Source organism: Perognathus longimembris, chromosome 17, assembly GCF_023159225.1.
Source record: "Perognathus longimembris pacificus isolate PPM17 chromosome 17, ASM2315922v1, whole genome shotgun sequence".
In the NCBI taxonomy this organism is placed as follows: domain Eukaryota; kingdom Metazoa; phylum Chordata; class Mammalia; order Rodentia; family Heteromyidae; genus Perognathus; species Perognathus longimembris.
In genome coordinates this window covers 54,007,037-54,077,965 of record NC_063177.1, presented here as the reverse complement: position 1 = coordinate 54,077,965, position 70,929 = coordinate 54,007,037, and the positions used below count along the sequence as shown (strand labels likewise).

At 48.4% G+C, this 70,929-nt stretch overlaps 1 protein-coding gene across 1 annotated transcript; it reads left to right on the top strand.

The window, feature by feature from the left end:
* Nucleotides 1-26,141: 26,141 nt before the first annotated feature.
* On the top strand, nucleotides 26,142-67,056 carry Cyth1 (cytohesin 1). The gene is given in 14 exon segments (XM_048365439.1): nucleotides 26,142-26,375; nucleotides 44,558-44,640; nucleotides 45,875-45,939; nucleotides 49,823-49,889; nucleotides 50,137-50,255; nucleotides 50,467-50,547; nucleotides 51,176-51,288; nucleotides 53,027-53,175; nucleotides 53,601-53,634; nucleotides 53,637-53,711; nucleotides 58,815-58,891; nucleotides 62,726-62,797; nucleotides 62,926-63,080; nucleotides 65,400-67,056. Coding segments are annotated over 14 exon segments (1,194 nt in total). The 5' UTR covers nucleotides 26,142-26,350; the 3' UTR covers nucleotides 65,479-67,056.
* The last annotated feature ends 3,873 nt before the right edge of the window (nucleotides 67,057-70,929 follow it).

Genomic DNA, 70,929 nt, shown 5'->3' with positions numbered 1-70,929 from the left:
GAAAACAGGCACACATAGGAACGTCCACAACAGTGATGAGAGGTACAGAATGGAGAGCCTTTTGTTTTGGGGAACATGTGAGAGTGATCAGCAACTGTTTCCTGATATGCGATGGAGTCAGTGTTCCTATGTGGTGGTAGTGAACCTCCAGGGGGTGTGAGCTCATATTTCACTTTGTCCACTTCCTTCTAGACACAGCAGCTGCAGAATCTCAATCACTGCCTGTGATTGAGAGCCTATTCAGCTAAAGTTACTTTCTTTTGTATTCTCTGATTCCCTGAAATGCAGTTTCCAGAAGCTGTAATGATTGAAATGAAGAGACTGCTTTGATTCTCAGCTGTGCTCTGGACACTCCATTGTTGCCCGTAGTGAGCACCACCCTCCCTCCAGACAGTTCTCTCCAAGCCATACTGTGACCACCCCACTGATTCTCTTCCTTGTCATTGAAGCTGTTTTCTGTCTGTCCATCCACCTACTTTCTTTTTTGGTTTGTCATGGGGCTTGAACTCATGGGGCCTGGGCATTGTCCCTGAGCTCTTTTGCTCAAGGCTACCACTTTACCGCGTTGAGCTACAGCTCCACTTCCATTCATGTGGTTCACTGGAGATGAGAGTCTCATGGACTTTCCTGTCTGGGCTGCCTTTGAACCGCGATCCTCAGATCTCAGCCTCCTGAGTGGCTAGGATTACGGGAGTGAGCCACCACACCTGGCCAGTCAACTTTTCTTTTACTGTTGTCTTTTGTGTTAGGGTGATTGCTTTGGGGTGTTTTGAAATATAGGCCCTGCTTTCAAAACCTCCTAGCATAGGGCAGTGGGTAAGTTAAAAAAATTGAGGAATATATGACCGATGCCATGATGGCGATATGAGCAGATGCTGCTACACTCCGGGCCATCTTATCTCACTGTGTTCTGGTGAAAGGCATTTGGGAGGGTGACCATGAATGCCCCTCTTGCCAGAGCCCTAAATGGCTGGCTTCTCTGCTTCAAGTTCAGTGCTGAACCTCGTCATCCAGTCTCTTACAGACAAGCTATCCTTTTTTTACAACTGAGAAAATGGTGGCTCTTAGGGATTATTGTTCTTTTTGTTTCTTTTCTTTTTCTTTTTTCTTTTCTTTTTTTTTTTGCCAGTCCTGGGGCTTGAACTCAGGGCCTGAGCACTGTCCCTGGCATCTTTTTTGCTCAAGGCTAGCACTCTGCCAACTTGAGCCACAGCGCCACTTCTGGCCTTTTCTATATATGTGGTGCTGAGGAATCGAACCCAGGGCTTCATGCATACAAGGCAAGCACTCTAGGCCATATTCCCAGCCCTGGGATTGTTCTTATGGAGTGTCAGGTCGGGTAAGTGGTGGGCCTGGCCTTGGAACTGGATAGGCTTTGGTGTGTTTGGGGATACCAGATGTTTTATATTGAGGGTCATGAGTCTTAGGACTGTATATAGTTTGAGGGGTTTGTAGGATTGCAGAGTAAAGATGATTTGTCTCTTCTAAACCCTCTGGGTAGTACTGGCTTAGAGAGCCTCTGAGTACTGGTGGGGCAATGACACCAGGGTCATGCAGCCTGGGTTTTGGGTCTCTGGAGCAAGAATACCTTTTGTGATTAGGCAGCCCAAATTTAGGAGCCATCCAGGTAACAGGTTAAGGCCAGTATTAGTGATCCAGCCTCTTTCTAGGCTTTGCTGAGTGCCTCTCTACTGTCAGGGCTTTGTCAGGCTCCTTAGCCTTTCTTCCCCTCGTGACTGAAGAAAGGGCTACTGGAAACACTCATTCAGGGGAGAACAACCCCTGAATGAGCTCCCAGAGTCTGCATGGCTGAACAGCTTTCAGAGCAGAGGCAAGGATGTGAACAGGACTTTGCCAGGACAAGAGTCCCAGGTGGGTCACCAATGGTGGGGTCAGACTTTGGGCCCCAGATGTATAACCATGATATGGAATGGTCACTTGAGACTGTCTGGGAAGGACGCTCATAAAATCAGGCCTGGGTCATCCAGTGGCTGTCGGCTTAGTTGTGTGGGTCTCAGGGAGTACATACAGGGGCCCCAGAAATGCCAGTGTCTTATCCCAACACCTTGTGGGGATGATAGCCTGACAATAATACTGCACTGGACAGAGTTTTGTACAACCCTTCACTTTCTTGCTTGGAGCTGCTGCCCTCCTGGTGGTCGTCATAGTCCACCCCCAGCAGGTCTCCTCAAGCCTCACTGCTCCTCTGTTTTCTTGAAGAGTATAACTTCTTTCTGACCTATTCTGTAACTTTGACAACCCCCCTGTTCAGACCGTGGTGGCAAGCGTGGAGGAGACTCAATTCTGACTGAATTGCTAGGTAGGAAGAAAGATTTTTTTGGTGGAGTTACAGTATTCCAGTGGGATCCCACCAGACTCTGGTCTAACTTCAGAAGGAGCTACATACTGTGGTGGTGTCCCATTGTGCGCCAGGAAGGCTCCTCTGCCTGGGATGTTTCAAGGAGGCCTAGGTGACCCTGTTACCTCTGACCCAGCTGAGACACCTTGTTTTGCTTGAACATACCAGGCATCTGTGGGTGTTTTCTACTTGCTCGCTGGGCTTAGGTGCTTTCACCACATTGCCCCATGCATAGGCCCCATGGACCAGCCTCTGCTCAGATCCTTACTCAACAAAGACTTACTTGGATGGACCAATTGATTACACACCCTGTGTTGCCACCCCACTGCCTGCCCTCCCCCCTTTCCTCATCTTGTTGGTGGAAGGTCCACAGGCGGGGATCTTCCTCTCTTATTACCAACCCAACCCATAGGCTTAGTAAGGCCTGGCTGTCAGAGTTTGTTGACTGATCATTACATTTATGCCTGCATCTGTTTTGACTGACGCTAAGGTCCCTGAGATTGCTCATGGCAGCTGTGAGTCACTTGGAACCCAGTGCCTCTTACCCTGTGTGCACTCTTATGTCAGCCTGTAGTTAATGTGGTGGCTTGGTTCCTGCTGCAACTAGTGGTGGTGTCATCTAAGCTCCTCACTGTGGACTTGTTGGGACGGCTATGAAGACAAAATGATTTTACACTTGAAAGACGAGTGTACCAAAAAAATTATTTAAGAGGGGCGAATGTAGCATACAATACGGTTACCAGTCTCTCCCAAAGACTTCCTGTCTCTTCCTCCTCCTCCTCCTCCTCCTCCTCTCCTCCTCCTCCTCCTCCTCCTCCTCCTCCTCCTCCTCCTCCTCCTCCTCCTCTTTCTCCTCTTTCTCCTCTTCCTCCTCTTCCTCCTCCTCTTCCTCCTGTTTCTGCTTATTTCCCCCCTTCTCCTCTCCTCTGTTCTTTGGAGATTGTGTGGTCCAGTCTGGCCTGGCCTTGAACTAACTACCTCCCTTCAGCCTCTGGAGTGTTGAGATTTTAATTGTGTGTCACTATGCCTGTCTCAGAAGCATCTGTAAGGGGATTAAAAAATTGGAATTTGGGCTGGGGATATGGCCTAGTGGCAAGAGTGCTTGCCTCCTATACATGAGGCCCTGGGTTCAATTCCCCCGCACCACATATACAGAAAATGGCCAGAAGGGGCGCTGTGGCTCAAGTGGCAGAATGCTAGCCTTGAGCAAAAAGAAGCCAGGGACACTGCTCAGGCCCTGAGTTCAAGCCCCAGGACTGGCAAAAAGAAAAAAAAAATTGGAATTTGGTAGTTGGGTGCCAGTAGCTCACACATGGAACCCTAGCTACTCAGGAGAGCAAGATCTGAGGGTGGCATTTTGAAGTCAATCTAGGCAGGAGGTTTGTAAGATTTTGATCTCCAGTTAATCACCAAGACAGAAGTTAAAAGTAGAGCTGTGACTTTAGCATTAGAATACTAGCTTTGAGCACAAAAGCTCAAGGACAGTGTTTAGGCCCTGAGTCCTAGGACTGGTACCAATGAAAAAATAAAAAAATTAGTAGTTCACTACAAGCTCAAGAAAGCAGGGAGTAAGACAGCTTGGTATATGTTGCTTTGCCTTGAGACTCCTTTTGAACATGACCTTACCATACTCCAGAGAGAGACAAAAGAAGCAACTCAAGTATTAGTTTCTTATTGCTTCTAAACAAGTTGTCACAAATTTAGTGGTCTAAAACAACATAAACTTATTGTCTTTATAGGTCTGGACTGAGTCGTACTGAGCTAAAATCAAGGATCAGCAGGGTTGTTTCCTTGTGGACACTCTAGGGAATGAGCACTTCCTGGCTTTTTCACCATGTGGAGGCCACCAGCACTCCTTGGTCTCAGTCCCTTCCTGCTCATCAGAATCAGAAGTAGCTAGTCAATCTCACGCTTCACCTCTCCAACCTTGTTGACTCTTCTGACTCCTTGTGCTTTTTATTTTTATTTTTTTGTGATACTAGGATTTTGAACTCGGAGCCTTGAACTTGCTAGGCAGATGCTCTTCCACTTAGCCATATCTCCAGCCCTCTTTTGCTTTACTTAGTTTGCCCAGGGCTTGCCTCAGTCTTCAATCCTCCTACCTATTCCGCCTGCATAGTTGGGCTGGCAGACACGCCATATGCCTGGCTTATTGGTAGAGATGGAATCTTACTAAATTTTTGCCCAACCTGGCCTCAAGCTGCCCTCCTCCAGCTTTCTGCCTTCTGCGTAGCTGAGATTACTGGAGTAGACCATCAGTCTCAGTCTCCTTCCACTTACTTTATTGTGGTTGTTTTTTATTTTTTGGCAGTTGTGGGACTTGAACTCAGGGCATGGGCTCTTTGGCTTGGGGCTAGCACTCTGCCACTTTGAGCCACAGCTCCACTTCTGATTTTTGAGTGGTTAATTGGAGATAAGAATCTCACAGAGACTTTCTGCTTGCACTGGCTTCAAACCCCAATTCTCAGATCTCAGCCCCCCTGAGTAGCTAGGATTAAAGGCATGAGCCACCAGCACTGCCTCCTTCCACTTTTAAGGGCTCTTGTGGTCATCTGGATAATTAATTGATGGTTATCTACCTTTTTAAAGACTAGCTGATTAGGGCTGGGAATGTGGCTCAGTGGTCGAGTGCTTGCCTAGCATGCATGAAGCCCTCGGTTTGATTCTTCAGTAGCATGTCAACAGAAAAAGCTGAAAGTGGCGCTGTGGCCCAAGTGGTAGAGTGCTAGCCTTGAACAAAAGAAGCTCAAGGACAGTGCCCAGGCCCTGAGTTCAAGCCCCAGGACTGGCAAAACAAACAAGAAAAGATGAGCTGATTAGCCATTTTAATTCCATTTGCTGACTTTACACCCTCCCAAGTTCTGGGGATTAGGATGTCAACATCTTTAGGGATCATTATTGTGCCAACTGCACGCGCACCAGTGTTCTCGTTCCTAGGTGTTCCTTGCGGACAGGCAGTTTCATCCTTTCGGTAGGTCTTTCTTGGGGAATGTGCTGCTTGGGTATCTGAGTGTGCTACGGCTTTGTTTAGCTTTCTTAAGCATTTCTAATTGTAGGAAAGCATTTCTAATTCAGGGGAAGGGGAAGCCATGTGCAGAAGTAGCAGCAAGCCTGACCCTTCCACCCCCAATTTCTGCTGATTTGCAGTCCTCTGTGTCATCAAAGCACTGGGGCAGAGAATCTCTTGAGTCAGAAAGCTATGTTATTGCTGCTCAGTCTTTTGCATTTTTCTCTTTGAGAGCAGAGATAACCTTTCCTGGTTTCAGATGCAGGAAACATCAGAACAGCAAGTCTTGATAAGAAAGAGGAGCTTGCTGTTCTAGAAGAAGGTACTGGCAGGCCGTTATTTGGCGATTATCACCCTCTCCCCTGTGAAGGAAGCAGGCTAGGGTTGTTACTCTTTCACAGAAACTGCTGAAGGTTCCCTTGTTTAGTTTCTACCCTGAGTAGATTTCAAGGGTACAAAGTAAGTTTCTGGCTCAGTACTATTGTTCTTTCCCTTTTCTGCTATTGCTTTAATCTCCCTTTTCTAAGACATGTAAACAGTGTGTACAGAGAATTTTGATAAGAGAATTTGAAACTTCTACTTTGAAAAGATTACATAAATTACATATTCTTATATTAAAAACTCAGTTTGCAGAGAAAAGCATAGTTTATATCCACACATGGTGGGGGGGGGGGGTGCCCGCGTGCATGCGTGCGCGCATACTGGTCCTGGGGCTTGAACTCAGGGCCTGAGCGCTGTCCCTGAGCTTTTTTGCTCATGGCTCTAGTGCTCTACCACTTGAGCCACAGCACCACTTCTGGCTTTTTCTTAGTAGTTTATTGGACATAAGAGTCTTATGAACTTTCCTGCCCGAGCTGGCTTTGTACCACTGGCCTCAAATCTTAGCCTCCTGATAGCTAGGATTACAGGCATGAGCCACCAGTATCTGGCTTACACATAAATTTTAAAGAGATTTTAATACGCTTTCAGAAGTTAGACTTTAATTCTCTGTATCATATTCCCAAGGTCATTTAAATTCCACAAATATAGGTCACTCATTGCCCAGTCCCAGCCAAAGCAGAAAGAATGAAAGGAGCAGGTCCTAGGCAAGTTTATCACCATGGTGTTTGGTCTCAGAGAAAACAAGAATTCCAAAGTCGGGCACTGTTCCTGTTGTGCCTGACTGTGTGAGAAGATGGTCGGTCACTCCAGTGGCAAGATGGGAAGGGGCTCTTGGAGACAGCTGGAGTGCTCATTGGCAAGGAAATGGGCCACAGTCTTACTGTAAATCTACATTACAGTGAGCTTGATAATCAGCCCAGGAGCTGTGGTTCAGACGTGGACTCCAGCCTGTGATGCTAAGTAGAAAGATGACCTACTCAGTGTGTCCCACTTAATGAGAAAGACAGTCTGTCAGCATTGTACATTGGTATGTATACAGAAGGAATTCTGAACCTCTGTAAGAAGTCAGATATTGACATCAAAACTAAGCTATGGACCGAGGGAGACAATGGCAGGCCAAGGGAGGGCAGGTGTGGGTATCTTTTGGCACTTTATAAATAAGCATGGATAGTACAGAGACAAATATTGTATCCACTTGGAAAATGAAGGTGGCTAAATAATGGGATAAATTTATCCTTGGGCCAGTCTGGGCTGTGATCCTCCTAGCCATGCTTCCGTGATGACAGAAGAATACCCACTGCACTCAGCTACTGGTTGAGATGAGTCTTATGAACCTTTTGCTTAGGGTGGCAGGAACCATAGTCCTCCTGCTCTTTGCCTCTGAAATAGCTAGGATTATAGGCATGAGCCACTATGCCCTTTAAAATTCTTTTTCTTGTTTTGGAGACAGAGTCTTGCTGTAGAGCTCTTGCCTCTGCCTCCCAAGTGCTGGGATTATAGGCCATTGCCATTATGCTGACTGTAGTAAGATTTTGTTTTCCTTGCTTTAAGGAAAAAAATCCAGGTGCCAGTGGCTCACACCTGTAATCCTCATTACTCAGGAGGCTGAGATCTGAGGATCATGGTTTGAATCTAGCCCTGACAGGAAAGTCTGTGAGACTCTTATCTCCAATAAACTACCAAAAAAGCTACAAGTGGAGCTGTGACTCATGTGCCAGAGCACTATCTGTGAGCAGAAGAAGCTCAGGGGACGGTACCCAGTTCTGGAGTTTAAGACCCCCCAAGACAGCAAATAAAGAAGAAGAAAGAAAGAGGAGGGAGGGAGGGAGGGAGGGGAGGAAGAGGAGGAAGAGGAAGAAGAAGAAAGAAAGAAAGAAAGAAGAAAGAAAGAAAGAAAGAAAGAAAGAGAGAGAGAAAGAAAGAGAAAGAGAGAGGGAGGGGAGGGAGGAAGGAAGGAAGGAAGGAAGGAAGGAAGGAAGGAAGGAAGGAAGGAAGGAAGGAAGGAAGGAAGGACGAACCAACCACCACCACGTTAATAAAGTGCTGTTGCAGTCTGTTAGGCTGGAGGGGAAGAAGCCTAATCCTTTGAATGAGAGGACACTATCAAAACTGCAGTGGTTAAAAGAAGGGGGCTGAAGGCTGAGAATGTGGTTTAGTGGAAGAGCGCTTGCCTAGCATGCATGAAGCCTTGGGTTCAATTCCCCAGCACCACATAAACAACAACAACAACAACAAAAAGCCAGAAGTGGCGCTGTGGCTCAAGTGATAGTGTGCAAGCCTTGAGCAGAAGAAGCCAGGACAGTGCTCAGGCTCTGAGTTTCAAGCCCCAGGACTGGCAACAACAAAAGAAGGGAGCTGAGTGTTTCCCAAGTGTGGCTGTAGAAAAGCTGTGCATTATTGGTTTTAGAAGTTGCCTCTGCAATTGGAGTGGTCTTGTGTCCTTCATACATAGGCAAAGCAGTCTCACCTCTGTGTGGTGTGTGGGTGTGCGTGTGTGGCGTGCACATGCCTGCACTGGGGCTTGAACTCAGGGCCTGGGCACTGTCCCTGAGCTCTTTTGCTCAACGCTAGCACTCTACCACTTGAACCACAGCTCCACTTCCAGTTGTCTGGTAGTTAATTGGAGATAACAGTCTCACAGACTTTCTTGCCCAGGCTGGCTTTGAACTGCAATCCTCAGATCTCAGCCTCCTGAGTAGCAAGGATTATTATAGGCATGAGCCACTGGTGCCCCACTAAATTATTTCTTTCTTCGAGCGAATTATTTTTTAAAAAGCAATTTATTCTGGTTTTCCACTAGCCATATGAAATGATACAGGATCCTTCTGGGGGGGGGGGGGACTCAGGAACAAGTGTTTACACATATACACACACCAATGGTACTTGGGGTTTGAACTAAGGGCTTTTGCTCTTGCTAATCATGTACCCTGTTGTCACTTGAGCTCCTCCACCAGACCTGATACATGTTTTTAAGGCTTTAAAATTTTGGACCCACAGACATAGACCTTTGCCCTGGGGTCCCTCAGACTGCTCTTCTCAAGGTTATGTGGCAGCACAGGTAGACTCTGGCTTAGTCTGGCCACTCTTGGTTCTGTTCACTTCCGGTGCTGAGGTAGAGTGGTGCAGGGGGATTTACACACCTGTGACTATCAAATGCGCTTGCTGGCCACGCCTCTCTGGCTGTAACCATCTCATTTATGTAATTTTGCTTTGGGCCATTCAGAATTCCCCCTTTGAGGGCTTTAAGCTTTGGAGGGTTCTTAAGAAGAAGATCAGCAGATCAAAGAAGCAAAAAATAACCAAGCTTGGATTTTTTAAGACTCCTTTATTATAGCTACCAAGGTTAACTATCCACCTACTTTAGCTTCCTGAGTGTCTTTGTGTGGTTTTCTGTTTTGGTTCTTTGAAGAGGTGCCCTCCCTTTATGTCACTACTGTTGCTAGGCAACCCCTGGATGTGTGCCAGCCTGAGAGCCCTGGTCTGTACCAGAAAAGGGAAGTATCCTAGAAGACCTTTCTGCCTCTCCCACTTGGGCCAAGGAGAGGCTTTTCCCTGAGACCACTGCCAGGCATCTAGGAAGCTGAGCCATTTGCTCCAAGGGTCATCTGAGTGCTGGTTCATCTCCTCTAGGCTGTGGGATGTGGTCTGAAAATAAAAACCATTGCAGTCTAGGTGCTTGGATTGGTAGTAATGGTGCCTTCTTTAGCACTTGGACAAACTTTGAGAAAATTACCTGTGGAAATTTTTCAAAACCGAAGGAGAAAGTAGAGGGAAGAGTGTGTGAACCTCCATACATACTCTTCCTCCATTAATATGTCATGTGATTACAGCCATGTGCATATTCCTACTTGTTCATTTGTCTTAAGTCCTTTCTGGGAAATCGGGGGGTGTAGAATGTTTTTAGCTTGTTCTTATCTACTAATAACAAAACGCTGTGTGTCTTTCCCTGCCACTGAAATTCTTATATACGAAATTGGCAGTGGCCTCTGAGGAAAGGACTCCACCCTCTCCGAGGACAACGAGGAATGAATGAGGCGGCAGAGGAGTCGGCTCTGCCAGCCAGGCCAGGGGCCTTTCCCCTGAGCTCCAGATTTGCCCAGTACACAGGCACAAGTTGCTGGCACATCGGGCTGGGGCCAGCTCCTCTCACCATAAGTATCCTGGTAACATGGTGGCCCAGGTGATGGCAAGCATAAAGAGCCGAGGGAGGACCAGGACTATGGCATCCTAGCAAGGAGCAGGCAAACCGGACTTCTGCCTCGGGAGCCGGCATGTCATGCCGCGATCTCCTCCAACACTCGGGATGGTTGGGCTCACGGTGGGGCTCAGCCAGCAGTGGCATGCAGGGAGGCCCCAGCCATGCTGCTCTGTCAGCCTGTGCTCAGTGCAGACGCGCTGTCATTTCAAAAGCCGTCCCTTTTCTTGCCTGTCTCTGCAGTTTCTACTTTGTTTCTATAGCAAATCCTTGATGATAAACTTTGCTTCCCTTCCCAGTATTTTCGTAGGTTAGATTCTTTTAGGCAAACTCACTGGGCCAGGTTGTTTAACTGCTTAGTCACCATACCAAATGCATTCCAGAAAGTCTGTCCGTTTACCTATCACATCAGTAAATGATGATACTTGTTAATTTACACTTCCCAGTATTAAATTGGTTTTTAATCATTTAACTTGAAGATTAAATTTTTTCTGCTAATTAAAAAATTTTAATAATAGTATTGTTATCAAGGCGTTGTACAGAGGAGTTACCATTTCATGGATAAATTTTGAAGCTATGTTTTCCATCTCCTCTCTCAGTAGTGGTGGAAAGAACTTGGACTATTCTAAGAACATGCCTCCTGTCTGAATCAGTCAAAACCATGGTGACTCTTTAAAAAGTCATTTATACGGGCTGGGAATATGGCCTAGTGGTAGATTGCTTGCCTCGCATACATGAAGCCCTGGGTTTGGTTCCTCAGGACCACATCTATAGAAAAAGCCAGAAGTGGTCCTGTGGCTCAAATGGTAGAGTGCTAGCCTTGAACAAAAAGAAGCCAGGGACAGTGCTCAGGGCCCTGAGTTCAAGCCCCAGGACTGGCAAAAAAAAAAAAAAAGTCATTTATTCAGCAGATAGCTACTGAACATTAGTGACCCAGCCCTCCACCAGCCTTGAGACCTGGGCCTGGACAGTCCAACCATATATTCTAAATGGAAACAGAGTGTTGACCTCTTTCTATCTCAGGAAGAAAGCTTTCTCTGGATGGGAGTGTTTCTTTTGACTTTATGTATCTTGATTTCAGCCAAGATTTTTTGGGGAGACAATTATAGTGACATCTCACACCCTTTCCTTGTGAATAATCTTTATGTAATTTTTGCTAAGTTTGTTAAGCACAGACCTGTAATTATAGTTTCCTAACTTCAGCATTCCTGGAGCCTATGTAACTGACAAGGCATTTTTTTGTGTAGACAACTCTGTTCCCCAAAAATGTATTGAGGACTTTTTTTGGCCTGAGTCTTTGAGCTCAAGAGTCTTTGAGGTTTGAATCTTTGAACTCAGAGCCTTTTGCTTACCAGGAAGATACTCTACTGCTGAGCTATATCTGTAGCCTTTTATTGCACTGTTTATTTTGAGATAAGTCTCCTATTATTTACTTCCCACCATAGCTAGGATGTGCCGTCCTGCATAGCTTCTTCTGTTGAGAGGGACTCTCCCAGGCTTTTCTTTCCAGCCTGGCCAGGAACTGTGATCCTCTTGATCTTAGTCTCCTACAAAGCTGAATGACAAAAAACACACCATTGAATCCAGTAATTAGTTGAAAAGGGATCTCACCAGCTTTTTCTTTTTTTGTCTGACTGTCCATGATCCTTCTGATCTCAGCCTCCTGATAGAATTACAAGTTTGAGCCTATAAACTTTAAAAAATGGTCTATACCAAAATCACGAATGATTTTTTGATAGGCTTAAAATTGTGTTTGTATAGGGAAGATTTTATCTGTTTAAGGATACCAGGAAGAAGCTCAGCCTTGATTTGTTAACCTGCCTTTTCAGCTCATTGGGCTGTTCTTTCATCAGCCAGTTTTAACTTTGACTCTTCCTCAATTACTGTCCTGTGCCTCAGGCAAATTGCCTTCTCTAAGGACATCTTCCTCTGGGATTGGGACAGAGATATCCACAGACCTGCCTCGGGGTTGCGGTGAAGGGCCCAGGGCTGTTGAGAAGGTCCAGGCACATCCTGAGGGGGCTGCTCCCAGGAGACAGGAGTCACTGTCATCTGTGAGAAGACGCCATGAAAACTAAGGATACCAAGTCATGCTTTGAGCACCTTTAATGAATGATCATGAGTTTATCAATTGCCACTTATCTGTTTGCTACAGACTCTTCAGGTTCTTCCTTTAAAAAAATAATTAACCTTGGGAGGGAGTTGAAGATGTAGCTCTGTGGTAGAGTATGAAGCCTTAGGTTCAATTCCCAGCAGTGCACATATGTACATGTGTGTGAGCACACACTTTCTTGAAGCATAACTAGCATACATCCATAAGTTATATCCACTTTAAAATGTTCTCTTTGATGAAATGCATTTGATAGATTTATATGCCAAAGAAATCATTTTCACAGTCAAGCACAGAATTGTCAGTTGCCTCCGAAAGATCCAATGTGTCCATTTCCTCCTAACCCTTGCCCCAGAGAGCTGCTAACCTGTTCTTATCACTGCAGACAGCTCATGTTTCCTTGAAGTCTAAGAATCTGCATCCCTTAGACTAGACCTGGTGTTTGTGTAGAGAGACTGAGGCATTGTGTCCTCCCTGGTGCCTGTCTGTCTGTCAGTCAGAGCGATACAGGTAAGATTTGCTGCTGGGATGGCCTTGTCATTCCTTTTTGTTGCTGGTAGTGACCACCATATGGTCATTACACGTTTTTTGTTTGGGGCTTCAACTTAGGACCTGAATGCTGTCCTTGAGCTCTTTTTGCTCAAGACTAACACTTTACCACTTTGAGCCACAGTACTCCTGCACTTTTTCTTCTGTTTGCATACTAAAAACTACCATTTTGTATTTCCATAAAGTTGAAGGGAAAAGTCATGTAGAAATTTAAAAAGCATAATTCTGAGTGTACAGATCCACGGAAGCTCCTGATGGAGAAGACGTGTACCTGGGAAAGTTCCATCTGGTGTCTGTGTGCCCTCTCTAGCTCCTCTCCCAGACTTTCTGGCTAGCTGAATCCATTTCTCTTAGGAGCTGTGGCTCCACTCATGATATTTATGATACACTACATAGCATGACATCTGAGAATCATGTGGATCCTGTACTACACACACCAGAGGATTGGATTCCCTTGTCCCAGCCTTGGGACCCAGAGGTTGCGGGCTCGGTATACCGTTACCTCTCAAGGATACATCAGGGAGAGGGCTGTGGGTGTAGGTGTGCACGCACACACACACATATATGGCACATGTGTGCATATAGATAGTGCTAGGGATTAAACTCAGGACCTTGCACATTTTAGGCAAGTGTCTTTCAAGGGATTATTTTTACACATCACTTGAGAACAACTCTTGGTGAGGGACTTTTGGTGTTTGAACTACTAGGTAGATAGCCACTAGGTAGACAGACATCTACTTTGGAGCTAAAGTTTTAATTACACGTTGTTCTAAAGAATCAGTGATGAGTGTCCCCAGATGAGTTAATGGCAATAATTATGCATAAGTAATTATACTTAATTCAGAATTTGGAGAAATTGGTCCTTTCATAATTGCAGTGTGGTAAATCATATACATAGTCCTCTTAGTGTTTTATTATATACCGTTTTTGTCCTAATTATCCTTGCTGCTCAGTTAATGTTTGTGATCCCTAGCTATCCCAAGCTCAGTGCCTAGTGCTGTATGATGAGCCAGGGGTGGCAGCAGCCCTGGACCCTTCATTTCTAGTCTCTCAGCTTTGTCCTCGTGTTCTTAGTAGCTCCAGGGTCTCTCACCCCAACTCAAGTACAAGCTTTAAGACTATGAAAAGCTGGGCATGGTAGCACACATCTGTAATCCCAACCCTTGGGAGGTTGAAGGAGAAGGTCAAGAGTGTCAGGCCAGCTTGGGCTACATAGTGAATCTCTGTCTTAAAAGAACAAAAACCAAAAAAGATGCTGAGGAAAGGAATCACAAGTATTTGGGAGGTTGGTTGGTGACCCTGAGTGACCCCGCCTGTGTTTTCTTGATTGTGGTCTTATGTGTCCTGTTTTCCAACCGAAGGTATGCCTAACTTTTGGACAAGAACTGTCTGGAACTTAGCAAACAGCTGCATGTTGTGCAGTCTGACCTATTTAATTGGGCACTCTACACATCAGTAAACTATGTGGTCTGTGTAAGGAGTTTGTGATGAGACGATGACATCACTCGCATTCCCTTGGTCAAGGTAACAGACGTAGCTTGCAGAGTCCTAACTACTCCCCTGAGCCACCAGCCGCAGGTTAATCCGCACAGCCCTGGAAGCAGGTAAGGGAGGACATTAGGTACTTTTTTTTCCCTGGTACTAGGGTTTGAACTTAGGACCCCACTCACTAAGCTGTCACTCTACCACTCCACTTCCCCAGTTCTTTGGCTTTTATTATGGGGTCTCCTTTCATGAATGGGGTTTGCCTTTTTGCCCTGGTCAGCCTAGAAGACCATCTATCTGCCTATTTTGCTTCCTAACTGGCTGGGGTAACAGGCAGGATCCACTTTTTTTAAAGTAATTTATAAAGAAGATTTAGATAAAATACATATAAAAATCAACAATTGGGAGAGAAAACAAAGAGTAATTTCCTTTTCTCCCAAGTTCTACATCTATAAAGGCAGGAAAGGGAATCAGAGTGAAGATCAAGCTAGGCATGGTGGCTCAAGCCTGTAATCGTAGCTCCTTAGGCGGTGGAGATCAGGAATTGTAGTTCCAGGTCAGCCCTGGCATGAAGAGGTTTGTGAGACCATCCCGGCAGTGGCTGGAAGCAGCGGTTCACTTCTCTTCTCGTCGCCGCATGCGCAGTGGCACATGCCTGTCATCTCCAGCGACAAGGAGGATCGCAGCTCAGCTAGCTTGGGCATAAAGCAAGACTCTATCTACCCTGAAAACAACCTATGCACAGAGGAGCTGGAGGCATGACTCAGGTGTTAGGAAGGACCTCCCCAGCACCATCAAGGAGGAGGGGGAGGAGAAGGAGGAAGAGGAAGGAAAGGAAGGAAGGGAAAGAGAAGGGCAGGAAGAAAGGAAAGGAGAAGGGACCAAACCATCAGCCCTATACCTGGTGAACAATGTGACTCCCTAACTTCAGATATCTGGGGAATATGTTGAAAATTTATACAGTAAGTTAAAATGTCTTTCGGTTTGTTTCTGAATAACAGGGTCTTTGAACTAGACTGTTTGGGGTTATGTAGCCAATAGCTGTTAAGTACTGTTTCTCCTCCCATCTCTCCCAGTGTATACAGTTGGTCTTCAGCACTACCGATGTAGATTATCTCCCCACAGGCTTTCAGCTGCCATACCATAAGCAAATACCATGTATGCAGTTTTTTTCTTTGTTTTTGTTTTTTGTATTTAAAGTGGCTCACCTGTATGAGGCTAAATTGCTGTCCACTGTTCTTGAGTACAGGGGCAGTGCTGTGCATTCAGAGAAAATTCATGTAAGAGATACTTGGCTCAGATCAGCTACAGTGCTGTTGGCCATGCATTCAGTGCTGATAAGTCAACACCGTATATTGGACAAGGCATCTTTAAACAGAAACTCATTTCAAACAAGGTTATGTACTGGCTGGTTGATGAACATGTGACCAGAGGCTTGTAGGAGTCTAACCTGTTTTCCCTAGGCACAATGGTTCAGTGTTAGCAGCTCAGCACTAGCGAGGGCAGGTCATTACATTATAGAATGTGACAGCTGTGAACACCAAGACACACTGCAGACGGTTCCACATTTACAGTGGCTTCCCAAGGCAGCTTTAGTGCAAAAGGTTACGTGTATCCCTACACTGGGTTCATCCTCTAGTAGTTTCACTTAGCAAGTGTTTTACTTCACCATGGTGAAGAAGCATACTCCTGCAACCGTTTTGTTTTCCACTTTAAGTGCGGGGTTCAGTAAATTCCATGAAATGGCCAGCACTTGGTTATACAACATGATTTGATTTTGCCTGGCTATTGGCCAGTAAGTATTGTGAGTTTGTTTAAGGTCGGCTGTGATGTTTGTAGGTCAGGTGTATTTAGTGCGCTTTTAATTTGTAGTGTTTTCAGTTTATAATGAATATGTTGGGATAGACCCCACTCTAGTCTGTACAGCTTAGCCCTCTTCCTATTCCTAAGCTCCGGGGTCTTAATTCCCATAGCCTCGTTTGACATCACCTGTGGGGGGTGGAAGGCTCCCTCTCACCCAGCACGGCCACAGGCCACATCTCTGGTGCACTCTCTCTATTTCCTCATCTAAGAAGTAGGTTTCCAACCAAGTACTTGAGACTCCCCCAGCACCCCCTCTCTCGTGTTCTAAACACACGTCATCGGCAGTTCTCTTTCCTGTGTCCCACACATTCTGAAGCGGTCTGCTTTCCTCCGTGTCTGGGGTTTCTGAGCGAGTGGCAGCCACTGACGTAGCTGGCCTGGATGTGACGCTGGATTGCTGCGGGAAATGACACGTGCGTCCCCGTGCCTCACGCTTCCTCCTCCTGGAAACCTGGAACGTCAAGATTCCAGGTCTGATTAGCTGTGGCTAGCTGTGCATTCGGAGCAGCACGCAGCCATTCCCCGGGAGCACGCCACAGTTCTCTGTCTCCTCAGGTAATGGTTGTTTCTGCACTTTGAAGACAGTTTCTGAACTTGGGGATATTTTTGGAACTAGGAGGGAATTTTCTTTTTCTTTCTTTTTTTTTTAAAGAGAAAATAAGTATCTGACCAATGACTTAAGTGAAAGTTTGGGGAAATTCATGAAGAGTTATTTAAAATACATTTATTTAGAGGTTTCTTACTGTCTCTATTTTAAAATTATCAATCCCCCTCTCCCTGCCTTCTGAAACAGTGTCAGAGCAAACAAGTGTGTTGTCTTAATTTTACTTTTATTTTAAAAATAAAATGATTTACAATGGACTACAATTTATCATGTCCATCTCTGTATTCAGTGCTTCTTGATCAGAATTACTCCTTCCATCTTTCTTTCCTTAATTTGTTTTAAGGTCAGTGGCTGACATCAGATTGTTGTCAGCTGACCTTGGTGTGACTGGCATGGGCTTTGCTCAGTGTGTTGGACTTGAGGCTCCTCTGCCATGTGATGTGGGCTTCCAGCTCCTGGGCGGCTGAGTAAGAGGATGGGTGGAGTGTACCGATTTTGTAACCTTGCTCTTGTGGTTTTTCAAAGAACAGGCACTGTGCAATTAGTAAGGCAGAAGGAGAGTAAGGAAGCAGGAAGGGGATAGGTTATCTTCCCTCCGGCATCAGAGTGAAAAGAAGAGAACGAGAAAGTGACTATGACTGCAGCATGCCCCCTGCCCCATTTTTCCTTACTCTTCTTACAAGACTGAGTTGTCAGCAAGCTTTGCTGTTAGGAGCAGGCTTTAGTTTCACAAGACAGTCAACTTCTTTCAATGTTTTGGGTGAAGGCTAGAGATTTTTCCCTAAAACTTCCAGGTTGAACTTGGTTTAGAAGCACAGAGAAAATCCAGTGATGCATCTAGTCATTACCTCCCCCTTTCTCCAGCAATTACTCATGTTTGCCAGCTCATGAAATCCTCAGGAGATCATTTGGAACTATCACCTGTATTGACTACATGGCTGCATTGCACTGCATCACAGTGTATCACGTTAGTCCAGTTTAAGAGCGTGCTTCCCAGTGGCCTCGCTCTAAATGTCCCTACCACAACCAGGAGCCACTTCTGTCTTGAGGCATCTTTCCCAGAGCCATAATTCATTGTGCATCATGGTGGACTGTCTGCAGTGACACCAAGCTGAGGAGTCACCTGATATCACCCCTGACGGTCACTAGGCCCCACGGAAGCTGGGTCTGTGGGCTTCCTCACCTTGGAGATGGACTATAAGTGCAAAAAAGTCATTGAGAGCTTAGCAGTGGAACTTGGAGATCTGGGCTGCGCCTCAGTCTGTTTTAATCAAAGTGATACACATATACAGTTTTAAAGACTGTGTACTACATGCTACATAAAGATTTACACACGTGTTCATAATAGTATGATGCCTAATAGCCAAAGAGTGGAGACCAATGAATAAACAATATGAAGTATGTTCCCATAACAGAATAGTCTCTCTCTTTTTTTTTTTTTTCTGGTGACAAGTACTGGGGCTTGAACTGAGGACCTCACACTTTTGCTTGTCTTCTTCAATCACAGCTGTAGCTGTACTACTTGAGCCACGGCTCTACTTCTGGCTTTTTTAGTGGTTAGAGAGAAAGAGTTTCGCAGACTTTCCTGCTTGGGCTAGCTTTGAATCTAGATCCTCAGATCTCGCTCTCCTGAGTAACTGAGATTACAGGAGTGAACCACAAATACCTGGTTATAATGGAAGATTGTTAGCCATATGAAGGGATGTAGTTTTGGTAAGTGCTACAAAGTGTCTGGCCCTTGAGGGAAGTGATGGAAGCCAGACACAAAGGCCACAGGTTGTACATGGCCAGTCTATCAAGAAAAAACTGTTAGTGGTCACTAGGCCTGAAGGGAGGGAGTGATGGAATGGGGATGGGGCTTTCTTTTAGGGGTGATGAAATGTTCTAGAATTGGATAGTGGTACTGGTTATATACAACTCGTGAATATACTGAAAAACAGTGAATTGTGTGCTTTAAAAGGTGAATTTTATGGTGTGTGAATTATGTTTCAATATAAAAATTTGACATTAAAGAAATGCAATACATTCATGTCTTTTTTAGGTTGAAGTCCTCTTCACATAAATATTGGGAATATCTGTGTAACCAGGACTAATTCTGGTTGATTGTTCACATGTGACAGCTCTGTATTTCAGCTTCTGAAGAGGATGAAAGTGCTGCCTTTCTCCCACTTTATTTTTCCTGGTGCTAATCATCACCTTCATTTGCCAGCTTTTCTTCTTCTTCTTCTTCTTCTTCTTCTTCTTCTTCTTCTTCTTCTTCTTCTTCTTCTTCTTCTTCTTCTTCTTCTTTTTTTTTTTTTGGCCAGTCCTGGGCCTTGGACTCAGGGCCTGAGCACTGTCCCTGGCTTCTTTTTGCTCAAGGCTAGCACTCTGCCACTTGAGCCACAGCGCCACCTCTGGCCATTTTCTGTATATGTGGTGCTGGGGAGTTGAACCCAGGGCCTCATGTATACGAGGCAAGCACTCTTGCCACTAGGCCATATCCCCAGCCCTGCCAGCTTTTCTTAGAGGCTACCAGTTGCTTATGACATACTCATCTTTGCCTCGTGCCCACCTGCCGTGTCTACTGCCTCCCTCTGTTCCCTCCCTGGACCACTCGTTGTCATCATCTGCTCAGATCTGGCTCTGCTGAAGCCTTTTTGTTTCAAGTTCCCACTAGAGGCACCTGCAGCGAACTGTGCCACACCTTTCTGTGGGATCACAAGGCCCCTAAGTTCGCAGAAGCACATTCCTTAGACGTTTCCCAGGAAGGGGCATGTGGGACATCTAGGTTCCAAACATGCATGCCAGAAACTCCTATTCTGGTCTTTTTAGCTATTGTGAACTGGTGTAACATTCTTCCAATAAGCTGTTTTTCCAGTATTGAAGGGTTTGGGTTTTTTTTAGTGGACATTTAGATAGTTTCCAGTTTTGTGATTTTTCTGAGTGCTTTCATGAACATTCATACTTGTATTTCCTGGTATTCATGTGAAGGCTGTTTCTGGCTACAGTTGTAGAAAATTTGGTCCCTTTTGTCTCTGATCTGTGTTGCCAGCACCATGATGTGTCAAGTTTCTACCTGTGGAGAGCTGCTTGGGGCTCTGAATCCTGTTCTATTGGCCAGTCCATTGCCAGTGCTATGATATCTCACTGTCTCTAAACAAGCACAGAACACCTGCTGGGCTTGAAGGGTGTGGCATTGACCCTGGATATCATCTGGAGGACAGCTGACATGATCAGTGTGCTGAGGCTTCTGACTATAAATGAACTTTTATGTGACAAAAGCTCTCATAAAGCTGGATGCTGATGGCTCATGCCTGTAATCCTAGCTACTCAAGAGGCTGAGATCTGAGGATCACAGTTCGAAGCCAGCCCAAATGTCTGTGAGACTCTTACCTCTCCAATTAACCACCAAAAGCCAGAAGTGGAGCTGTGACTCATGTGGTAGAGCACTAACTAGCCTTGAACACAAAATCTCAGGGACAGCACCCAGTCTCTGAGTTCAAGCCCCAGGACTAGCAAAAAGAAAAACAAAACAGCTCTTATGAAGAAATATGAGGGCTGGGAATATGGCCTAGTGGTACAGTGCTTGCCTCGTATACATGAAGCCCTGGGTTCAATTCCTCAGCACCACATATATAGAAAACGGCCAGAAGTGGCACTGTCCCTCAAGTGGCAGAGTGCTAGCCTTGAGCAAAAAAGAAGCCAGGGACAGTGCTCAGGCCCTGAGTTCAAGGCCCAGGACTGGCAAAAAAGAAAAAAAGAAAGAAAAATATTTTATCTCATATAAGTGGAAAATTACTACCAAATATATGAGGAATACCTACAAACGAATAAAAATCCAACAAACAGAACAAGATGCTAAAGGTAGGAATTCATAAAAGAAACAGCCAATAAATGTTCCTAGTGAGCAGAGAAAATGTAAACAACCCTCAGGTTGCCAAAGTAAATGCACTGGTGAGGTGGTGAGTAAGTGGGTGTTCTCATGGTCAGCTGCGTAACTGGCGCACCCTTCAGAAGGTGGCGGAGGTGATGCCTGTTGGAGGCACAATTGCTCATGTGATGTACTCAGGACTCATCTTGATTTTTCAACAGTAGTCTCCGAAAATTCTTGGGAAGATGGTTAATCCCACCATTGGGCAGGAAAAACACAAAATGAGCCTGGCTGGAAAATCCTGTGACCTCAGACAGTGAGGGACAGGTTGGAAAACAACTCAACTATTGACAGACCCTGGAATTATGGGACAGTAAAGCATGAGGAGGAGTTGATGTATGGGGGCTCCGAGCATCTCCCCACATCGCTTCACTGGAGACTGACACAGGATGTAGCACAGAAGCAGGCCTTCCTTTAGAGCTTTGTGGATATTTGTTGCTTACAGAGGAAAGAGTCTGGAGGACTAGTATAAGATGTTGACAGTGGGTTGGGGTAGGGGTGGGAGGTGTCTGAAAAGATGACTCTCCCCTCATCCAAAAGTACAGCCATCATGGATTCCTTACACAATTTAAACTCAGGAAGGAATGTGCACTATATAAAACTTTTTATCTCATTGTGTTAAGACCTTCAGGCTGATCACTTAACTGTGCCAAGGCACAGGGGAGGGCCTGTGCTTGAGAGACTGATGGGCCTCATGCTGGCAGCTCTGGCTCCGTAGGCTTATGATCATGCTCAGAAGAGATTCTGTGTTTTCATAAAGGTATTTTCAGATTTCCTTGCAAACTGGTACATGGCTTAAAAACTTCCCTAGTTATTCTCAGGCAACAGCCTTTGTCTCTTTAGCTAGTGTTAGAGACCTTACTAGGCCACCTGACCGCCCATGTGCCCAATTTTTGATAAGCCCTCCCCTTCCTTTCCTCTTAATCCATGTCTCTTTCATCTTCTTTCTTTCTTCTTTTGCACAGCATATTTTCCGGGTAGGTTTCTTGGCTGGGAAAAGTTTGTGGTTCCATTAAGACAAACAGCAGTTCTGTGACTCTGGGCATAAAATCATTCCTGAGTAGCATGGCTAGATGGAGGGTCTGTGCAGCAGGGGAAAACTAGTTGGGGCTGGCTGGGTTCTGAGAAAGGTGAAGAGTCCTTAGTACGGAGATAGAGGTGACTTATATGAATTACTGTGGGCTAATTGTCAGTCTTTAAACAATCTCTTCATATCTCTTCATTCAGTCAACAGAGGGCAGCATAGATTGATTCTCCACATACAGTACTCTTTTTACTTTTTTTTTTTTTTTTGGTGCCAGTAGTGGGGCTTGAACTCAGGGCTTTGCAATCCTGCCTAGGTTTTTCACTCAAGGTGGGTGTTCTACCACTTAAACTACACTTTGCTTCTAGCTTTTTTTCTAGTTAATTGGAAATAAGAATCTCATGGATTTCCCTGCCTGGGCTGGCTTTGACCCAGAATCCTCAATCCCAACCTCCTTAGTAGCTAGGATTACAAGTGTGAACCACTGGCTCACACCTGTAATAGCCACTTGGCTATTTTTTTTTGTTGTTGTTGTTGTTGTGTATATGCCAGTCCTGGAGCTTGAACTTGAGGACTAGGTGCTGTGCTTGAACTTTTGTACTCAAGGTTAGTGTTCTACTTTTTAATGTTTAAAGCAAAAATGAAGTTTTACAGTCTATATGTTGCTGTTTTTAATTTTTTTTCTTCTTTATTTTTTTAACCAACTTTTTTTTTTTTTTTTTTTTGCCAGTCCTGGGGCTTGCAATCAGGGCCTGGGCGCTGTCCCTGGCTTCATTTTGCCCAAGGCTAGCACTCTACCTCCTGAGCCACAGCGCCACTTCTGGCTTTTTCTGTTTATATGATGCTGAGGAATCGAACCCAGGGCTTCATGCATGCAAGGCGAGCGCTCTACCACTAGGCCATATTCCTAGCCCAGTCTATATGTTTTTAACACGATTATTTCATTTAACAGAATAACATGGACATCATTGCATTTCTACAGAGATACATCTGTACATTTCTCAACTCCTCTTAAGTGGTAGGTAAAATGCGGGAATGTACAGGATAAAACACTCATACTCAAAAAAGCACAACTAACACTTGGCATCACTAGGACAAAGGCACAAACATTAAAATACTGCTTTCTGTCTGTCTTGTTGGCAGATGTTAAATGTTAATCCTCACTGGTCTCATAGGAAGCTATGGCAGAGGTTGTACTTTGACATTAGCTGTAAATGGAAATAATTACTTTAGAAATTAATTTTAGGTCAAGTATAATGAGCCTTAAAGTAGTTTGGGTCTTAGTTTGTGTTTTGGAAATACCGGTCCCTCAAATTCCAATCCAGACTTAGTGTTCTTCAGCCTCCACGTCTCAGTGTTTTCAGAGCACTTTCCATGGTGGGAACTTGGCTCCCGAGATGGGCTGGCTTGGGGTTGGGCCAAGTTGCACCTTTTGCCCCTCCAGCTCCGCTGCCTACCTGCACTAAATGGGTTGCAGCGCAGACCCCTGTAGCCCCTGGTTCCTGCGTTGAGGCTGGGGTGGGAGGAGAATGAGGTCAAGGTGATTGTCACCACCAAGTTGCTGAGAGATATCCAAGTCCCCTTCCAGAGCTCTCATCAGGTAGCCTGTCCTCCCGGCCCCTCTTCAGCCATGCCGCAGTGGCGTGCTGAGGCAGGCAGCGCATGCTGAGGGCGGATGAGGGCTACCTACCCCTGCTGCAGGCTCTGGGAAGCCCTCTGGCCTAGTGGACCTCTCTGAACTCCACTTTATAGGTAGTTCCCCCCAGACTCCACTTTGTTTCTGTCTCTCTGTGATTATGATTGATTGGGTGTTGGCTTGAAAAAATACTCAAGATAGTTTTCATCTAGCTTCAAACCATTCTATGTGTCTATATTCTCACCATCCAGAGGAAGACAGGCTGGATAAAGGAGTAAGGAAGGCACTTACCCATCAGGAATGTACAGTGTCTTGAATCAATATGTGTGTCAAGTCTCGTGAGATGTATCACACAAAGAGACTGTGGGCACATTGTGAAGTATTTGGGGTTTGTGGGAAGTGAGTTCCCTCACCCCAGGCACAAAATAAGTAATGGAGAGGAGGGTGTATGTGTTCACCTCACTGTAGTGGCCTTGTTGTGTGTGCTGTGCATCCTGTTGTATACCTTAGCTGTGCACAGTGCAGTCTGTTAGAAGCCGACACTGACAATGTCCTCTGCCACTGTGTTGGGCTCTGCTCACTGCAGGAACAGAGCTGGTGCCAGCTTCTGTCTCCCATGTCAATTGCTCAGACACTGCTCCAAGGTCATGGTTTGGATTCTAGTATGTCATTTCTAGTCATTTCAAACTATACTCTGACTCTCTGCTATACTTTCCACTTAAATCGCTTCATGGTGATCTTTCAGTATTGCTCTGTTGGGCACAGATGCCTGGTCTGCTTATGAGGAAAGTGGCTATAGGTCCCCAATCTGCTGGTGACTCACAGCTTGTGCTCATTGGTTGGTGTAATTGTTAGTCCTTCTCGTTTTCACAAATGTCCCAGTGTTGGTGATAAACTATGTAGTTTCTTTCTTTTTGAGTGAGTCAAATATAATGTGGTGCTTGGGTAGTTAAATGTCTATTTTAACTTATTTGCTAGCTTTATTTGTTATTTTCTAGTTTCAGAGAAACAAAACTCAAAACAGAAGACAAGTGATATGGGTAGGTATGCCCTGCCAATTTCACTTGTAAGGGAGGCTGCCTGGCTCAGACAGCCCAAAGGGCAACTTGTCTGCCTGGCCTTAGGGGAGCTGGTACTCAGGCCTGTCCCTAGGGCAGCCAGGAGCCCACATTGTGTGGGACACTTAGATTCTGTCTTTGAGAATATGAGCTGGGAAGTATGCCAAGAAGGAAACACTAGATAATGGAGCAGAAATGGAAAGCCGTGAGGATCCAAGAAGTAGGGGACATAAGAACTACAGGGGCAGAGGGAGAGGGCTCCAAGGTACTAAGAAGCATGCACATGAGGAGCCACGGGGGTGCAAGACTGAGGGAGAGGGCTCCGAGGCCTGAGGAGCAGAGAGGAGCAAGTGAGAGGCCGTGGGGGGGCATGGGACACGGGGCTTTGAAGCACAGACTCCGTGGGGTAGACAGGGAGGATCTAGCCGGTGGCCTCTGGCTCTGATGGCAGCTGCATAACTCTACCTGGCCCAGGCCAAAAGCCTGGTGTGTCCTTGACTGATCTTTTTCATGCCTCATACAGAATACACCATCGACTCTGCTGTACAAGTAAATATAGCAAGGGTCTGACCCTTTTACTGCTTGAGCCACCATCATCTCTCACTGGGCACTGACCAGAGTCTGGCCTGGCTGTCTGCAGACTGTTCTTACCAGCAGCCAGGGTGTCTTTCTTACACAGGAAGTCAGATCAGTCTGCATCACCCAGAACCCTGGCAAGACTACTGTTGCTCCTAGAATAGAAATCTAGAGTCCCTAACGTAGTTTCATCCCCCCTGCAGCCCTCCCTCCACCTCACCCCATCCCCAACTTTCTTCCTGCTGCAGCTGCACTGGCCTTGGCCCTCAGGAAGGCCTCCCCTCCAACCCTAGCACCTGTGTGCAGCAGCGTGCTGCCCGCCCCTGCCCTCTCCATCTCCCCAGACACTAACACCAAAGCGAAACATATGCGAGATGAAAGATACAACTAACATTAAAAACAAGTCATAGGTGGTGAAGAGACATTTGTAACATATAGTATGAAGAGTTAGTGGCAGGATGCCAGTAGGAGAAGGAGCAAAAGACACAGACAGGCAATTTGCAGAAGAAGATCCACTTTAAACCTAGGTAAAGATAGTCAGGTCGGTACATGCTCCCTCTGCAACAGAAGATCATTTTCCACCTGTAGGTTCGGGAGTTCAGTGTGGCCTGTCTGGCTCCAGGGAACAGGCATCTGCAATGTCTGCCAGAGCTGGAGCACTGACTCACAGTTTGGCCTTTGATGTCTGCTCCAGAGAAGTGCTGTCCCTCACCTTGACGGTAGACAGAAAATGGGTGCGGCCGATCCCTTTACAGTTCCGGGAATAAGAACTGACACCTACACAGAAATGTGGTTTGGTCCTCAGGTCTGTCTTTGTGCCAATACCAAAATGTTTTTGTTACTATAGCTCCATAGTAAAGTTTGAAGTCTCGAATTGATACTTCCAGTTTTGCTTTTTTGAGGGGGGTGGGGTGGGGAGCAAATTGCTTTGCCTGTTCAGGGCCTTTCGTAGCACCCCCCCATTAGATGGCTACACATTGTGTTCATGTATGAAATTATCCTATCATAATCCATTTGAAGGAGAATAAAAAGACATTTGAAGGGGCAAAACTGACCTTACACATTGAATAGGGGTTTGGCCCTAAGGATTTCTGGCCTCTAACACCTGCTTTCTGCTTTTAGCTTGTGACCTCATACCATCCTCTAGTAGATGGCAAGCCTAAACATTCTCTTGCGAAGTGTTCTGTTTCCCCAGTGTGAGTGGACCAGGTATCTTAAGTGCTTCTGTTCTAAGCAAGTACTTGAAGGCAAAAAGGGAAGTCCCAGCAGCCTTGGGGGTTTCTTGGGTGAGTGTGAGGTGGGTGGGAGCCACCCTTGAGTGCCTTTGACTCACTGTGGGCGGCTCCCTTGGTGGAGGCTGTTGACTTGCTGGACGGACGGTGCTTGAGCTTGACTTCAGGAACTGGGAGGTGGCGAGGACTGCTGGTGATGCTTCTCAGGGCGCAGGCTGATTGGCCAGGGTGTGATTGGCCATTCCTCTGTCAGTTCAGGAAGTAGTGCTGGTTATTTGAGTTGTCCTCGTTAGCTACAGCTCTCCTTCCACAGGCACAGCACAACAGGCCCTTCCTGTCCCCTCTGTAAGGCAGCAAGATGGTCCTTAACGAAGAGGAGGACGGTGAGTCCCACCCCAGGCTAGATCAGGATAAACTGGGATGTTAAGAGTAGAGGCTGATGGTGTTTTGACCCATTTGTGAACTCTTGAGAGGACAGCGCATTTGGGAAGAGTAAGGAGCAACCTAGACTGCAGAGCCTGAGTGGGGAGACAGCTTTCAGTGTGTGTGTGTGTGTGTGTGTGTGTGTGTGTGTGTGTCTGTGTGTGTGTGTCTGTGTGTGTGTGTGTCTGTGTGTGTGTCTGTGTCTGTGTCTGTGTTTCTATGTATGGGGGGAGCAAGGAAAGAATGAGGTGACTCCATGTGTATTTAACCCCAAGGCCCCCTCCCTCCTTTGCCTTCGCAGATGTTTCTTGGTAGTGGAAAGCCTCCTGCTTGGTAATTACTTCTCTTCCTATATCTGAGGGCATCTAGTCCGAGCTCTGGGACCTCCTCACATCCACAGTGACCCTGAGCTAAAAAGTAAGAACACTGGATCGAAAGCACCCGTGAGATTTGGGATGAGCAGTGCTCACTTTCTGAAGGAGGCATAGCTGAGGGAGAGGACAACTGGGTCATCCCCTTTCGGTGTTAGATGAAGATGTAGTGTGGGGTTCCCTTAGTGCCCCACGCCCACACTGCGGAGGTGGCGCTCTGAGTCAGGACAGGACAGGACAGCCTGGCCTCTAAGTCCCAGCAGACTACTGAAGCCATCTCAAGGCCCCTGCCCAGCGCGCCTGCCTCTGCGGGACTGCCGCACACAGCAGCGCGTCAGCGCTGTGGACAAGACAACCATGCGTTAGAAATAAAGATCAAGCTCCTGGAGCCAGAGCGAACTTCTCTCCTTTTATGCTGTTTATGTCAGACCTTCTGTCAGAGTAACAAAGACCTGACTAACCCAGTGGGAAAGTGTGCAAAATACAGTGCTCTCATGTCATGGAGACACTTCAAAGTGGTCTCAAAGCAGGTCTTGTGATACTTGCAGTCCAACGTGAGGCTCCTTTTCATGCTTTTCCTCCTCTTTCTTGCTGTAAACACATTTTACTCTCACTCTGGGTACACTTTCACTGGACAAAGCTGTACGAAGGTCTCAGGAGCCAAGTGCAAGCAGGTGTGTGGTAGTGCTTTTGCATTTGAAGAGGGTGCAAGGTGAGGATGGACGCAGCCCAGGCCGTGCTGAGGGCACTGTAGTGCATGTGCCAGGGTAGTAGACGCAGGCCCAGCAGGCCAGGCCAGCAGTGACTGCTGCTCATCGTGCCACTTGCTCACAGGTACTTGCTGCTGGGCCTCCAGGTGAGCCTGGCTTCAGACCCACGCAGAGGTACTAAGCTCTAACGTCGCGTCGCATTGGCCTTTGGCTACCTTGGAGGCTGCCCTTTGTGGGGCATAATCTTAGGGCTAAGATTGTTGATGAATGAGCAACTTTGCTGAAGGGGAAATCCTAATAGGCCTAATAGTTCTCTCTCCTCGATGATCCTTTTCAAGGTTTTCCTCCTGTTGTCTGTTTGGGACAAGAAGAGAAAACACTGACCTTTCTTTTTCTTTTTTCTTTTTGCCAGTCCTGGGGCTTGAATTCAGGGCACAGTCCCTGAACTTCTCTGTGCTCAAGGCTAGTGCTCTACTACTTGAGCCACAGCACCACTTCTGGCCTTTTCTGTTTATGTGGTACTGAAGAATCAAACCCAGGGCTTCAAGCATGTGAGGCAAGCTCTCTACCACTAAGCCACATTCCCAGCCCAGCATTGGCCTTTTATCCACTACTAAAATAGATGCACCAAACTAGGCTCTGGTGGCTCACGTGTGTAATCCTAGCTACTCATGAGGCAGAGATCTGAGGATTGCAGTTCAAAGCCAGCCCACCTAAGAACGTTTGTAAGATTCAGATTTCCAATGTAGCTACCAAAAAGCCCAAAGTAAGTAGCTCAAGTTCATAGAGCACTAGCCTTGAGTGAAACAAAGGATGAGTGACAGCACTTAGGCTCTGAGTTCAAACCCTAGGACTGGCACCAAAAAAAAAAACGTGCCCCAAGAAGGGAACAAGTGGAGTTTTCTCCAGCAGAACCCCAAGAGCCAGGGGATGGGGAGAAACCGAGCATCAGCACTATACTGGTCACAGTGACTTCCACCAGACTCCCCGCCCCAGAGTGCAAGCCCACAGAGGGTGAGAGTTGTTGAAAACATTCTAGAGAAGTCAGACCTCCCCCCAAGCTGCCTGCTGCCTCCTCGTTTACCTGGCACTGGCACTGTTAGTTCACTTCAGCCCTGTCTGCGTAGGTGTTTGCATAAGTGGGAATGAACCAGTGTGATTAATTGGGCCATAAGTTAACTGCCATTAGTTGTTTTGTTATTTAATCTTCTTTTTAATGTTGAGTCCCTCTTGGTTTGTCAGTGAATCCTCCCTTCATGAGTGAATCCAACTCCTTGATGTGGGCCCCAAGGCATTTTACTTTCAGACAGAGCTAATCTTTCAAGTCCAGCTGGTCCACTGTTCCCTGTACCCTGACCCACTTGTACCCACTGTCCCCAGTTTCCACACTTTGCTTGGGATTTGCCATCCCACTGCTTCTCCATTTGGGAATCCAGTAGTGCTGGCCCCTCTGCAGCCTCTCCGTGTGTCCTAGTGTTTTCTGCTTCCTTGATGTGCGTGGCCACTGCCCCCAGGCTTATGCACCTCTCTTTGCTTGCTGGGCAGTGACGGTAGCTATTTAAGTCTCAGCTCCGGGCACAGGCTGAATCTGTGGCAGATGCTGAGGAAATGCTGGCTGAGTATAGATTGCAGTAGGAATAAAGAACTGAGGCCCAGCCAGGGACCAGCAGTGGGAACCACTTCAGTGATTACCGACACTCAAGCAGGTATGGGCCTTATCTATAAGCATTGTCAGGAACTGTACAGTTTATAGCTGGGCCTTATTGTCGGGGTTGAAAAAAATGGACAAACACTTGAAGCCATGTGATAATACCATGTGTGTGTGCGGGGGGGGGGGGGGGGACTGGAGGTGGGGGGAAGGGAGGGAATGTTGGGCCCTCAGGCCATATTACCATGACCCTCAGCTCATCTGCCTATATTGATAATTTTGTACGGCCTACAAATGGTACAAATATCCAAATAAATGTTCCTTGGCAGGAGAAAGGTTCCCCGGCTCTGAGAAGTAACACTATTTTAGGAAAATATGTCCCTCCAATATGACATTGGGCTTTCAGTTGCACTTAAGATGTTCAACTGCATGTTAACTTAGCCTATTGCACAATTCTCTCTCTGAGTTCCTGGTGGCCCTGAGCCTGGTCTAACAGGAAGACCTGAGGTGCTGCAGGTATATTGAACAACCTAAAGATAATTTCTCCATCCTTCCCTTAGGGATTGAGTTTGCATTTTCAGAATAAAAAGTGGTTACATTTTTATTTTTAAGCAGGAACATGGCTGGCATTGTACAAAGCACATATCAGAGCAAGAAACCTGTATCACCATCTGCTGTGACAGTTTTGAGGGGCCTCGCTCTGGTTTGAATTTTATAGGCTTCCTCATTGAGCACATCAGCAGCCAATGTGCACGATGTGAAACCGAGGACGAGATGCCTTTCTTCCCCGTGAAGAAGAACCAAATGGAAACGGCTTAGATTTGTGCCTATGAAGACAGTTGTCCATTGTCCTTTGTCCATTGCCTCTCAAGTTTTCTCTTCTGTTATAGAATATAAAAGCACTTCAGGTGGTCACGTCCCCCAGTCCCCTTAGACCCAGAGGTTTATGGGAGGCAGCACATGGGATTTCCTAAGAGGTTGATACTGGTGGAAAGAAAAGCAGGTGGTGTCGTGTTTTGGAGGCTGAGGTCTAAGTTGCTGAGAGCCCTCCTTTGGCCTGCAGAGTAGTCAGCTGAGGTGAGGACAAACCCAGAAACTGCAGGTTCAGGTGGGGTCGGGGAGTGGTGGCCTGGGAGCAGGAGCCCAGAAATTGCAAGTTCAGGTAGGGTTAGGGAGTGGTGGCCTGGGAGCAGGCCACGCCAGTTTTCAGGCCACCCTGCTTGTGGCTCAGAAAGGTTTGTTGGAATGTGTATGTTGCAGAGGCTGGCAGAACTTGCATGCAGTTTTGTGGCTGACTGTGTCAGAATGATAGGCCTAGGCCTTCTGAAAAACTCTGGGAGGATCCATTTCATTTTCCCTGTGGACTGTGACACTTCTCCCAAAGTAACATCAGTGAATATACCCTGTTCCAGTGTCTGTCTTCCACGCAGCTGAGATTTCCTCGTAGAAAGTGTGGCCACATCACTGAGGTACAGGAGGTCTCCTGTGTCCACACCACTTGAGTGTGGGGAAGGGAGCTGTGTCTGTCCTACTGGGGCATGGGCCTCCTCTGTCCACACCACTGGGGAATGGGGGCTCACCCATGTCTATATCGTGAGTGCGAAGTGGTGCCGGTGCCCACACCTCCATGAATAGGGGGGAGCCTATTCATGTCTGTACTGCTGGAGTGCAGGGATTGCCAGTGCACCCACCCTTGGCACTTGACAATGCTTGCGTGACCAGGCATTTGATTTCTGCTAGACTCCCAGGAAATGATATACTGTTCATGCTTCACTTTGCATATTTCAGTATTCAGTAAATCTGAGCATGTTTTCATGTTTGTACACTTGGGTTTCTTCGTGTAATTTGCTTGTGTGTGTATGTATATCACACACACATGCTTGCGTATGCTTGTAGTGAGACTTGAACTCAGGGCCTCACACTTTTCCTTATAGCTAGTACACTACCACTTCAGCTGTGCTTCCAGTCTGGCATTTTTACTGGTTAATTGGAGATATGACTCTCAGATTTGTCTGCCTGGGCTAACTTTGAACCACAATAATCAACTCTTAGCCTCCTTAATAGCTAGGTTTATAGGATGTTGGGAGCTAGAAACAGCTGACTATAACCTGTCTTTTATGATCATACCTTGGATATCAATGGCACAAGTCTTAGCTTGCTCTCTACCTCTTCCTCACTGGCTCTTCTGGGTTTCTCCCTAACATAACAGGGCTCTTGCTCAGTGGTTCCACCTGCATAGGACAGGTCAAGAGCAGTACCACACTGGTACTGGGGTAGCACTCTGAGTGCCGTCTGCAGGAGGCTCAGCCTTCCACACTTGCTCCAGCATTGGCTTGCTGCTGAATGTCTATGGGTAGTGGGCCAGCAGCCTAGGCCCACCCAGGTCTTGGGCTGGATCCCACTCAGTGCCTCCAGAACCTCCTCCACTCTCTCAAACTTGAACATCATACCTGGGCCCGTGGCAGCTGTGTTAATGGTTGGTGCCCAGCTCTGGGTGCTAGTTTTTTCTGCTTTAAGGTAAGGATGGGGACAACTTCCCTCTTGAGACCTTCAGGCCCTTCTTGAGCTAATTGATTGTTTTTATTTTTTTTAACCCTGTTATACTTCTACATTTACCATGAAATAATTTTAAGTAGAAGGAACAGAGTAGAATGCAAATACCTCAGGTGAAGGGAGATGGAAAATCTGAGCCGGCCCCAAACTTTGTGATCACTATCCCCCTCAGTACTGGGGCCTTGGCCCAGTTACATGAAGTACAGCATCTCATGCATAAAGAGGCCCTGTTGGCTTTGTGCATTTGTTGACAAGGAGAAAAGTTATCCCTTGTTGTCCTCCTTCCTCCTCAGAAGGTACTGAAGAAATTAGTTAACTAGTACACAGTGCTTACACAATTGTCACAGGCCAGTACACAGTGCTTGCACAATTGTCACAGGCCACGGTCTGTTCTAGCCGACCTTGTCAGAGAATGTTGAGAAGGTGGGAGTGAGCAAGTGCTTGTGAGCGTGAGTGTGAGGGTAAGATGGTGGTTGAAGCCGAAGCCCTAGAAGGGGACAAAATACTTTTTCCTTGTTAGCAGCTCAGAAGCTTTGATTACACTTGACCAATCCTTGCGGTCCTGTACATTCTCTTCCCGGCCCTTTTCTTTCTAAGTGCTTCCTGCTGCTGTGTGCTCTTCTAGAGTTCTTTCTGTCTCACCCCAGCTCAGCAGTAACAGAACCAACTGTCGGTGTCAAATTCAAAGTCACCACCCCAACTCCAGCTTGTCTGCCAGACTGCCCACATGACCCGCTCTTCACCTCTGCTGTCTCCCAGCTTGGACACCCTCTCCTTCCTGGTGTACCCTGAGGCTGAGCACCATTCTCCATAGACTAATGTGGGCCATGCTCTTCTCTGTCCCCTGATGCGTGCACCTTATGGCACTTAAGAACTGGCTGATCCTTCTTTTTACAAATGGAGCAGTGACATTTACTCAAGGTGAAAAGTAGGAATGGTCAGTCTTGTGACTTTAAGGGCACCTCCTTTATTTGTATGGCTAGCTTCTTTTTCTAAAAACATTGTTGAACTTTAAGTTTGAGAAAGTCATTTTTAGCTTTGATGCTTGTTCTGGGGAGAGTTTTTCCTCTTATTTTTCTGTAAACATGGTGATGTCATACACTTAGTTGTGCAGTCATTTATTTTGGCATCTCTCTTCTTTAGATATGAGGAGGGCCACACTGAAAACATCTACTAGCAGCCATTTCCTCTACCTTGTTTTCTGCTCCCTTGTATCATGCTGTTTGTGCCAATAATTAAGTCCAGACAGGCTTTTGCTATCAGCTGCCCTGGCCTCAGTTCAGGCAGAAGCCACTGCCCAGGTTCATGTACTATGAGTAAACCTTGGCTGTGGATCTATTCTGTGTAGATCTATGCTAAAGGCAGAGCCAGGGCAAGCTTCACACATTATGGCTGAGTTGTGAGTAGGAAGAGATAGGTTGGTGTTTACTGCTGGGGTCTTCCATCCTCTGGAGTATATGTTTGTGTTTTGGTATAAAAGTGATGTCACCTCAAAAGAAGAGACATATGACCAAGCACTTGTGCTCATACCCGCAATCCTAACTCTCCGGAAGATGAGTCCTGGAGGATTGCAGTTTGAAGTCTGGGCAGGAAAGTAGAAAACTGTATCTCCATTTAACCAGCAAAAAAAGCTAAATTGGAGGTGTGGTTCACGTGGTAGAGTGAAAGGCATAGGCAGGCATGCCAAGCACAAGTACAAGCACTGATTTCAAAACCCATTATTGGCCAGAAAAAGACAGGACCCTTGGGACTATGTAAAGTGCTACGAGAATATTCACAGTATAAGGTATCACTGAAATGCAAGAACTTAATTTTGTGTACATATATGATCCCTGGGGAAGAGACTGGTACATAACCAGATGGTAATGCATGGTAGAAACAAATCCAGACAAGGTGGTGTGAATAGAGCTAGCCTTCAGGTGATGGTTAATCCACGTGAGCTCAGCCACCAGAGGAGCCAAGGGGTACTCCCTTGCTTTGTGAGAGCTGGCCTCCAAACAGGAAAGGCGAGACCGTAGTCTCTCTGCCTTGGTGGGAGGAGATGAGGTTGCTCTCCAGAGAGAGGGAAGAAGGCAGGGCCCCTGACGTGTCCAGGTAGGATTCTGAGCCCACATTTTTATTGAAAACTTGTAGTCTTTTGCAGCTTTATGGCAAAAAAAAAATTCCATGAATGATGTTAGGGAATTTTTTTATAGATTTAGAATTATTTTTTAAGCAAGTGCTACTGTTTAGACACTTAAAGTAAATTATTCATGTTAGGGCTGCCTCCTAAAAAGCATAGTTTGGGTTGGGTGCCAGTGGCTCATTGCAGTTCAAAGTCAGCTGGGGTAGAAAAATCCAGGAGATTCTTATTTCCTGTTAACCACCAAAAAGCCAGAAGTAGAGTTGTAGATCAAGTGGTAGAGTGTTATCCTTGAAGACAAAAGCTCAGGGACAGTGCCCAGTCCCTGAGTTCAATCCCTGGGACAAGCACCAAAAAAAAAATAAGAGATTGGAATGCAGATCAGAGTATTTAGGTCAAGTCTGTTGACACTACCATGGTGATAGGGCATCTGTCCACATTCCCCAGCTGAGCTGAACCCAGACAGATCATGGAGGGGCAGGAGGTCCTGGAGGATTAGGTTGCCCCTTACTGAGTAGCATCTTGTAACCAAAGCAGGATTGGCCTCAGAGGACATTCTAGACATTTCTAGAAGCCTTTGGGACTGTCACACCTGGAGAGGTGCTACTGGTTTTAGTGGTCCAGCCACATGTACAACTGTGCATCCTATAGCACAGGAAGGAAACCTCCTCCTGTCCCCGAGTGGCCTTCCTGATGCCATAGGGCCCAGATGGAAGAACCTTGGTGTAGCTCAGTGTTTGTTTTCCGTATTCTGTCCTTGCTGTGTGGCATCTTCTTTCTTAGTCTCAGGCAGCCTCTCTGTGTCTGCAGTCACCAGCAGTAGCCCCTTCATCTTGGGCAGGGCCTGTGGGATGTGTGTCTTGGAGCTGGGGGCTCCCTCCTGTCCGTGTGTTTGCTAGGTACCCTTGCTGACTCTCAAACCCTCTGAAATCCAAGAGCTACTGCTTGGGGGCTATAACCATGTTTCTTGTCACTGATCATCTTAAATTATCATACCAAGATCCACTTGCCAGGTCTTCTAACCTGGGGCACCTAGCATTGAGCGCTGGCCCTCTGGTGAAGGAAAGGCATAATTGCCAGCCTGCACTGCTGCCCTCACAGATAAAGGACTGAAGCACCCACATGGGGCAGAAGGCTTGGACCCCTGGAGAACGGTGAGGGAATCGTCTGGTTGGTGCTGTTCCACCTGGTTGCCTGTAGCCATCCTTAGCTCTGTTCCTTGTTAGAGAAGGCGTCTTAAGTAAGGGTTAACATCCTCCCTGAGAGCAGCGTCAGGCTTTGCTTGGGCAGGGGAGAAGAAAGCTAGCGCAGCCTATGAGCAAATGCTGGCGGTGCCTCCCCTCCCCCAGGAGGCCGGGAAGCGGGTAGTAGGAGGGGCCGGGCTGTGGGATTGCATTCATGGAAATGAGCCTGGAGGAGCACCGCGGCGCACACTGAGTGTCAGCAAGGCTGCAGCTTCAGCTCCCATCCCAGGCCTGCGCCAGCCTTCCCCACCAGACTCTGCTCACACCCGCGCACGCCTGCCTGTGTGGCTTGGCCACTCGGCTTTTGTCTCCTCTGGACGCCTCCTCCCTGCCCTTGTGTGCTGGCACACACGTGCTGCCCCTGCTCCAGCTTGCCCTGCACCCAGAGCTGGGAGAGATCCGGGGAGCCTAGGCCTGTGGGATCACTGTACAGAGCCACCATGGCCTCTGAGGCGGAGAGCTGCGAGCGGCAGAGGCTTTGATGTTGCTGCCCAGGGCTGGCCAGGACACTGGGGCTGCAGGACAGGGGACTCACCGCTGGTAAGCGTGGATGGCACATGGAATGGGTCTTCTGCTTCCCTGTTAGGTGTTGCTGTGGCCTCTCCCACCCTCCTGCTGCAGCCAGAGCTGATGTGTGCAGCTGACTGCATGTCTGTCCTTGGGCTCCATCCTTCGCTCTCTCCTCCTAGAGATTTTCCACAGTGCCTTTGACAGATGCCTAAGCATTCCATGTAGTTTCTCCTTGGCCTGAGAGTTAAGAACAAGCCAGTAACGGATTCTTGGGACCCAGATTTGATGAGGTTAGAAATAGGGTGGACAGGAAGCAGAAGAACAGACTCTCCTCCAGGCCTGCCCATCACCTGGGGGTTTCTGTTCACCCACTGAGTGCTGTAGAGCCTGTTCTGGGTGCGGGCAGCCCAGGGCCCGCCGTGCCCACAGATGGGAGTGGAGTTGTCCACCTGATGTGGTCCTAGAAATCCATCTAGTTGTGAGACAGAATATTGTTTAAATGTACAGAAAAATCCAGGGTTGTATAAAGGGCCAACACACAAACAGATTTTAGGATGAGAGAGAGAAATGACCTCTGTTTTGGATGCAGAAGGGCTGTGGTGGCTCAGCTGCGCCTTGTGACTGAGTGGAGCTGGCAGACACCAGGGCAGTGCTTCACTCAGGACACAGAGCCTCTCCCCAGAGGGGAGGGAGCAGGGTGTTTAGGTTTCTGGAGGAATCGGGAGATCCCAGGTGCCCAGAGAGCTAAGGACCAAGTGCTCTCTCCCCAGGGCAGGCCGGTACAGGAAGTCCCTCCACCCCAGCTTGTCCCAGCACTTGGCCCAGTCCTGACCCTCCCACCCTGGGAAGCAGCAGGGGAGGCGGGCTCAAAGTCTAGTATTAGAGAAGAGCTGGGAACCCCACGTCCTCCCTGCAAGCTGTTAGGAAAGGGGGAGATCTAGACTATTTTCCTGGCTTTTAGTAGTTATTAAAAACAGATGATGAATTTTGTTTTCATAAGCCACACTTTTAGGATAAAATGCAATGACTCAGTTTGTTACTGCCTTGAAATTTGACCTCATTTCTCCTCGATTAGATGGTTAAATAATAACATGTAAATTTAGTCTTGAGTTATGGGATTTATTCGATAAATTATGTTGATTCTCTTCTCTATAAAAATTACCTTCCTTTTATAAGACCATTTATGGAACTTTTAAAATATTCACTCTTTCCTTAAGAAAGGCTGGGATGGTAGCATCCTGTTCTATGGGAAGAAACTGGGGAGGGCAGAGATCATGTTTTGCCCAAGGTCACAGAGGAGGTCACTGAGATCCTGAATTGGTACCTGGTCTCTCCCTCCCTCCTAACTAGGCAGTGTCAGAGGATGGGTCTTGGAACAGCCTTCCTTAAAAGTGCAGAATGTCGTGATAAATTCTCTAATAGATTTACTTCTATGCTGGAGACAAGGTGGGAATTGCCCGGAAATAATTTAAGTGAGAATTGTCTAATATCTGTGCTGACAGTGGGATGGAAGGTACCTCTTAGTGTTGAATATCATTTATGTTAGCTGCATAATTTAACTCTTTTTGATTCTTGTTGTATATGTAAAGCCTTTTAAAAAAAATCTCTTAGGCTACAAGTTGGTGGTGAGACAGTGTTCTTCACAAAAGTCAAGTCATAGTTTCTTAGAAAAGTGTATAAGTAAGCAGAATTTGGAAATTAGAATATTGCTATTAAATTGTTGCCTATTTTTCACTGTGATAAAATCCATATAACATAAAGGGGTGTGTGTGTGCGCGTGCACGTGCGTGCATACCAGGCCTGGTGCTTAAACTCAGGGCCCGGGTGCTGTCCCTGAGCTCCTTTTGCTCAAGGCTAGCGTTGTGATGTGAGACACATCTCCACTTATGACTTTTTAACATTATTTTATTAGTGTATTGGAGATTAGAATCTCATGGACTTTCCTGTCTGTGCTAGCTTCAAACCGTGATCCTGAAATTTCAGCTGCTGAGTAGCTGAGATTACAGGCACGAGCCCCTGGCACCTGGCTTCATCCTATTTTAAGAGTTCAGTTCCCTGCTAGATACATTTATATTGTTGTTCATCCACCCCCAGAAGTGTTTAACCCTACAACTCTGCCCCCATTAAATAGCTGTCTTCCCACTTCCGCTCCTTGTGATTCTTAATTCTGTCTCAATGAATATGACTACTCTTTGAGCACAACTGTGCCAAAGTGGACTCTACATGTAGCATTTGTCATTTTGTAGCAGGCTTTTCCACTGAAGTTCAACCAGGCTGTAGCACATGTCAGAATTCCTACGGATTCCTCCCTCCTCTTTTCCCCCTGTTTTTTTGTTTGTTTCTTTTTTGAGACAAGGTCTCACTATGTTACCAGGTCCTTCTGTCTCAATCTCTGGAGTACTAGGATTACTGATGTGCAACTTCACATCCTACGCCTTCCTTTTTCAAAGACTGGATGATGTGGTGTTGGACTTTGAAAGGGTGGCTAAGATTTTAACTCAGTAGGAAGGAAACACAAGCAGCTAGCTCTCCAGAGCTGCCAGAGCTGTATAAAGAATGTGATGTGAGCTCAGCACATTCTGGCGGTAAGCCTCTGACTTTAACCACACTTTCCTGGATCTACCTTCCCTCATTCTCTGATCTTGAGGGCTCTAAACGTAAGGCTTTCCACGAAATCCTGAACCATCACAGCTTTTTGTTTCACATCTCTCGTGTTGCTTTTTCACTTACAGATGCTGGGAGTTTGGGTTGCATTCTTCCCCAGCTTAAAGCTGTAACCCAATGCATTTGTAATACCAGCATGGAAAGTTGGAAACCACTGTTCTCAGTGAGGGAAAAGATTCTCCCAGGCCAACCCACTCCCTGTTTGTAACAGTGGCCCCTGAGAACTTGGTCATCTCTTTAGTGTGACTCTCACCTACTGTTCCCAAGGGGCCTTTCAGCATTGTCCCCTTATTCTTTAGTTTCTGGGTCACCAGATGTCTGTCACACTGCTCAGAGTTGGTATGTGTAAAAGCCACGTAAAGGCCCTGCTTTCAAGGAATCAGCCTGTTACCCTCCTGAGAAGGGTACCCTCACTGAGAAGCCCGTAGAGTGTTGCTCAGCTGGTCAGCTCAGTTGTGCACAGGTAGCTTGGAAGTGCTGGAGGCAGTCTCATAGGTGGGTGTGGACCTTACTACCACACACTGCTGGTATTGCCCACGTGCCTGTAGACATTGCCTGGCACCGCCACTCCTGTGGGAGGGGACAAGGCTGCCTCCAGCTGTGAAGCAGCAGTAAAGGTAGGTTGTGTGAGCAGCAGGGGCCTAGAGGGGACAGGTAAAAGGAGGGTGAAACTCATTGCAGATAAAAGAGGCTTCCTCCCACTGAGTCTCTTCTTGTGCCAGCTCTGTGTCTCCTTGGCTTGCACTTGGCCATCACATCTGTGCCAGCAGTGAACAGCCTTGGTTTCACTTACAGATGGGCCGGACTGAGGCCCAGAGGGAGGAGGAACGGTGGTCTGGCTTCAAAGCCTGAGGTTCTTTCTAGCACTTCGAAGTTTTCCAAAATGGCAAATCAAGGAATTTTCAGGGAGATGAGGTGGCTTGGGCCCTGGCTTCTGCTGTTGGGTTCACGCTGGCAGGATACATAGGAGTGGGTACAATGAGGCCTCTGGCGGGGACTGCTGGCCTTGGGGTTCCTTACTCAGGCCCTAGGGCGATGTATCCTGGGAGGCAGAAGACCCACCACCTTTCTTCTTTGATACTTACCTGTGTCTGCCTCCGGGACAGAGCCCAATTTGTGAATAGCCACTTGTCCCCGCAGAATAGAACCAGTATTCTGTGGAGGGTATAAGAAGCTCGGAGCTTTATTTCCCCACCATTGCTGATGTGTTAGGCAAGTTTAGCTTAGGTTCCTGAGAGAGAGAATGCACACTCACACTCAGTGTTTAAGGGACTCCAGGTCTGTGAAAGGAAAGGGAAGCTTTCCTGGAGGGCTCTGTGATAGCAGGCTGGCAGAGAACTCCCCAGCCCGAATGGTAACACCTACCTTCTCCACAGCTGAGGGGAGGTGGGCCCTGCCTGCTTAATTCTCCCCTAAACATTTTTGTGCTGTGCTAGTTCAAGTCTGGACCCTCTGTATCCACTGAGAGGGGGGCTATCAGGATGCTGGTTAATTCTGTGATGGAAAAAATAAGGCAAATGGTGTATGCCCAAGCCAGGTAGAGGGATGACCTCAAGAGGGAGGCTCTTGGTCAGTCCCAAAGCAAGCCTGGGACCCCGGGATTTTTCATCAGTCACGGGCTCAGGGCAGCACCACCCACATGAGCAGAGACTGCCAGGCTCTACTGAGCATAGCCTGCTGTTCTGTCACAGGAACTGTGCTTGCAATGGGACATCATTTGGTACTTCTGGGCAGCTGTGGTGGGCAGGGGTTGCAGGTTTTAGACCAGTTCCTTCCTGGTGCTCATCTTTCCTCTCTTGGCTTAGAAAGGGAGTACCGTCCCTTTAAGACAGTCCTCCTTTGTATGCGTTGGCTGGAGCCTGGTTATGCTCTGGGTTTCTGCCTACAGTTAAAATCTGCACAGCAACATTTAAATAAATAAACAAATGAAAGCTTCCCTTGTGTGGCATTTCTATTCACTGCCTGGCACAATAGCTGCTTGTTGTTTGGTCACTTTGATCCCCTTCATTAAATCAGAACCTTGGAAGGGAATGGTAGGGACCGGGCTGAACATGCTGAAGCACGGCCCTGCCTGCCTGCCAGCCAGCCAGCCACTCTGCAGATTAACCTTAGGCCTGGGTGAGGGGGTGGGATGACACGTGGGAAGGCTTCCTCTCTGACCTCCTCCATTGTGATGGTACAGGCAACCTGCTGCCATTCTTTTAGAGGAAAGGACTTAGCCTCCTCCCTGGCACAGAAGCATGGTGGCAGCACGTGGCAGCTGGGGGAGGGAGGAGTTGTTTGTCGCCTGCCATCTGGCCTCTCCCAGCTAGCTAGCGCTCTTGTGCAGTTTAACCCTCGTGGTCTGCAGGACCCAGGCACTCAGAGCCAGGTGTGGCCCCAGAATGCCTGCTTCCATCCCCCCCCCCCCCAGCTCCCCATCTCTAACACGCTAGCATGGGACCCAGGAGCCCCCACACCTGCAGCAACCTCACCACTGGTGCTGGTTCTTAAAGGAAACATTTTGTCCTTTGTTTTTGCTTCCCCCCCCCCCCATGACCAGCATAAAATGAAGGCTTAAATTCAAGACTTCATGTTGTAGCGATAAGTTTATTGGTGCAAACAAAAATACCTGTTAGACTTCTGCCTCATCTCAGAAAAATTCCACTACAGAAGGAACTTGGCTCTTTTTCTTTCAAGTTCAATGATTTGTTGAAGCAGGAGGGAAGTAGTGTTGTGAGTTAAGTTTACTAAGTATTAGGCAGAGAGTAATGCAAGAGAGCACTTGTGCATACTGACAGGAGGCTGGATCAAAACAAGCGAGAGTAGATGTCTTGTTTATTCTCCCTGCACACTAGCTGATTCAAGGACAGCAAGACCTGCATTTCTAGTGTGCCTAGATGGATGTCTTTTCACCTTAAGCTGCCACAATGCCTGACATGTGCATTTATTTTATAACAAGTGTTCAGGGGCCCGGGTGCCCCATAATTTCATTCCCAGACCTGCTCTGCTTCCAAAACAACCACAACAAAAATGAAGGTTTTCTAATTTCAGATCTTCTGCCTGATGTGGCAGATGATTTTGTCAAAGCATCCCCGACTTCCTCCTGTAATGGGTGAGGATGCAGCTCGGGTCACTGCTTTACCTTCATATTCAAGGCTTTGTCTCAGTGCCGTAGTTCGTCTCTCCTTGGAAACTTCCATAAGCACATTTGTACCCTGCACTTCCTACTCCGTTGTCTTCCCAGGCTTTCGCCTCCTGTCTGTGCCAGCTTTGTAAGAGGAAGCTGTGGGGACCCTGCTTTCTCCCAGAGCCTTCTGTTAACGTCATCAACCTTGGTGACAGCTTTTGCTCTTTAACCAGGTTGATTCTGAAGTTAGCACTCAAGCAAATAGCACTGTGATCAGAATGCTTACAAACATGCCACACATGTTTGCATTCGGAGCTGTCTCTCATAGGCCGGTTGCCATGTGTGCCCTGCTTCATTCTTCCCATGATTCCCTTTGTTTTGTTTTTCTTGTTTCCAAATACTTTTTAAAAAATTTTGTTAAGAGAAGACCAAATGATTTTTTTGCTCACTTTGCCAATATTTCCTAGCTGCTTTCTTGTTTGCTCTTCGTGATGATCTTTGTGCAGCCCTTGCATTTCCCTTCTGCCCTGGTCTGATGTCTCTGCCATCCTAGGTGAGCAATTTGGTACCATCCTCATACCCTATTTTCCTCCTGGAGGAAAGGGTACAGGGCCCCTGTGTTCCTTGTTGTCTGAAACGGCTTCTCTTTGCCCCCCCCCCACCTTCATGGAGAACCTAAGGGTGAGATCATTCCCATTTATAATTCTGAAAGCTCCCCCTCTGTCTTCATAGTCCAGTGTCCTCTTCCTTTCAGCCTCATCCTTGGTGGGTGGTCTAATGAACCACCTGTCCAACATCTTTGAGATATAAGCTCCTGAACTCCTGAACTGCCCAATTTTTTTGTTGTAAATATTTCTCTGTGCCACCTTACGGGGGGTTCTGTGTGTGTGTGTGTGTGTGTGTGTGTGTGTGTGTGTGTGTGTGTGTGTGTCCTGGGGCTTGAACTCAGGGGCTGGGTGTGTGTGTGTGTGTGTGTGTGTGTGTGTGTGTGTGTGTGTGTCCTGGGGCTTGAACTCGGGCTGGGCATGCATTTGTGAGGTTTTTGCTCAAGGCTGTTGCTCTGCCACTTATGCCTTAGCTCCACTTTTGACTTTTTGGTGGTTAATTGGAGATACTCAGATTTTAGCCTCCTGATTAGATAGGACTGCAGGCATGAGCCTCTGGCACCCGGCTTGGTGCTATTTGGGATTTTTTTTTTTAGGGGGTTTTCTCTCTAGCTAGATGTAACTTGCAGTTAGCTAGCTCCCTTCGGAAGTAATCATTGAGGCAAATTGCTCTTGACTTCCCAAGGATGCAGCTGGGTTTGGGTGGTCTGCTGGAAGCTTCAGAGGAGCTGAAGCAGAAGAACCCTTTCAAACCACAGTGCTCGGTGCTTTCACCCGATGAGGTGTTGCTTTAGTGTGTTTGAGTATGCTGAGATGAAGCCATGGTGTAAAACACGTTTCTCATGGTAGATCTTGAGAGTTGAAAAGGGAAGGATGGGAGCACTGGGTAAAAAGGAAACAGCTTTGTCTGTGCAGCTGCTTTCCTAAGTTTCACAGTCTCTTCTTCCTCCCTTCTGTTGTCCTAAGTGATCTTTATGGGATACTGGGGCAGACTTGCTCTCCCAGCATGGCAGGTGATGCCTCCGTGGCCCAGATAGAGTGTGCGTCCAGCCCTATTCCTGAGGGAAGGGGTATTCCAACTCTGTGCTGTCCCGCAGAGATGAGACAGCAGCACAAATGCAGTTTACCATACAGTAACAGCCACCAACACTTGAGGCTCAGTGAGTCCAGACGGGCTCAAGGTACTTTATACTGTCATGCCCCTTATCGGCAGCTTCAGCACCCCCCGGTCCTGTGCAGACCCAAGTATGAAACAGAAACTTCATAAACCTTCAATGTTCTGTTCTGAGAAACATGATCTTGTGCCCTCGGCTCCATTCTGTCTGTCTTTGACTCTTTTGTGATATTGTGGAGAAAGAAAAAGGAAGCTCATGCTGGTTTTGCTGCCACACTTCCAAATGCAAGATGTATGTTCACGGTGGGCTGTAGTGCTTAGTACAGGTGGAAAGACATTGACGATGTATATGTATATCTGTGTGTGAGAGAGAGAACACACTTAGCACATAAAGGGTTTGGTGCTGTCTGCAGCCTTAGGGCATCTGCTACAGGTCTGGGAACCTTCCCTCTGTGGGTAAAGGACATTTTTTTTTTTTGGCCAGTCCTGGGCCTTGAACTCAGGGCCTGAGCACTGTCCCTGGCTTCTTTTTTGCTCAAGGCTAGCACTCTGCCACTTGAGCCACAGCGCCACTTCTGGCTGTTTTCTGTATATGTGGTGCTGGGGAATCGAACCCAGGGCCTCATGTATACGAGGCAAGCACTCTTGCCACTAGGCCATATCCCCAGCCGGTACAGGACATTTCTGTGCTGTGCTTACTTTATCCCAAATCACTGCCGTGAAGTGGGTGCTAGAATGCCCACTTTATTAGTGACAAAATGTGGCCCAAACAGATAAGTGATAAGGGTCACTGCTTGTTTCTGATGCTTATTCCTCCATGTGGCCACCTGGCTCACCACACAGCACACCTGAAGGCTCACTTTAGGGGTGTCTGTCGCAGCACCTGTGTGTTTGGAGGAAGACTACAGAAGTATTGCACAGCAAGAACTGTGGCCCGGGACTTAAGTCCTGCTCTGGTGATGGGAGCGCAGTGTCACTCAGGCTGTGCAGACACGTATGGAGCAGGAAGAGAAAGGCCTGTAGTCCCAGCCCCCAGAGTGGAGTGCTGTTTTCAGCCTGGTGGGTAGCTCTCTAGATTTCTCCCGGTGTAACGCAGGACTCTTCGCCTACCCTTCCCCCAAACAGCACAAAGCCATTTCTGTAGCTTTGCAGCTGGCCTCCCGCTTCCACTCGAGGGTAAGAGAGGGCTCTGCAGTTCCACTCTTGCTGAGGCCCCGACAGACTGGCAGCATCCTGGGGTCTCCTGCAGTAGGGGCAAGAATGGCCAAGCCCCTGGCGTACATACCACACTCAGCTTCGCGGTTCACAGCCAGCCCAATTGACACTGTTCTTCCTGCCAGGCAGGCCTTACTTGCTCCATAAACCTGCCAGAAATTGGAGTCAGAATGAATCCTAACAGCTGATTGTCTCTTAAACTTTCTTCTGGCATCTTTCTGTGTGTTTCTGGATTTTTCATTACTTTGAGTGAGATGCATTTCTTTCCTTTTTGCAGTTCCCAGTGACCTGACTGCAGAGGAGCGGCAAGAACTGGAGAACATTCGACGGAGGAAGCGGGAGCTGCTAGCCGACATTCAGGTAGGACCGGCAGCCCTGCCCTGCCCTGCCCTGCCCTGTGTGCCCTTCACAGAGCATCCTACACGCGTTTGCCTAAAATGCAGTGTAGGGGTGGCAATTGCCCTTGTCTCACACTCCTCTGCCCTTGTGGGCTGGGGTGGCCCTTTTCCCAGCTTAGCATCTGGCTGAGGCAGGCGAGCAGAACTCAGGACCCGCATGTGGGGCCTGGCTCTGCCCCTTGCACTGAGAAACTTCGCAGAAGCCTTGGTTTCCTCTTCAGTCATAGGATGAAAATGAAGACCCCTTCACAAGTTGGAAGGATTGAATAGTGGTTGTTAGGGAGACAGTAGTTTCTGGTCCCTAGAGATCCATAGTTAGTGATAGCAATTTTACTGTTTTCCAAGTTCCTTCCAGGCTCAGCCATGGGATGCCATAAAGTACATTATTTTAGCCCCAGACAGCAAAAGTTACCCCTCTAGAATTCTTTGTAAAACTTCAGAGGTGGGAGGAAGGAGACTCCCAGGAGTAAATGTGAGAGGAAAGACCTGACCTGGTCCAAGTGGGCTGGGAGTGGTCTGTTGGTTCGTCTCGGTTCTTTAGTGATGCCAACAAAATGGATGGGGCCTCAGCCTCTTAGACGGCCTGGCCTCCATTCCAGTCAAGGCTTGGCAGAAGGGGAAAGGGTGGACAGACTGCAGCTTTGGTTCAGAAGGTGAAAGAACAGAAAATATAGTCAACCATGGGACAATGTGAACCCAACTTGATCTCTGCCAGCCCAGCCGCCAGGCATGTGGGTACCGGTGTTGGTACCAGTCACACTAGTGTTTGGTGAGCTGCAGCTTTGTTCTGAAAGATTGTGCTGAGGTGGCCATCTCTCTGTGACTCTACATTTTTGACACAAAACATTTATTTAAGAACTTCTTTCCTGGCTGGGGATTTAGCTCAGCGGAAGAGCGCCTGCCTGGAGAGCGCAAGGCCCCGAGTTCGATCCTCAGCTCTGGAAAAAGAAAAAAAATAGTAACTTCCTTCCTAGCTCATGAATTCTGAGGCCAGAGCTGCCCTTTGGCTTTTGTAGCTCTAGAGCCCAGTGAGTATTTGTTGAGTAAATGAGCTGTCCTAGTTCACAGTTTGGGACTTCTTTTTCCTTTATTTCATTCCGCTGGTTTGTGGTGTTGGAGTGGAGGGAGTTACTAGAGGTTTTGGAAGTGACACAGGTGTGCGTCTCCCCTCCTGGTGACTCCCTGTCCCTTTGCAGAGGCTGAAGGAAGAGATAGCAGAGGTCGCTAATGAAATTGAAAGCCTGGGATCCACCGAGGAGAGGTGAGTCTTCCCGCCCAGCCCCTGAGGGCCTAGGGCTGTAAAGCATTTCTCAGTGTTCCCAGACTCCAGCCTTCACCCCAAAGATCCTGAGAATAGAAGCTTTCTATGTTTGCAAGGCTAAACTAGGAAAGCTATAGTCTGCTCTTATTTTGTGTGTATGGGAATTACTATGTATCTTGCGTCTGTTGTCTGCTGTGTTTTTGGTGGTTTAAAATTTCTGATTTTTGCTGATATAATTTTAAAACCTGATGTGCCCAGTTGTCTTTTTATACTTCCAAGCTGATAAGCCTGTCCTTAGTGCTTAAAGTATGAGAATATAGAAATGAAATTGAAGGGTAACATGACAAGGATTGTTTGTGGGTTTTTTTTCTTTTAACGACATGAAGTGCTCATGACTATTGAGAATTAATTTTGAATAGTTTCCTGAACATTTTCTAACTGCTTAATGCAATAAATGGGCTGTTTCCAGCTCACTCCACTTCTGTATTTTTCTAAGCCTAAACCTAAGCCTGTCTGTCTGGTTTCCTAAGGCCACTTGGTTTGTTATTTTAATTCCATGTGGGTGGGGCTGAAGGTACCACAGAAAGCAGCCAGCTCCTCACTTTAAGCCTCTGGATTGTCTCCATGCTTTGGTGTGTGTATACCTTTCTATTTTCCATTTAAAAATGGAGCTCAAGCCAGGTGCCAGTGGCTCACACCTGTAATCCTCGCTACTTAGGAGCCTGAGATCTGAGGATCCCAGTTTGAAGTAAGCCTGAGCAGGAAAGTCTGTGAAACTCTTATCTCTGGTAAAGTATCAAAAAAGCTAGAAGCAACACTGTGGCTCAAGTGGTAGACCACTAACCTTGAGCAAAAGGTTTTTTGGTTTTAAAGCAGGGTTGGGGACAGCACCAGGCCCTGAGTTCAAGCTCTAGGACAGGCACAAAAGCAAGTCAAAAACCGAATGTGCCATTTTGACCACTCATAAGGATGTCAGGAGAGGTCATTAAGGACCATCACACTGCTGCAGCCACCACCGCCGCCGCCCATCTCCCGGACCTCACACCTTCCCGAGAGACACTCCATCCCCGCACACACTGACTCCCGTCCCGTCCTTTCCCAGTCCCTCGCACCCCCGCCCCCTTCTACTTTCTGTCCATTCTAGGGATTGCCTAGAAATGGAATCCTATGGTATTTGTCTCCAAATAGATGTATCAGAATACAACATACCCAAGTAACAAAAAGACAGCCATAGGAAAGGTGGACAGAAGCTGTATGGTAATGGACACATGAAAATGCTGACACCATTAGTCCTGAGCATGTGAAGCGTAGAGTTTCCATGGGGGGAGCTTCATGCCCACTCAGATGGCTGAAGCTGAAAGGACAGCTGGTACCTGGTGCTGGTCACTGAGTCAGAGTTTAATTGTATGGCCATTTGGGAAAGAGTGTGTCAGTTTCTTATGAGCATACACCCAAGCTGAGACCAACAACTCACTCCTAGATGTTTACAAAGAGACCTGAATTCCTACTTAAAATAGCCCCAAACTGGCAATAGCCCTAAAGCTTACCAACAGGTAACTGGATAAACAGGCTGAAGTAGTAGCTAGGACCTAGCAATACAAGGGAGTGAACGGCAAGTGTTTAACAGTGTGCTGAGCCACAGAAGCCTTGTGTCAGGGCTTCTGTTCATAAGACTCTGGAGCAGGAGGTGGAAGGAAGGAAGCTGGGAGGTCAGAAGTCAACGTGGGGGCTGCCCCGAAGGGACAGTGGGCCGTCTGACTAGAACAGGATGGGAGGGGACCAGAGGAAATAGGAGCAGGAGCAGTTTATTAGCACCGCTTAACTGCACACTTAAAATGTGTGTGTTGCGTTGCATTTGAACTACACCTGAACTTTAAAAATAAAAATAATGCCCTTTTCTGTTTTTAAAGGTAATATGCTGTCAGGAAATTGATAAAATATAGAAAAATGTGGAGAAAACAATTATCCAAAGATAACTGTGATTAATACTTGGTGAATTTCCTTTCTGGGTATTTTGGTGACAGTACACACACATTTACAATTCAGGGTACCATTTGCTTCATTAATTCTTTGTGGGTATCACACACAGAGCACCAGGGAATAGACTCAAGAGTATGTGCAGTTAGGCATCTGGACCCTAGGCCAGCAATGGTAGAAAACTAGCCCCCAGCAGCCACAGGTGAGGCTGTATGGCAGGCAGCTGTAATTTGGTGTTTATGTCTTAAATTCTGGAACTTGAAATTGTTTGAGTAGTAAAAGTACTAAGAAGGGGCATCGTTCTAGACCCCGGCATCTGTACACACAGGTTTTGCTACTTCAATAGGGCCTCCCTTTGTCCATCAGAGTGCTGTTTTGTTTGTAATCAGAGGTGTGATGCCCACATTTTGTAGAGATGGTCCTAAATACTTTTTGACCAAATAGAAAAACGCACAGAGGGGCTGGGAATATGGCCTAGTGGCAAGAGTGCTTGACTCATATACATGAAGCCCTGGGTTCAATTCCCAAGCACCACATATATAGAAAACAGCCAGAAGTGGTGCTGTGGCTCAAGTGGCAGAGTGCTAGCCTTGAGCAAAAAGAAGCCAGGGACAGTGCTCAGGCCCCGAGTCCAAGGCCCAGGACTAGAAACAACAACAACAAAAAACAAAACAAAACAAAAACACAGAAAGGCAAGCCTTAAGACTTTCTACCATTTACAGGCACCAGTTAGTGCAAGGTGATAAAGTAGCAGTACCACAGCATTTTGTTTGGGAACCCGTCTGAGAGGAAGGGTTGCTCTGGTATGGAAGACGGGGAAGGTCTCTTGGAGCAGTGAATGCTCGGGCCTGAGCTTTGCTGCTCTCTCAGAGCTGGACAGGTGGCGATGTGAGCCAGCTTGTGGGAGACTGGTAATTGTGCGGGGCAGGGATAGGCAGTGACCATCATTGGCAGAGGTCTGGGGCATGCTATTGAAGGTCGGACTCTTACCTGGGCTAGCCTTCAGCTAGAGACCAAACTGAGCCAGGTGCTCAGTTAAAAAGTTAAATAAATGCACCATATGACCCAGCAATGCTCACCCCCTGAGTATCTGCCCAAGAGAAATTAAAACACGTCTACATAAGGAAGTGCACACAAATGCTGATAGCAGCCTATGTGTTGTGGCACCAGGGTGCAGACAACCACAACGTTCACCCATTGTCTAGCACGTCGGTAAACAGAAGTGATGCTTTTAAACAGGGGACTTCTACTTGGCAATTAAAAAAAAAAGGGATTTTAGGTGCATTCCATGGTATGGATGAACTCTGGAAGCATGCTGGGGGTGCATTGTATCTCGATGGTAGAGCATCTTCCCAGCATGCAGAAGGGTTCCGTTCCTGGCACTGCAGAAAGGAACCATCATGCTAAGAGACAGAAGCCAGATACACAAGTTTAGACACATGGTTCTCTTCATATGAAATGTCCAGCTTAGGCAAATCTGTGGAGACAGAAACTAAACTGATAGCTGCATGGAGACTAAAATAGGAATAAGGATTAATTGGAAATGTGTGTGAGGAATTTTGTTGCATCAATGAAAATGTCCTAAAGCTGGATTTCAATAATGGGTGCACAATTTAGCAAGCTTGCTTGAATCTACTCAAGCATACCCTTAAAATGAGTATGTTTTATGATAAGTAAACTATACCTTGATAAAGTTTTAAAACAGATCAGAAAAGAATATTATGAATCTAGGGTAGAAGGAGCAAGTGCACTTGAGGCCTGGGCCAGCTTCTTAGACCTTTCCTGTCAGTTGCTCCCATCCGTTTTTGAAAAACCCCTGCATGTTGGTGGCTGCACATGGGACAGCATCAGCTTCCCAGAACTCCCCATGTCCAGGGCACTCATGGCTGTGGTGGTTGTCTTTCAGGAAAAACATGCAGAGGAACAAACAGGTAGCCATGGGCAGGAAGAAATTTAACATGGACCCTAAAAAGGTGAGTGAAAAGGAACAGCTGAAGCCCATTATCTTTAAGGTGTCTGTAAGATGGGGGGTTTTCTGAGTGGCCACATAGAGTAACTCAGAGCGCAGGTCACATGGTAAGCCGTGCTTTTAGTCAGAGACCCCGACTCCTAAATTGTAGCACCTCAGTCTGTATTTATTAGTTATTTACTCCATGGCCAGCTTCCTCTGCCCTTTCCAGCTGTTCCAGACCATCACTGCCCTTTGTGGTCTCTCTCCAGGGCATCCAGTTCTTAATAGAGAATGACCTACTCAAGAACACTTGTGAAGACATTGCCCAGTTCTTGTACAAAGGGGAGGGCCTCAACAAAACAGCCATAGGCGACTACCTGGGGGAGAGGTAAGACCCCCAAGAACACATGTCTGCTAGAAGGTGGCTGGGAACTAGGTGAAGACATGAGTTTCCAAATGTCCCAGGGGCCCAGAGCTGGTGACCTTGAGGTACTCTGACCCCTGCTGTTGAGCAGAAGTGCTCCAGGGAATAACAGCGGTCAGAGCTGGCAGCAGTGTCTGACTTTGCTTCCTCCCTGTCTCTTGTCTCATCCTGACAGAGATGAGTTTAACATCCAGGTCCTGCATGCGTTTGTGGAGCTGCATGAGTTTACTGACCTGAACCTTGTCCAGGCCTTGAGGTGCGTATTCACAAGGGCGAGGTGGGCTCCGACCCTGTTTCCATCCTGTGTGCTGTCTGTCTGAGGTTGTGTCTTTGGTCTTGAGCTATCGGCAAAAGAAGCCATCTGGCAGCCTGTGACTGCAAGGGACGGAGTCATGTGGTGATAGTCCCTGAGCAGACACAGGGGAGCTCTTCCTTGGGTAGAGGAACTGATGAATACTCACTGTTGAAATCTCTACTCTTCAGTTTAGAAAACCTGTAGTTTATTTTCTTGCCCTAAAATAATTGTACATTTCATTTCCTTTTAAGAAGGAAAAAAGGTAAACTTTAGTATTTTACTGTATTGTTTTGTGCTTTTGAGAATCGTCCTGTATTTTGACAGCTATAAGTGTAAATGAGAAGATCATCTTTTGTACTGGCATTTAGATAGAAGAAAGAATGCAGAATTAAACCTACTGGCCAGGTCTCTCTCACATAAAGGGGGTATTGTGACTGTCACCCTTCTTGGAGTTTGTTTGTACTGCAGTCTTGTGTGTCATTTTGAAGAAGACGACTGCTCTTCGGAAGAGGAAAACCTTCCTTTAACTGCAGATAGGCACATGCACTGTATCTGCCAGACCTGAATCTGGGCCCTCTCTTCCCCTCAGGCAATTCCTATGGAGCTTCCGGCTCCCTGGAGAGGCCCAGAAGATTGACCGGATGATGGAGGCCTTTGCTCAGCGGTACTGTCAGTGCAATAATGGGGTGTTCCAGTCCACAGGTGAGTGAGGAGGTACCCCCGCCCCACATACACACACACACACTGTCATGCTGGATCATTTCCAAAACAAGAGTGCTGAGATTTATGCCTACATTAAAAAAAAAAAAATCAGTCGTGGAGCTTGAACTCAGATCCTGGGCGCTGTTCCTGAGCTCCTTTACTCAAGGCTAGCTCTCTGCCACTTTGAGCCATGCCTTCACTTCCAGTTTTCTGTCCTTTAATTGGAGATAAGAGTCTTACAGGGACTTTTCAGCCCCGGATGCTTTGAAATGTGATCCTCAGATCTCAGCCTCCTGAGTAGCTAGGATTACAGGTGTGAGCACCAGTGCCTGGCTTTGCCTACAACGTTTATTTCATGCTCTTCATCGTAGTAAAATGTTGAAAGTAATCCAGAAATCCAACATTAAGGCACTAGGAAGGATTGGGAATGTGGCTCAGTGACAGAGCACTTGCCTAGCAAGGCTCTGAGTCCCATCCCAAACACAATTGAAAAAAAAAATCTAGGAATATAAATTAGTGTACCTCTGAACTATGACATATATAATTATTAAAAATCACTTTCTGGGGTTGAACATAGCTCAAGTTTGACTAGTAAGCCAGAGGCCCTAGGTTCATCCCCAGTACCATTTAAAAAAAAAACCTTGGAAAGTTGGGCACAGTGGCCTGTGTCTGTAATTTCAGTTATTATCAAGGAGGGAAGGCTGGAACAGGGGATCTCAAGTTTAAGGCCAGCCTGAGCTACACAGTGAGACTCTGTCTCAAAAAAAAAAAAATCAGAAACAGCTACAGAAACCAGACCATTGACTCTCCGCACCCCTTTTAAGATTAAAAGGGACCAAAGTCATTTAGAGGGAAAATGATACAGGAGGATGACAGAGGAATTAAGGTTAATAATTAAAAGGGCCAGACTCAGACATTAAAACTAGGCAGTAAAAAGTGAAAAATAAGCAACTGACTTCCCTCCCTTCACACCTACTTTGAGATGAGTAAGAAACCTAAAGGGACTGTCTACATCTATGTTCTCCTTGACATATTACAAAGTTATAAGCTCTTCACTGTAGGATAAAGAGACAGAATTGGAAGATGTGTCTGGCCTTTGTCTCTGTGTTTTGAGTGGGCGTGGATGCCAGCTTCATTTTCTAGAATAGGACGTAGCTCCGTTCTTGCCCGCCCAGCAGTACTGGGAAGGATTAGGGTACATGCCCCAGCTCACAAAGTACAAGGAGTACTTCCTTCCATTTCTGTGTGAGGGGCACAAAATTTTTTCTCTCTCCATTTCTCCCTTCTTCATCCTGTTATACTAAATGACTGCTAAAACTTGAAAAGCATTAGGTTTTTTTTGGCAAGGGAAAACGTGATCATTAGGTTAGAAAAAACATGTTTGGAAAACATGTTATCAGTGAGATGCATTTGTATATTAGAGGTCGGCACATTTGTGTAGAAGGAATAAAGCAAAATGATTGCTGACAGTAGTGTTGTAGACACTTTGTATCTTTTTTTATCCTTTGTATTGTTTTTTCAGATTTCCCTGTGGCACACATGTCCTCCTTGAGTACTTGTGTGTTTGGCAGGCCTTCCCCTTCGGGATGGGGTGTGTGTGAGAGCAAGTCCAATGCCAGGACGTTCTCCTCTTCTAGGAACATAACTTCCCTTCCTGGCTTTCATGAGTGTGTGTGTGTGTGCATCCTGCCCTGCTGGTGGGCTGTTTCTCATCAGCTTCTGCTTTTCTCTTTTCTAGACACTTGCTACGTCCTCTCCTTTGCCATTATAATGTTGAACACCAGCCTGCACAACCCCAATGTCAAAGACAAGCCCACCGTGGAGAGGTTCATTGCCATGAACCGGGGCATCAATGACGGAGGAGACCTGCCCGAGGAGCTGCTCCGGGTGAGCAGGGCTGAAGTGGCCTCATTTCTGTGGAGAAAGGCTTCGATTCTGTTCCCATGGAACAGGATCGTTTTTGTAAAAGAGAAAGACAACTGATCACGTGCCTGCTCTGTTAATTTATTTAATTATGCAAGTTGTGGTAAGGGTAATAAGACCCAGCTAAGTCAGGAAGGGAAACGTGGTTTGTACCTCTGAAACCCAAGGCTGGAGTGGAAGCCAAGCTGCTCACTTTTCTCCTTGATTAGGCGCAAGGCATCTTACCTGTTCTGCTCCTGTGAGCAGCTGGACTGAAGAGACAGCCATGTCTTCCTCTAGTCTCAGCTTCATGGAGGCACACAGTAGATGCTTCTGGAATGAGAGAGGGAGAAAGGGAGGAAGAAAAGATAACAGTAGAGTCAGATGTGCAATGTCATCTTTTATCCCAGAATCTGTATGAGAGCATAAAAAATGAGCCCTTTAAGATCCAGAAGATGATGGAAATGACCTCACCCACACTTTCTTCAATCCAGACCGAGAGGGCTGGCTGCTGAAGCTTGGTGAGTCACACCCCTAGGCTGGGGCTCCTGCAGCAGAGACTCAGGTAGAAAGGCAGTGTGTGTGTGTGTGTGTGTGTGTGTGTGTGTGTGTGTGCGCGTGCGTGTGCGTGCATACAGGCTCATGGTATGGGGAAGTGGAGGGTTACAGATGCCCTGGAGAAACTCCTCATGGGTTCTGTGCTAAGAAGATCCACAGCCAGAAAGGAAGCAACTCAAACAACTAGTGCTCCACAAAGACTTGTGGGGACAGACTTTGCCCTTACGAACATTGTCCACATGTGTCTAGACCTGATGTGTCCACTCTTAAATCAGTGGCCGGATTCTTTTAGGCATCCCCTAAGGACCTCTGCCCCCTTTCCCTGGGGAGAGTGACCAGCCATGTCCATCTTTCTACTTTCCATCCCAGATTTGTCCCTGGCACCCCTGCCCCAGTGCATCATGGCCGCCTCCTTTGCATCTGGCTCCCACAGGCAGTGTGCATGGCAACCCCAGAGCCTTTGGCTGCAGCTCCACCCACAGCACTCTCACTCATCCTGGGCACCAGCCCCACCCTTCCCAACCCCAGCCAGCCACATTGACGGCTTTGTCATTCAGAAAAGCTAAACCTGCATCCTCTTCCCTCTGCCAGAAGTGAGCTTACAGTGCTGAGATTTACAGTCATGTCTCACCACGCAGTGGTGGAGCAACCAAAGGGGGGAAATGGTGGGATTTTCATGTACATTCATGTCCACGTGTGATGATTTTACTAATTGTTACTGAACACTGAAGGGTCTCTAGCCTGGACATAATGACGTCCGTTTTGGGGGGGCCACTAGAAAGCATGTTCCTGTTTCCCTCTGCCTTGGCCTCTGATGAATTGGGTTCCCACGTTAGCAGGCGTTTCCGTTACAGCCCTCCTCTCTAATCTTGGTAATGTGCCCCACAGATTAGCAGTCATTGCTTTCTTTGTGAGTTCTGACACATTCAGGAAGGCTACACTGTCATCTTTTTATTGCTGACTGGTCTAGATGACATAGAGTTTATATTTCCTATGGAAAATCCAAGTCTTTGGGTTTATTCACCCGTGACTTAAGACTTAATAATTTCCCTTAAAGCAATACTTCCTTGATTTGAGCCTTATTTTATAGATCTTTAAACCAGTAGAATCTTTGAAGTTAAGGTTCTAAAATTATCAGCCTCACAGGCTGATCTAGTTAAAAGAAATATACTGGAAATTTTTAGTGTATCCAAGTTTCCATTTACTTCCCCCTCCAGGGAAATTTGTTTAAATGAGAATGCTAAGTGTTAGCGTTGACAGCTCAGATACTAAAATTAGAACAAAGATTATCTTGGTTCTCGCACCAGGATGACATGCAAATTCATGAAGCATCCTGTATTTTTAAAAACAAAAAAATTTTAACCAGGCGTCGGGTGTGCTCCCGTGGACCCAGCTACTCAGGAGGCTGAGACAGGAGGACCTCTCAGCCCAGGAGCGCCAGGCCAGCCTGGGCCGCACACGGAGACCCACCCCAGGATAGCTTTTAAGTAAATAGGAGACTCATTTTTGGTTTTGCATTACTTTACCTAAACCCCAGCAAGCCCTTCTGAACCCTTAGATTATTTTCACTATGGTGCACTCCTGTGTGTCTGCAGCAGAAGACAGGGCTTCCAGCCATCTGTGGTTGTGTGTATATGTCCCTGTGTGTGCATAAAGTCACGAGTGCGTATTCCTGTGCACACACACATTACATGTATATCCATGATGTACATGTGTGCTTTCTTGCACACACTGTAAAAGTGACAGCCATGTAAAGGAAACATTTAATTTTCCCTTTTGGTAGGCTAATAAACACTGGCCATCAGAGAACAGGTTTGTGGCATGATTGGGATGAGGTTTAGGTGGTGTCTGGAGTCTCGCCTCTGCCAGGCGGGCCGGTAGGACCAGCCCACCGCAGAGCAGTGGGATAGGGCTTGTGTTCAGGCTCAGCGCCCTCCCCAGGCAGACAGGAATGTGACTGATACATGCACTTTAAGATGAAAGGAATCGGGTTTAATTTCTTTGTTTTAATTTTCTTTTCTCCCTCATTTGTATGTTTCCATGATTTTGGCTCTCCTTTTCCTTACCCCAAACTCCAGGAGGTATGTAACCCCGCAACCTGCTCGCTCGCCCTGCCTAGGCCACTGTCATTGCTGCAGTGTTTTCTTACTTTGTTTTTTATTTTATTATTATTTTGGTTTTTTTTTTTTTAAATTGCTGGTGGTAGTGTTAATGCTGCTTCTAACTTACTGTACAGTCCCTAGGGAACTGGCCAGGAGCTGGGTGGGGGTTGGAGCAGTGTTGGTGTTCCCGTTGATAGAGAAGACAGCAAGGTGCAGAGAGGCCAAGTAACCGGACCAAGTGCAGCGGTGCAGAGGCTCACCCGGGGGGCACTGGACATGCGGACACGTGTTTGCTGCATGCTCCGGTGGCGGCTGGCCAGGCACGTGCACCGTTTAATTCCAATTGACACCCAGGCCTCAGCCTTCATGTGACTTATGAGAACTGACATCCGTTTCTGGTGAGAAGAGGGGAGACCTCAGCCTCAGCTCCCCTAGGCCATGGATTGGCAGAGAATAAATAAATAGGCACAGGATTGGCAGAGAATAAATTAGATGACTTGGCATGGCAAAGGGAAACAGCAACCCCAAGCCCGCTGAGTGGAACTGTGCTTGGTGGGGAAAAACCCTCACAAAACCAGAAATGCCACCTGCAGGCTTTGGCTTCTATTTCCTGGGCTTCAGGGAAGGAAGGGCTGTGCAGGCCCATGTTCTGTTTTGGTTTGGTTTGGTTTTTAGCTTTTTTTTTAGCTTTTTGCCCTCCCTTTTTTCATAGAGTCACCCTTAAAGCCCAAATTCAGCCTCTTAGTTATGTGGCTGGTGCCTCCTCTCCATTTCCGACTTAGAGGAGTCATTTAGGGCAGTCATAGAGCTCAGGTTTCACCTAAGCAGGACCTGAACAGAGCTACGCTGGAAGAACGGCCAGAGCCCCACACTTGTTGCCCTACTTTAGGTACCAGTCAGGCTGTTGTAATAGCTAGAAGGCAGCACCTGGCCCTCCTATCTGTGGGGCCCCAGGAGGGCGTGAGAAGCCTTCAGGGAGAGCGTCCTGTGAGTTCCACAGGGACTGTCCTAGGTGCACATTGATCTGTCTGCTTGTTCCATGTCTGCTTTTCTTTCCACGTGGAAGTATTCCCCGTGGGTCTGCAGCCATGCTGGTGCTTCATGGGATTGGGCTGGTAACTCAGCTGATTGTGCAGGGGAGACAATCAAGCCTTCCTAATCAGGCAGAAAGCTTTCTCCAGCTTTGCTTTTTTCTCCTTGATTTCCAGCCATTTTGTTCCTTGTGGCATCTGACCTGCTTTGTTGATCATATCCCAAACTCCTGTGTCGCCCAGGGGATGTCCTGTGACCTCGTGCATGGGAGGGGGAGGGCCACATGGGGTTGCCCACCCTCGGGCGCCCAGCCCTGGTGAGAAAGCGCCCACCGGAGAGGCTGGAAGACTTGAGCTTTAACTCTGAAATGGGGGTAGGGCTCCGATGCTGATAGGTTCCTTGTCTTCTTTCTCCTCCTCCTTTGTTTTAATTCTTCCCTGCCTTTCCTGTTGTCCATATGCATGTCATGTTATCCATGCCATGATACCCTTTGGGGTTCCTGTGAAAACTTACAAGTCATGGCAAGCAGAGAACCGCATTAGGAGCTTGTGGCATGCTCCCACTAGTAACCTAGGTCCTGCAAGGAACCTTGCAGTTAATGGTGGTTACTTAAACCCCACTGCTAGACTTCAGGCACCCAACCAGAGTTACAGAGTGGTCCTGAGAGCTAGGTCCTTACACTCTGCTAGCCTTCCCTCCCTACCTGACCCTACATCTCCTCTTCGGTTTCTCTGGTGACGCTGCAGGCAGGCCCGGGCAGTAGAAAAGTGGTCCCTGAAAAGTCATTTTATTTGGCTCACCTGTAGTGAGGAGACAAGACAGCAGGCATGACGGGGCCCGCGAGGCCTGCCCTCCACGGAGCCTGGAAAAGCCATGTTCTCTCTAGGCTGGGTTCTAGAAAATGCTAAGGAACAGGACTCAGGGTGTGTTTGTGGAATGTCATGCACATCGCAATATGGGAAGGCCCAGGGCTACTTTTGGATGGTTCACATCAAGAGTCTTTCCTTGACCCGAGGTAAGTGAGGGGAAATGGGCTCCAGCCATGGTAAAAGGGAGGGTTGTAGCTCCATGGAGGTTAGGCACCGTTAGGCACACCTTTCCTTAGTGTCCGACTCAGTATAAACTCACGGCCTGTACATTTGGCTTATTAAATAATAAAATTATTAAATAGGACTAAAGGCGGCCATCACCAGCTCCCAGACACTCCCATCGGAACTCCTTTCCCAGCTTTAGGGCTGCTGCCTCACCTCCTTGCATGAGTAGGGTCAAGATGAGTCTGAACACAGACTCCTGAGCTGACTTCCCAGACAAAAAGTCCTTCTGACTCATATCCAGCCAGGACTTCAGAGGTTTGATTTCCAGGGTACTTAGCTTAGAGGACTAAAGTCAATGTAGACCTTCCCTGCAGTCAGGAGGGTGAGGGTAGAGATAAAAGTGCAGGAATCTGCTGCCGTTCCTCAGGAAGTAGATTTGGATGGGACTCCCGTGTGCTACCTCCTGGCACTTCCCTGCAACTTTTGGAGGCTCCTGGCTGACTGTCAGAGCTGCACAGCCTGCACCCTGTACCCCACACCCCATCCCCGGCTGCTGCCTCTACCCTCTCTCTTCTCCTTGCCTGCTTCCACCACATAGACTTTGGCTGGCTTCTCAGTCCCAAGGCTCCCTTGCATCGCCTGTCGCCATGGCCCTGGGATTTCCTCCCCACCCATGCTGTCATCTTGTGTCAGATTTCATCTCGGGTCACCTGGACACGCTCGCTCTGCTCATACCGCAGACCTTCACTCTGTGAAAGATGCTTCTGTCTTGGCTGTGTCTTGTCACTGATGTAAATTTTGCCATGGTCTGAGTGTTCTTCCTAAGAAGAGAGCTCTCTGTGCTGGGCCTGCTTTGGCCAGTGGCTCTCGTCCAAGTGCACCTCCTTTTGCTCTGCAGGTGGCAGGGTGAAGACCTGGAAGAGACGCTGGTTCATCCTGACAGACAACTGCCTGTACTACTTTGAATACACCACGGTGAGTGCCTGCCACGCGGCCTTCTGGCAGGCCAGGCCAGTTGGTATTGTTTCTAAACCACTCTAACCAAGCGCAATTTGGAGGGGTCCCGGAGACACAGACTTGTCCATCCCTTTTCTGGGGGATTGGGAAAACAAAGCCAAATGGAAGAACTTTGGTGAATTTCAGAAAGAAGTGCCCTAACCAGAGTTAGGGCACTTTGCCAGAGCTCTGGCTCAGTCCCACAGAGACAGAGATGAAAGGCCAGAGAAAAGAAGAGAGAACTTTACACACAGTGCTCTGGAGCTGGTTTGAAACTGGGCTGGAGAGAGTGAGCTTGGATCACTTGCCAAGAGAGCTGTGGCCCTGTTGGCGGGAACAAGAGACAAGGAAATCCTCATGATTTGGAGACTGCAAGTCTTCTGGGGTGGCAGAAACACAGAAGGATTTGACTCAGAAGAAACAGACCGGGGATGAAATAGAAAATGGAGGGAAAGGATGAGAGGCGGGGAAGCTAACTTGAGGTTGTCCAGAGTGTAAGAAACAGGTTTCCTTCAACCAGGGCTGTTCTTCTGCTAGTTTTTATCCAGCGAGGGGGGACTTAAGAGCCTGTGTGCCACACCCATGTCCCTTTTGTAACAGTAGCCGATGAGAGTGAGACTTAGCATAACTCTGCAGAGCCCCTGGAACAAGCACCCAGAGAGCAGGCGGATAGGGTGGCGCCCAGATCAGGGCTTGCCGTGCAGCTGACTTGGTGTTCTTGTCTTTCCACACATGTTCTGCCATACTGGCCTACCAAGTCTCCAGCTGGGTCTCCACTGAAAAGACCCACTGTGATAAATGTGGACCAGAACGGCACTTTAGCAAAGAACTGGCATCCTGCTGTTCTTAGACCACTGTCCTTCCTGGTGGTCGGCTGCCCACAGGAGTGCAGGTGGCCTCCATGTTTGGCGCTTGGTGCTGTCCTTGTCCCTGTGGATGTGACACGAAGGTGGCTGTCGTGTGGGGAGTGAGCGGCATGATAGGTCGCGCGCCACAGTCATTCATCCTGATGGAGGCTGCTGACAGGCGGAAAATCCCTCCCAAGGCCCTTGAGCAGGCCACCCTCACCCCGTGCAGGTTCTGCAACCGGCTTGCCGTCTGTATTTAAAACCTTTTCAAATAGTGGAGTTATTTATAAAGTAGTAACAAGGAAGACTCTCCTCTCAAATCTTCCTGTCTTTAATGCATCAGTTAAAAATAAGTTTTCTCTGAAAATCTGGATTTGAGCTGATTTTGCAGTGGAGGAGAGTTTGAGGACCTGCAGATGCCCCAGTGATCCTTGCCTTCCTGTCTCTTGGGCCAGAGTGCATACCTTGGTAGCTTGTATGGACCAACTTACTTGTTTTTTCAAAAATTGTTATCATAAATGAGATGCACAAAGAAGTGTTATTATGATAATTGCAACAAGCACATCATGTGCTTCCCGCACGCCCACCCCATCTGTAACATCTTAGTCCTCCTTTCTCCTCTCTATTTCTAACAGTGGTGGTTTTTTTTTTTTAATGCCTGACCTCCATATTTTACCTTTATTCTTAAAGATGTCTACACTAGTGACATCTTATTTTGTTTTTTGCTTTTTTTCCCCACTGCTGTCTGGGAGAAAATGAGACACAAGCATCTAGGCCATGCCCAGCGAAGTTCTAGGTACCCCAGTACTGCTGTGGGGTTCTGGGACTTAGAGTCCTTCATGACACGGACTGTGGTGGGTCACCTTAATTCAAATTAGTCCAGCATCATTTGCTCAGCACGGTGCAGCGTCTAGGCAGCCATGGGGATGCAGGGAAGAAGAGTGAAGGACCGGCAGAGTTAAGATCAGAACCTCACAAATTGCCTTACAGGGGTTGAGAATATGGCCTACTGGCAAGAGTACTTGCCTCGTATACATGAAGCCCTGGGTTCGATTCCCCAGCACCACATATATAGAAAACGGCCAGAAGTGGTGCTGTGGCTCAAGTGGCAGAGTGCTAGCCTTGAGCAAAAGAACCCAGGGACAGTGCTCAGGCCCTGAGTCCAAGACCCAAGACTGGCAGGGGAAAAAAAATGCTTCACAAAGACAAAAGCCTAGTAGAAATAGCAAGTGAGCCAAAAAAGTAAAGGAGTAGAAGACTAATGTCTTCTGAAGATGCAGCCATTGTCCAAGAAGGAAAGACTGAGCCCACTACAGAGATTGCATGTAAAAAGAAAAGTACACAAAAGTCAGAGAAGAGTTAGCGTGGAAGACAGGAGACCATTCCGTCCAAGAGTGCTCAGTACTGGGCCTGGGGTGCGGCTGCCTTGGCCAGGTTCCGGTCTGCCCCCGGGAGAGAGCACATCAGCTCCATGGCCCTCACTCCTAAGATTTTTTGAAAATGAAGATACCATACAAAATAGCACATTTCCACCAAACCCATTTATCTGCCCCTCTCGGTACACATGCCTGTCCGCAGTGGTAATTTATTAGTGGTTGAGCTGGCAGTGCTGGTAAGCATTTCTACTTGGTTCTTTTCTACAATATTTTTAAGTGCTTTACATTGAGCAAATGTTATTTTTACAAAAACAGAGTCAGTTGCTCTTAAGAAAAATCAAATAAGCCAAGGATGTGAGCATTGGTTAAGTTTGTCCTCGTGGGGAAATGGCCAGCTCCTGGGTACAAGCGAGCCATCTGTGAGGTGTGCCACACTCGGGCCTCCACTTGGCTTAGGACTGTTTACTTTTTATGTACCTATTTCACTTTTGGTACTGGAGGCGGAACCCAGGGCCTCTCACAAGCCTCTGCCACGCATCCGTTCTCCCACTGAGCCACATCCCAATTTCTGGCAATCCAGTTAACTTCACAGAGAAGCGCCCTTCCATAGTAGGACCTTACATCTTTGTCCAGGAGCTTTGAAAGTCAATTTGGAGCAGGGAGTCCCTGTCTCCCCTCCTACTCCTGCAGCCTGGGCTTCCCGAGCACCCCGGCTCCCCACAGCCTCTGTGACAGGCAGGCTAGGGAAGAGGAAAGTAGCAGCTCTCCAGGCAGCTATAAAGCTCTCGTGGGAGCTGGTCCCTTCTCCAGGGCAGAGGACCACATGGCAACTCTTGGTTTACAGCCATCTCGTGTCCAGGACGTGCATCATACACCGTGGGGTTGTTGCCCGATATTTCAGGCCCCAACAGTTCAGTGTAGATGAAGTCACATCCGCACTAGGGCACTTGGCCCGCCCGCCTCTCAGCCGGTGATGACTCAGTGCAGCTAAACAGAAGATTTGCCAGTTCTGACAAGAGCAGAGAGCATGCAGTTAGGGAGCCAGCTAGACACTTGAGGCTCGCGCGTGCACACACTCAGCCTGGCCTCCAGCTGAAATAACAGAAACAGTCGCCCCTTCCACAAATCGTACACTTTTGTTTGAAGGTGAAAAGCTCTCCGGTGGGGTGCAGGTGGGGCCCCCGTGAGGCCTGGCAGGGCCTGAGAGGACCAGGTGGGTGGAGGCAGGTGTAGCTCAGGCTCCCAGTAGATGAGGGGGAGCTGATAGGAAGGCGAGCCTCCGTGTGGTGAGCAGGCAGGGCATTGAGGAGTCATCATTTGTAGTATTGGTGGGGGGGGCGGGCGGTCTAGACCAGCCTGAGAAAGGTTTCCTGGAGTTGCTGAGGCTGAGATAAGAGACGAGCAGGAGCAGCGCCTTGGCAGGACAAAGGTGCCCAGGCTGACGTGTGTTGTTGCCAGATGCGTGTTGACAGTGCCTGCTTTCTAAGTGTGTGCCTCCATTTACGGTGGCCTGAGCCGACTTTAGGCTGCGTGTCGAGGAGAGGGGGGAGAGGCGGAAAGGGTCCTCAAGAGTGCGCCCCTGTCCCCAGGACAAGGAGCCCCGTGGGATCATCCCCCTGGAGAACCTGAGCATCCGGGAGGTGGAGGACTCCAAGAAGCCGGTGAGTACTTACCGCGAGGTACTTGGCGGGGAAGGAGGGAGGGAGGAAGCATCACCGTGCTTCTAAAGGAATTAAGCTGTTCCTCCATGCGCAGCTTTTTGCGATCTATCTTTCCATTTTACTCTCAGAACTGCTTTGAGCTTTATATCCCTGACAATAAAGACCAAGTCATTAAGGCCTGTAAGACTGAGGCCGACGGGCGAGTGGTGGAAGGGAACCACACTGTGTACCGGATTTCAGCCCCCACACCCGAGGAGAAGGAGGAATGGATCAAGTGCATCAAGTAAGTGGCTCCTGCCAGCGGGAGAGCTGGGTCCTGATGGTGGCCTGTGCTTCGCCAGTTCCTGGCCTGTGCTCCTCACACCGGTCTCGAGGGAGGGCCCCCAGAATGCTTCCCAGGAGGCCTTTGGTCCCTGGCCATCACAACATTTCTAGGACAGCACCTGCCATCTGGGCTCCCAGAGGCCTCGCACACCCAGACAGGAAGGGGAGCACACACAGATGTCACTGCCCTAGGCATTTCCTTTCAGGGGCACATCGCATGCTGGGTGCCAGCGCAGTAGAGAGCACTCACGCAGAGATGGGTGTGCAAACTGTGGCCCCTGTAGAAGTTAAGACATTGCTGAAGGACACAGAGCCACCACAAGGTCAGGAAGCAGAGCCCACCCCATTCATGGCTGTAGAAGGGGCTGAGGACGGGGCTGTGAGTTCCAGGCTCTGCCTTCAGGTTCCCAGCTCTGCTCTACCCACCATGTGCAGTTCATTACATGACAGAGATCCAATGTGGCACACAGCAGCAGTGCAGCCTTCCTTCCAGAGCTGTCGGATTCTCTTCCTTGGCATCCTCCCTGACTCTTATGGAGCCTGCTCTGAATGCCACCCGCCCTCAGGGACAGCCTGACTTCCCTCGGCTGTCCTCTCTTCCAAGAGCGCGCGCGCCCTTGACCCTCCAGAGCTGCACAGGTGTTGTTCTTGGAAAGCTTTTCCTGCTATCTGAACCTTGGTGACTTTCCCAGGGAAATGGGGAGGATGTCCCTGCCAGGCGGCCCCAGCCCCGTGCGTTCACCCAGCACTCACTGCCCTAGAGGACCTCAAGAGTCGCTAGTCTGTGTTGTTTTGTTTGGGGGCATTTCTGCTCACATGAGTACAGCGTTTTTGGCCAAGGTTAAATACCGAGGAAGCAGCTGAAGGCGGAAGGTCCTGTGGAGGACCGCTTTCCTTGCCGTAGAAGCCCAAGGGCCTGGGGGCTCACAAGGCAGCCCCAGTACCAGGAGCACCGCAGGCGCATGCGGGCCGGGCCCCTCTGGCTCCAGTGCTGCCTGTCCAGACGTCATGAGGTTCGTGGTGTGACTCCAGGGACCCACCAGGGCACACTGCAGTACCGGTGAGGAAGAGGCGCGAGGCGGGGTCTGCAGGGAGCCCCAGGGCTGAGTCTGATGCCAATCCGCTCCCCCCCCCCCCCCCCACTGTCTAGGCTGCAGGCACCTCTGCATGAGAACACACAGCCAAGGTAGAGTCACCAGCTCCCTAAAAATGAAAGGGTATTTTGTTGCTGTTGTTGGTTGTGAGGCTTGAACTTAGGGCCTGGGTGCTGTTTATGAGCCTCTTGGTACACAAGGCCAGTACTCTACCACTTGAACCACAGTGCCGCTTCCAGTTTTGGGGTGGTTAATTGGAGATGAGAGTTTCACGGGGACTTTTCTACCTAGGCTGGCTTCAAACCGCGATCCTCAGCTCTCAGCCTCCTGAGTAGCTAGGATTGGCACCCAGCTGGGAGGACATTTTTGTTGTTGTTTTGAGACAGGGTCCTAGTGTGTAGCCTGGGCTGGCCCCAAGCTTACTGTGTAGCTCAGGCTGGCCTCAAATTCATCTGCTTGCCTCGGCTTCCCTAGACCTGGGATCCACCGGTGTGGCCGCCACGCCTGGCAAAGCATGTGGTGTCTCATGTGCAGATTCCTTCACGCGGCCGCTTGGGGGGGGGGGGGGCTTGCGTCCTAGCAGTGCTGAGGCCACTCAAGGTCATGTCCTGATGCTCCTGAGGCCGGCAGAAACGGGAGCTCTGGTGACTGGCTCCTGTCAGTCCCCTGCCCAGTGCTCCCACGCAGTGCCTGGCTCCTGCCGCCTCCCATTACTAGTGTGGCCGGTGAACAAACTCGGATCGAATGTGCAGCCAGCACCAGCACTGTGGGCTTGCCGTCCATGCCGCTGCCTTGCTCCCTGGAACGGGGTGGGCTCCGGCCGCCCTGGCCCCTCCGCAGCACTGAGCTGTGGGCAGCAGGTGTGCGCAGGCACTGCGAAGGCCATGTGCAGACCACGGCGACCCCTGGGCCACCACCCATGGCAGTTCCATGTGGCACCATGTGCTGCAAAGGATCGTGCCGCGAGCATGTGCAACTGTGCTGCTCCTAAAGGGCAGTTTTACTAGGTTGGAACTGGACCGCTCCCCTCCCCCACCAAGTTCTCTGTGTCACCTGTCCTTGTGTGTCTCTCCCAAAGTGTGTCACCTTGGCCACTGTGACCCAGGGAGCATAAGGGTCCTAGCATCCCCCACCTCTCCTGACCCCTTCCCTCACGTCTGTTCTTTCCCTTTTCTGTGCTCCAGAGCAGCCATCAGCAGGGACCCTTTCTACGAAATGCTTGCAGCCCGGAAAAAGAAGGTCTCCTCCACGAAGAGGCACTGAGGGGTGCCGGGACCTCTGCGCCCCACCTGTCCCTAGAGACTGGCTTCTGCCTTGGTGATGTGGTTAGCGGGGAGAGGGGCCGATCTCGGGGGCAGGGGACTGATGCCTGCCCCTCACGGAGAGCAGAGCTGCTGGCAGCAGAGTGCCTGGCGCGCCTTTGCCCAGAGGCCCCGCGGCCCCGCGGACAGCCGCTGTTTACCTCGAGGGCGCCGGCCAAGAGCCTTCGCTCTACGCCACCCACACCCGCGTGACACAAGAGCAAGGAGGGAAGGAAGAGAAGCCACGTACTATAAAGATTTATTTTTGTTTTCTAAAGAGAAAAAGAACACCGTGCTACCCTTTGCCCCGCCTGTGGGGCCTCCCCTCACCTGCACAGGGGCTCCCGGCTGCTGGGCACCCCCCGGCGGGGCCCCGGGAGCCCCTGCCAGCGGCCCGGCAGACCCCGGGCGTCCTCAGTGGCCAGCAGGCCCCGGGACCTGCGTGCTCCTCAGGCCTCCGCCCAGGAGAGGAGCGAACGGGCCTCAGCACGGAGGCCATTGGGCTTTAACCTAGAAAGTCAGCATCTAAATACCTAATAACCAAACTGTGAGGAGGCTATCCCACAGGTCCTGGGATAGTCCGCCATTTCACACCACTGTCCTTTCCTTCCCTGCGGCTCCACTCCTCGTTGTAGAGGATGGCGCAGGGTTTACCCAATCCCCGGGGCATCCGCCTCCCCCGCCTCCACACCAGCCCTCACGGGACACTGCGGTGCCTCTGCGGCAGCCTCCGGAGGGCAGGGGCCTTTGCTCAGCAGGTGCCATGCATGGGAGCGTTGCCCTGCGCCTCCTTCCCCAGGCACGGCTGCGCGGCAGCTCTGCCCACCCGGCGCCCACCCCACCCCGTGGTGCGAAGGGAGCCACGAAGCTCGGCGTTCTCCCGCCTTCTCTCAGGGACTCTCAGGGCAGCTCCTCCACTCCGCCTGGGCGGGCAGAGCAGGTGGGGGCCGCGCTCCTGCCCGCCCTCCCTGTCCAGGCCGGCGGAGGAGCCGTGCGCCTCCATAGGGCTGTGTGGCTTCGGCTTTGCTCCTCGGATGCCCTGAGGTGGATGAGCATCTCTGGAAATAGCTTTGCAGGGGGCGGGGCTCCTCCCACAGATCCCACCCGGCGTGGCCTCGGGCGCTTTGGGGGCCTTGTGAAGGCGACAGTGACGGAGGGGTCCCCGCTGGAAAGCTGGGCTTCCTGGCACCGGCGCAGGCAGCGTGGGCCCAAGTGCCAGCAGCAGGGCTGGCGCCAGAGCCCCAGCGGGCCCTGCTTTGTCCCCGTCTCACAAGGATTCCTGCACAGAGAAGCCCCTGGATCAGTATTAGTTTATTTATCAGAGGTGTAAATAATCCATGTATAGCTTTTCTCCTTTTAGATTATTTTGTATTTGTTTAAAAAAGCGTTTGTCAAAATACAAAATATAAAGAAATGACTGAAAGTTGTTGACAGGGTTTTTAAAAAAATTAATTATTATTCCAATTGTTTTATTTGATTGGTTTTGCCTTGTAAACTAGCGCCAAGGAACTGCAGCAAATAAACTCCAAACCTTCCAGAACTGCCTTGGCTGTCTGTGGTGCGTTGGGCATGGGGCAGAAGCGATGTCTGGAGTAGAGGGGGTCCCGCTCCCCGCGCTGAGTGCCGTGGGGCTCCGGCCACCCGTGGGAAAGGCCGTCCTCTGTCGAGCAGAGCAAAAGGAGATTGCGTCCTGCCTGGTTTTCTCTTTCTTTTGGCGGTGGTAGGTGAGGCTGGGACTCAGGGCCTCATGCTTGCTAGGCGGGTGCTCTGCCTCTTGAGCCACACTGTCACCCTTTTCGCTTTGTTTTGGGAGTGACGCCTCGTGTGTACCCAGGCCAACCTGGATTTTCATCCTCCATCCTTGTGTGAAAAACCTTGCCCAAGTTTTTCTGTTGAAATTTCTTCTCGTGTGTTGAGGGTCCTCCCATGGTCCTCCCCATCTGATGGTTCTGGAGTCTTGGGGAGGTGGGGCGTAGCTAAAGGAAGTCGGTCACGGCACGGGGTGGGGGGAGGGGTCCTTGGGAACAAGGCCCAGGTGCTCCTCTCCCTTTTTCCTGTCACCATGGGAAGAGGGTGTGGCCTCTGCCTCATCACCTGCCCGCCCGAATCCACTGGAGCTCAGCTGGAACCCCTTCCCTTGTAGGTTGCTTTTGCAGGCATTTAGCCCCACCTGGTCAACTCTGCTCAGCCAGTGCCCCACTGGCTGCGCTGTGACTGACTGCAAGAAGAGTACGAGAACCTCAAGTCGTGTTCATGCAGAGAAGGTCATGCGCACTGGAGAGGAGAACACACATGGGCCCTGACGGCAAAGACAGAGCCCCAGCTGCGACTAGTGCTGCCTCCCTTAATCCAGGCCTCTCCACATCCCACTCCGTGACATTTCAGGAAGTTTCCTTATTTCCTCTGGCTTAGATCTTATACATATTCAGTCCACACAGTCTGCTGATATTTCCCACAGACTCACCTCAGGCTCACAGTTGCCTTTACTGTTTTTAGGATTGCTGTCATGTCACAGTAAGCGTGGGGCCTGTTTATTACGCACAGTGCCCTCCTTTATGATCTAAAGACAGAATTACTTGATTGAGATCTTGTGCTCCAGGTCTTCATCTCCTCATGTTTAACTCTCAATAGCCCAGTGAACCGGGCTGGTCACTGTCCCGAGCTGAGACGTGATGGAGTTAGAAGCAAGCTCCTGTGTTAGCAGACTCAGCCCACATCTAACTTCAAGCCAAGTCACATTTTTTTCTCTAAGTCTTGGGAACAGCCCTGGTGGCCGCTCAGCCAGCTTGCTCTCCTTCCCAGTTCCACGTGCCTTCCCTAAACCCACACGGCCACTGCCCTTCTCTGGTCTACCAGGGTTTCTCAGAGCTGCACACAGCCTGTCACCTTGCTGGCCGTGAAACCACCTGGGCAACTCCAGAGACTTTGGACTTAGTAACCTACCCTGCCTCAACTCGGACCCTCAACCAACCCTGTTGCCATGGCTGGATGACAAGAAGTCCTTCCGAACTAAAAGGTCCCTTTGTGGGCATACCTGGCTTCCTTCACACCCTGTCTGCACGCGGACAGCCGTGGGGGCTCGCTTGGGAGCCGAGTGTGAGCAGCTGACAGTTCCCTGAGCACAGGGACAGGAGCTGTGTGTCACCTCTGGTCACATTTCCTTCCTTTTTGGAAGACATGCTTCACAAAATCCCTGGTGAACTCGCCCATTTGATGGCATTGCCCAACAATCCGTGTGGCCATCACAGAGCCCCAGGACTTTCTGCCTAGGTTTTGTTCTACATAGATAATGGAAAGGGCTAGAGGTCCCTGCCAAGCAAGCACTAGGCCCCGAGTTCAGATCCCAGTAGGAGAGAGAGAGAAAGACACTAGAAAACACAAGGTCCGCTTCTGTCCACTCTCATTCCTCATCCAAATGGCCCAGAAACCCCAGACCTGAGGGCTGAGTGGAGGAGGGGAGCTTAGAGGGCATGGGAAGGTAGCCACCCCAGCACACATTAGTGACGTGATCCCCTTGTTCTTCCGTCCCAGCCCCCTCCCTGCCTCCCCCTGCCTCCATGCTGGTTCTTCTCCCTCCCTCCCCTCCTCAAACCCATTCATGCACATGCACTATTTGGTTTTGGGGTTGTTGGGGGTTTTTTTTTGAGAATTTTGAAATTATAATAAAGCCGCAAAAAAATACAGAGTGAACACCTGTGTGTCCAGATTTACCTGTTAATCTTTCTCACTGCTTATATAATCTTTTCCTCTGAGTCATTTGGAGAGCTACTTACACACATAAACTTAGGCTAGAGTCATGGCTCAATAGTACAGTGCCTCCCTTTCAAGGGTAAAGCCCTGAGTTTAAGGACCCCAAAAAGCAACGAGAGTTAACATATCTCGAATCATAAACATTCAGTACATATTTCCTAGGAGCAGGGCTCTTCTCTTGTAACTGTCATTTAAGATCTGTGGAAATAAATTTCACATGGTATAATGTGGTGGTTTCTATTTGCTTTTTTAATTCAAAACTTCTCAGTTGACCCAATGACTCCTCATATGATTTGGATGTGAAACATCCTTGTGCAATAAGAATCCTCTGAGGGGCTGGGGATATGGCCTAGTGGCAAGAGTGCTTGCCTCGTATACATGAAGCCCTGGGTTCGTTTCCTCAGCACCACATATATAGAAAAGGCCAGAAGTTGCGCTGTAGCTCACATGTAGAGTGCTAGCCTTCAGCAAAAAGAAGCCAGGGACGGTGCTCAGGCCCTGAGTTCAAGCCCCAGGACTGGCAAAAAAAAAAAAATCATCTGAGAAAACCCAATGTGTGTCTACGGAACTCAACTTTAAAATGAACAAAAAAGAAAACTTCTAAAGACTACCGTTTTCTTCTCATTTGTTGGATGAGGAACTCAGACCCTGAAGCCCCTCTCCAGGTCCAGCCAGCAGTCAGCCTGGGAGCCCATTCTCCCCCCGATTTGGGGGTTAGAAGGGAGAGGTTTGCACACATAAGATTTGTCTGCGGTGGTGTTGGGAAATGCGTGGTGATGTCAGTGTTTTATTTTACCAACTTAATTTATGCAGACATAAGCAGGATGGTTCTGTGGCTAGACGCCTTACTGTAACAATAAATACATCATTCCCGCCTGGTGACTCATGTGGTTTTTCACTAAGGTGGCTTACAGCTTGGATCAGCGGAAGACACACACGTGTACGCATGCGTGTGTGTGTGTGTGTGTGTGTGTGAGACCTTGGACTTGAACTCAGGGTCTGAGCACTGTCTCTGAGCTTCTTTTGCTCAAGACTAATGCTCTGCCACTTGAGCCACGGTGCCACTTGCATCTGAGTAGTTTATTGGAGATTAGAATCTCAAAGACTTTCCTGCCTAGGCTGGCTTTGAGCCATGATCCTCAGATCTCAGCTTCCTGAGTAGCTAGGATTACAGGGGTGAGCCATGGGTGCCCGGTCCCTTCCATCTTCTGATGCACTCTGGTCCTTCGAGTGGCCCTCCCTTCCTGAGTCTCGCTCCTCCGTCCCTATTGATGCTCACTTGTTACCTGCTTGGCTTCTTCTTGGCCCACTTAGGGAAGCAGGAGAGAACCAGGTTCCATGGCAAGCGAGGTGGTGAGCCACAAGCTCACAGTGACAAGCTCTCAGCTCCCTGGGGAAGCCTGGGGACCGTGGCTGAGCCAGCAGGTAGGTGGGGGAGGGGGACTCCACAGATGAAGCCTACATGCTCAGGTACAGGCTGGAGTGGTGACACACAAGTAAGTGGTTTTCCTGTCACTATCCCCAGAGTGGCAGGTTCGGGCTGGGATCAGTTTCTTTATCCAGAGTGTGCACAGTCCAGTGGCTTCTCTTTGTTCTGTGCAGGTATTGGCATCTTTGGGGAGCTCACAGATTGGGGCCTGCATTGTGGATCATTCATATTATT